A 60,948-nucleotide genomic window follows, 5' to 3' on the forward strand; every position below is an offset into this window, starting at 1 on the left:
AAATGATTATATATAAATAAGCATGGATACAGAGAAATTATTGGAATGTATAGTCTTACCCCTCTTTGGTCACTAGGGGTCTCTATCATTCTATATTATGCATTTACTTTACAATTATAGGGTTCTGTGATCCAGCTCTTTTTTGGGTACTCTGCACCTTGTGACACAATTTGAATCTGGTGAGGGGTACACAGGGCTATGTTTTTATACAGGCACCTAAGGGTCAAGACACACGCTCAGATTCGGGGAGATTAGTCGCCCAGCAACAAATCGCCTCTTCTTCGGGGCAACTAATCTCCCTGAAATGCCTCCCGCCGACTAAAATGTAAATCGCCGGCGGGATGGCAATCAGTGCGCTTCGTTTTCCAAAGTCGCCCAAAGTTGCCTCACAAGGAAATTAGGGTGACTTTGGAAAACGAATCGCTCTGACTGCCATCCAGCCGGCGATTTACATTTTAGTCGGCGGGAGGCAGTTCAGGGAGATTAGTCCAGGGGCGCGCCGCCAATGAGGCGAGCTGAGCCGCTCGCCTCAGGTGGCAGCGCCTGAAAGGATTCCAGGGGCGGCAAAAAGCAGCTCCTGCACCTTTAAGAGGCGAATTTCCGGTTTTTGAATTGCACTCTCCGCAATAGTGTTTCTGCCTCCCCTCCCGACACATAAGTTGGTGAGGGGGGGCGGCATTGCAGGAGCCTTCTGATTGAGAGGTGCTTTCTGATTGGGCACAAAGGGGTTATTAATACAGGAGGCCCATTATCTTTGCCCTAATAGTCTTTATTGTTATTTATTGATTCTGTAGGCATTTCTACATAAATGTAACATGTTTCATAAATGTTACAAATTTGTTGGGCTCATATAGCAGGGGACCTTTTTACCCATAAAGAGAATCACGTACCAGAGGCCTCCCCTTCAGACTAGAGGAAAAGAAGTTTCATTTAAAGGAACAGAGTAGGGGGTTCATCACAGTGAGGACAGTGAGGTTGGGGAATGCACTGCCGGGTGATGATTCAGTTAATGACTATAAGAGGGACTTGGATGATTTCTTGGACAGACATAATACAAAGGCTATTGTGATACTAAACTCTATAGTTAGTATAGTTTAGGCTCCAGTGTAGAGTAGTAAGTAGTAAGGAAAGGGGTCCTATATGCAGCACTGCCAGGCAAACTGCCATTCTGGGAAGTACTAAATGCCAGCGAGCAGCAGCAGCCAGAACTGCAGGGGTGAAGGTGATAAACGAGTCCTTATATTCTAAACACTGACTCTGTTCTGGGGCTTATTTATAGCTGTAAGAGTTGCCCTCAAAAGTTAAAACACTCGCATACATTTCCTTATGTAGATACTCAGGCCCCATTGTAGGGGGTTTCCATGTAACCCCGGTGTTCAGGCTTTTATAGGCAGGGTGAGGGGGCGCTAAACAGAAATAGATCCCCCCTTTGTATAAACATTTGCTGCTCTGTATAAGGGAGGCAGCGCAGATGCACAGCTTTGTATACATGAAATGGGCTGAGAGTATGAAATATTGACAATATAAAGAGCCTCATAATATCAAATATTCAGCTTCCCTATCCCACCCCCAGGCACTTAGCTCCGCTTGGGAAATGTTCCCCGGAAATATATTAATCTTCCCCCGAGTGTGAGAGTGAAATGTTTGTGTGCACTTATACACATACGCCCCGTTCTCTCCTGTGCCGCAAATATTCTGTAGGGTTCATGGGGTTTAGCCAAGACCAATATTAACAATGAAAATGAATGGGTCGATGCAGAGATGGGTAAGGCCGGCAAATGAGGAGCAGGGGAGAGGGCTCACATATTAACACTTGGGCACAATAATGGGCACAAAATGACCTCTGGTATATGCTGCTTTGTACTGGGCTACATAAGGTGCTACTTGCAGTGAATTCTGCCCCAGCTGATGGCTGCTGCCATAGTACTTTTAAACAGCCCTGCAAGGCTCAGTGCCGGTCATAAGACTTTTCTCATCAAGTCAAAGGTGATTTGTGACTCCTGCATCAATAAACCATTCCTCTGCTCAGGGAAAATATTACTGAGCCTCTTATATATTTATTTGTGTGACACATTAAACTCAGGGCGAGGAGGGGGGCGAGCATGGAAAGTTCCTGCAATGCGCTGGCAAGACCCCCATCTTCCACCTTCCATTCCATAAAACTTTATATATTTTATTAGAGTTTGATTTAATGAGGAATTATTGTGTGTTTTACTCCAAGGAGCCCTGTAATGGAACAAACATTAGCCAAAATAGTGAGCAGGAGCCCAGGAGGGACCCCCAGGGATCAAAAAGCCTACGAGTCAATCAGAGCTGTGCAGCAGGTAAGCAGAGACTTGGAGGGTTAAATGAGGGATACAGAGCGGTGTTAGCACACCAGTCTTATATGTATATATTAGGGATTCAGCCAAATTAGGGGTGACAAGGGGAAAACATTTTTTACTTCCTTTTTTTGTGACAAGAAATCACTTGATTTCCCTCCCACTACTAATTTGCATATGCAAATTCGGATTCGGTTCGACTTGGCAGAAGGATTTTGCCGAATCCAAATTCTGCTGAAAAAGGCCGAATCCTCGATTAGGTGCATCCCTAGTATATATAATTACTGTTATTATATTGTATATTTATTGTGGTTTTGTACAACTTGCAGCCATCCAGCAGCTGCTGCTAAACTGCACCTTTCCTCTTTTTCATAGTAAAGATGGGAGACTAGAGTCAATAAAAGCCAATCGATCAGCCCTCACAGCATTCATTGTTAAAGGGGTGGTTCACCTTTGGGGTTAACTTTTAGTATGTTATAGAACGGCTAATTCTAATTCTTCAATTGACCTTCATTTTTTTGGAATTATTTGCCTTTTTCTTCTGACTCTTTCCAGCTTTAAAATTGGGGTCACTGACCCCATCTAAAAACAAATGCTCTGTAAGGCTACAAATGTATTGTTATTGGTACTTTTTTTCCTCATCTTTCTATTCAGGCCTCTCCATCTCTTACTCAGTTTCTTACTCAGTTCAATGCTGGTTTTTATGTTTTATTATTTGTGTTTTTTTAGTTATTTAGCTTTTTATTCAGCAGTTCTCCATTTTGCAGTTTCAGCCATCTGGTTGCTAGGGTCCAAATTACCCTAGCAACTGTGCATAGATGTGAATAAGTCAGTGAGGATTGGGTGAGATATAGTAAGTGGGCCGGCCTCTTTTATACCAAGATCACGGCGTGTCCTTTAGAAATACATTTTATCTACAACATCAAATGGTGGGTTGGGCCTTCCAAATCTGTGGTTCTACTATTTAGCTGCACAAATGTCTCACTTACATGGCTGGTTTGTACCTAACCCAGATGATCCCAATATGTTGTTCCACTCTCTTATATTGGGCTCAATTGAATCCCTAGATCACTGCCCCAAAAGGAAGCTGAGAGACTCTAATGTGATACCACCGGTGTTGAGGGCCCCATATGAGGCATGGCAAACTACTCTTCGTACGAAGAGGCTCCAACCTCCCTTGCTAACGCCCCATACACCTATATGGGGTAACTCCCATTTACCTCATTTCCGACATTTGTTAGACTTCATTTACTGGCCTAAAATGAACATTAAGACCCTGGGTGATCTACTATATCAGGGATCCTTCCCTTCCCTTTTACAATTACAGGAGTCTATTACAACTGGGCGGGTAAATGTCTTCAGGTATATGCAATTACATCATGCCTTTAGGGCTCAATTTGGCTCAGGGCAGATTGACTATCACTGTTTTGAGTTTGAAGGTATACTTCGTGCGGAAGACTCTCGGAAGCTAGTTACTAAACTGTACAAAGCTCTGCAAAACTTGGGAATTTCCCCGTTTGCACTTGCCCGTCGCAAATGGCAGGAACTTCTGCCAGATCTGACAGATGATAGCTGGGAGGAAGCTACAAAGGCTAATTATAGCTTTCTTATATCAACTAGAGATCGGCTTATTAATTTTAAGGTCCTCCATCTCTACTATTATTCACCAGTTAGACTGCACAAAATCTTTCCAGAGAAGTCCTCAGCCTGTCCCAGGTGTCAATATCCAACGGCAGACTTCTTGCATGTTATGTGGTCATGTCCGCATATAGTCAAGTTTTGGCGGAAAATTGTTAAATGTCTCAGTGATACTTTGGAACTGCCACGGGTCCTCTCTCCTGAAGTTTGCCTTTTGGGGGTCATTGATGATCTAGCTCCACGGGCTCATGTTAGAATATTATACCGCACATTATTGTTTTATGCTAAAAAAGCCGTAATTCTTCACTGGCTCCAGACCAAGCCTCCATCATTTATATATTGGTTGAACTTGGTTAATCGTATCCTGCCACTTATAAAACTCACATATGAAGCACGTGGTTCGGTAACTAAATTTGACAAAATTTGGGAGAGGTGGCTTGAGGTATACCCTAATCCTACTGTTCTTTAAGAGTTCGGGTTTGAAGCTGTGCACTCATGTGTAGTGAACCATCGGTGTAATTGAACTGTGCTATCATTATGACCGGATGTTAGTTACTTGCTTACCCATGTACTTTGTAATATGCTGTGTTCTTCGCTTGTCATTTGTTTAATAAAAAATAAACCTTTAAAAAAAAAAGAAATACATTTTATCTAAGTCTTCATTATTATTGCTTTTGGTTTTGTATTGGGTTTGTTGTAATAAATATCGTATGAGTATTGTGTTCTGTTGCAGTTGGTCTTGTCTCGGTGCTGTGCATTATTTACCAGAGGAATGTCCTATTCTTGTCCATGCCCTTGTGGCCCAGTTTCAGTCATGGTCTCTTTCATAATTGGTCTCAAATATATAAAGCTCCTCTCAGTTTCAGCCTCATCTTGAACTTGACCTTCTCCAGCCTTGGCCTTAGCTCAGAATTGAATGTTAGGTCTCACTCCTGACTTAGGCTCATGTGGTCTCGTTCCCAACACTGACCTCATATTTGCTTGGTGTCTGGCCATGAATGTGTCAGTGGAAGGGTAGATCGGAGATGTCCAACCTGCAGTTCTCCATCACGTGCTAAGCTACAACTACTGAGATGTCCAACCTGCAGTTCTCCATCAGTTGCTGAGCTACAACTCCTGAGATGTCCAACATGCAGTTCTCCATCAGGTGCTGAGCTACAACTCCAGAGATATCCATCCTACAGTTCTCCATCAGTTGCTGAGCTACAACTCCTGAGATGTCCCACCTACAGTTCTCCATCAGGTGCGGAGCTACAACTCCTGAGATGTCCCACCTACAGTTCTCCATCAGGTGTGGAGCTACAACTCCTGAGACGTCCAACCTACAGTTCTCCATCAGGTGCCGAGCTACAACTCCTGAGATGTCCACAATTCTCCATCAAGTGCTGAGCTACAACTCCAGATATGTCCAACCTACAGTTTTCCATCAGGTGCTGAGCTACAACTCCTGAGATGTCCAACCTACAGTTCTCCATCAGGCGCTGAGCTACAACTTCTGAGATGTCCAACCTACAGTTTTGCATCAGGTGCTGAGCTACAACTCCTGAGATGTCCAACCTACAGTTCTCCATCAGGCGCTGAGCTACAACTCCTGAGACGTCCAACCTACAATTCTCTATCAGGTGCTGAGCTACAACTCCCAAAACCAACCCTCTCTGGTTCCATTAGCTATGTTGGTGTAGGTATCTAGTTCTGTAGTCAACCATGTTCAGAATTACCCAGCAGATGGGGTACCATACTTCTGACTGAGCCTTATATATGCTTGTCTAGACCAGTGATCCTCACTAGCAGCAGCAGCTCAAGAACCAAATTTGAGGACAACTGTCCCAGGGGGAGGTCAGAGTTTGGAGGACAAACTGGGGGTTGTATAAACAGTGTTACTAACAGAGAAACACCAGCCAGGAGGAATCCTTTATATAGAAAGAGTATGGGCCAAAGGGAAACCCATTCAACTAGAGGCCTAAGGGCGGCCGTAAGCTTAAGTGCCAGGTTTATATAAGAACTTTGCCTTACGGGCAGGGCACTTGTGGGGCTTTAGGTTGAGGAAACCCAGAAGCCATTAACAGAGTGTGTATGTCCCACAGTTATTTGTAGGGCTGAGCAGAAACCACAGCGGCCAAATTATCCTCCTGTTCAGCAGGGCCGACCTCTGGCAGGGGGTGAAGTCAGGCCGTTTAAAGGGGAAATATATTCAGCATCATTCAGAATGACTCAATGAGAACAACTTTGCAACAAGGCAGTGATTTAACCCTTTAAATAGATCACACAATCTATAGGGATGGCTCCAAAGTGTCATAAAAGCGTCACCAAGACTGAAAGGGTTAAATAGCTCTAACAATAAATGTCTAGATTCACAATCAGTATATATTTATCTACAACGGAAATGCCGACCGGAAGCCGTTTAGTTCACTTCAGTCCACACGGGTTGTAAATCAACTTTTTCTGAATGATTCTCCTGCTTTGTAATTCTTCATTTTCCATGAGCAGCGAAGGGTTAACCCCCAACTGATTTTCACTTACCCCTCTCACCTGCTTAACTGCTCCACTAGGTCATTAAGATTTAATGATAAACCTTCATGGAAACAGTTGGGCAACACTAACCTGGCCTGGGGGTCACTGTGATGCCCCCACATAGATTTCATGCAATTATAGAGTCAATGTGGCCATTCAGATAGGAACAGTAACACCAAAAAATAAAGTGATTTAAAGTAATGAAATTATAAACTTGTGTTTCCCTGCACTGGTACAACTGCTGTGTTTGTTCAGAAACTCTACTATAGTTTTTATAAACTAAAGTGACCAGATTTTTTAAAAGAAATCTGGGGACAGGGGAGAATGGAGCGGCAAATTTTTTAGACCTCGCCCACTTTGTAAGACACCCCCCACTAACCACTCCCCATTTTACAAATACACCCTGTGAATATATAATTGAATGTAATGGAAGGCAATTCCATGTACAATACCCCCAGAATTCATAGTAGGACGGCATAAAGGCAATATTGCTAGTTAAAGGTAAGGAGAGGGTTAATGGTGGCACAATGGGAGAAATTAGGTGAAGAAGCTAAAACTTTGTAATGAAAGAGTATTGATAAGGGAACAGTGGGGGGAGTGAAACTCAGTGGACAGAGAAAATAAGTACTACTATAGTTTATATAAACAAGCTGCTGTGTAGCCATGGGGGCAGCCATTCAAGCACAGGATACGCAGTAGATAACAGATAAGTACTACTATAGTTTATATAAACAAGCTGCTGTGTAGCCATGGGGGCAGCCATTCAAGCACAGGATACACAGTAGATAACAGATAAGTACTACTATAGTTTATATAAACAAGCTGCTGTGTAGCCATGGGGGCAGCCATTCAAGCACAGGATACACAGTAGATAACAGATAAGTACTACTATAGTTTATATAAACAAGCTGCTGTGTAGCCCTGGGGGCAGCCATTCAAGCACAGGATACACAGTAGATAACAGATAAGTACTACTATAGTTTATATAAACAAGCTGCTGTGTAGCCATGGGGGCAGTCATTCAAAGCACAGGTTGCATAGCAGATAACAGATGCACTCTGTACGATCCCATTGTATTCTATTACAGAGCTAATCTGCTAAGTATCCTGCGCCTTTTCTTCTTTTTTAGGCTAAATGGCTGCCCCCATGGCAATACAATAGCCTATTTACATTGTAGTTGTCTTTCTAAAGCAAACACATAACTTTTACCAAAGCAAAGCAACTGGTCATTATATTTTAATTATTTTAAAACACTTTTATTATTTGGTGGTACTTTTCCTTTAAGGCTGCCACCTAAGGAGCCTTGTGATTTCGGGACTCTCTCGACTGTCCCGTGCCCATGTCTCTGTCATGTATAATCTACTGCACCAGACACAAAGTCAAACAAAGAAGACCAATGGCAGTTTCATGGCGTCCCCCTACAGAGCCTGACCCCCTTCATCCACGTGACTCCCCACTACAAAGGCAAAGAAAAGAACCCACAGAAATGCTTCACTCTCTGCCCCGAGACCTTTCCAGCAGGCAAAGGATTAAAGGACACACAGTTATTCATTTACTTTTACATATTTTATTTCAATGGATCCCTGTCAGGGTTTTTTTTTCCTCCCAGAATGTATTAAAAAAAAAAAAAGCATCTCAAGAGCCAAAACAAGTAGGTCTCCCCCCGACGCGTCCCAGCCCGGGACCTCATACGGCTGCTTAATGCTACAAACAGAGCATTCAGGGCTGGTGTTTGAATTGCCAGCTCCTTAGTCCCCAGATGCCGGCGCTGGAGCTCGGCCCAGTTTAAACAGCAGTAAAATAAAATGAAACAGAACAGGACGTATCTGCCAGAGAGAGAGAAGCGAGAGCGGAAAATATGACATTTATATATATATATTTATATACAATGTATGTGTGAGTGCAGAACGGCATCACGTGTCTGACCCACTGACATTCACTCCTGCTCATTCTCTTTTAGGGGGATGGAGGAAAAACCAGGTTTACTCAGAAAGGGTCTGTCTGTCTGTCTGTAGCAGTAGAACATGATTTAAATGCAGACTCTGGAGAATGGTGAATGATACACAGAAGGAAAGTGCCTTTAAATCGGTTCTGCTGATCCCCAAGCGCCTAAAGGTGGCCATACTGGGACGACAGATAGTCGGCAGCTTATTGGCCCATGTATGGGGCCCTCCGACAGGCTTCCCTTAATTAATATCTGGCCAAGAGTCGGCCAACTGGTGATCGGGCAGAGGTAACAAACGTTGGATCACAAACTGCATCTGTTCATTGATGAGATCCCATGATCCACCCGTATTACTTTCATTATGATCCGATCGTTGACTCCTATGATCAGATTTGCCCGATATCGCCCGCCATATCGGGGAGAGATCCACTAGTTTGGCGACATTGTGCATGGCCACCTTAACTGGTAGCCCCTAGCCACAGAGATACCCCAGAACCCTTCTTTCTACCCCACAAACCTCAGATGTTCTCTCTTTGCCCCAACCTTCCCAGTTCTACTCAATATTCTTTTCCTGGACACCATGATTTATAATCGATATAATCCCAGCTTCCCCGTATAGGTGAGTACAACCTTCCTCCATGAGTCTGTCGGTGATTGCTTTAGCCCCACAAAAAATGTCAATACCTACGGCATTCGCATAGCTGTACCCACCTGTACCTGCACCCCCAGGGCAGATAAATAGGCCAATGTAATAAAAGCAGGTATAGTTATCTATGGCAACCATTCAGATGTCTACCTGTTCATTGGTTGCTATCGGTTACTAGACAAGTAACAAACCTTTCAAGCATTTCATTTCAAAGACTTATCAAAATACTGGTTAAATGATCTTTCCTTGAAGGTGCTTTCCTACTCATCTTCCATGCTGCCACTCGGTCGCCGGGGTAGTTAATACCTAGCAACCAAGAAGTAAGGCTTTCCTTTCCCTTTAGAGAAGATGTCATATAAGGCGCTCACATGATGTTGCAGTGTGGCAGCTCCATTTGACACGAATAGCACAAGTAAATAGATGCGCAGCGTAAGGCTCCGGGTTGCCACCTTGTCATTTCCAATGAAAGTCAGCGAGTCGGGGGGTTAAATAAACACTAAGGTATTTATTACAAGATGTACTTTTGCTGTTCAGGTTACACATATACAGGTATGTCATTGCAGCTCTATCTCATAATGTGTTTATGGGGAATATATTGTGCGGGAGTCTCAGCCAAACATGCACGTGAGCGAACATTCCATATGCGCCTGACTAGAACAGAAGCCGGAACCATTTGAATCCAAAAGATAAGCAACGAGGCAGCCCCTTCCTATGCCCCAGTCTGCCGAGCGCCCCCTTCTAATCCGTGCTGCTGCCCCCCCATTATAACAGCAGCCAACCAGAGCTCATGTTCCGTTGCCATGTCAATGCTGAAGAATAGTTTGGTCCCTTTTTGTTCCATATTTCTATATATATATATATATATATTTCATGATAAAGAAAATAAACTTTATGTACAAGTGCATAAATATATAAATATTGCTGTCATAGAAAAATAAACTCCTTTAACGTGTTCCCTTAAACACAGGGTGGTCCGGGACCCTAAAACGTGACCGAGTTGCAAGAGGGTAACTGAGCCTTGTCAGCCGTTGTGCACGGGAAGCCGGTGCTGGTGTAAAGTCTTCCACAATCTTCAGCCTGTGTCGTCTGCAGGACTAGATATAGTAGTGTCCAAATAACACAGATACTCAGTGCTGATATCTATTGCAACAAGACCATCCCCAGTACTTTCAGCCAGTCTTTTATTAAGTAGCAGGTCCTTCTGACGGTGTGTGAGAGTGAAAAGTGCTGCTCTCCCAACTGTCCAGATTCCCTTCTACATTACTGCTCCAAACTGCCTTTTGATGAGATTCTGTCAGTGAGCAGACTGGATCCTCCATGCTTTCCTCCAAGGGCAAGGGGCACGTACAACCTGCAACAACAGCATACACATCACAATACAAGCTACTATTTCCTTACCTTGAACCCTTCCTTCTTATATACAGTCAGGATGAATGATCATTAATTATCTCTTAATTTCTTATATGCAAAAGGCGATTTCAGTAGCTCTTGCAGCTGCCTCCTGACATTGAGGCTCCCTTCATCAACCACCTGATTTCTAACAAATCTCTTTTTCCATAGAAGCTTTCTAAAATAAGAGATGTTGAATTGGGGTGAGAAATGTCCCTGTTAGGGAATGGTTACCAAACTGTGCGGCTGGTTCCACTTAGTGGGGGAGGTTGAAGAATTGGCAGTTGGCTCATTCTGAAGACCAGTTATGGTGAGATATTGGGTGAAAAATGATTATTTCTTTTAGATACACCTGAAGCCAAGCTTAAAACCCAGATAGGGTGAGATCTGAAATGACACTACTCCTGCCTCGTGGACAATCTGTAGGGAAATGGCATGAAAATGTCGGGTCAAGATTTGGAGAAGACGACAGTGTGTTGCACAGCTTTAAAGGAGAAGCTAACCTTACTTTCATCTCGATGCAGACAATTTGCAGTAGGTCAGTATGTATTTTTCTGTGGATCTTGATTATGTAAAGTCAAGTTTCTAGATATTCTTGGAGCTATTGCTGAATAATTGATCCACCAATTTTCTCCTAGATCTCTAAGCTATGGTGGGTCTAGGACTTCCAAGGTGTGTCTTGACCTAAAAAAAGTCCAAAAACCACTACTCTAAAGATGACCATACATGAGCTGATTGAAAGACCAAGTCAGCAGCTTATTGGCCTGTGTATAGGGCCATCAGATGGCTATTATCTGGCTGAAAACTGCCCAGACTTATTTGCTTGAGTCAGCTGGGTTCCTCAATATAAAAGAAATATAAGGTGCACATACCATCAGTGGTCCATCCTCCACCATTGTTCCAAAAAATAAGTTTTCGTACAGCACCAATCAATTTAAAATGCCTTTATTGGTACATTTTATGGCAAACAGCCTGGTCTGCGACGTTTCAGGCCTTCAGGCCTTTTATCAAGCTCTATCAAGCTGAAAACTGCCCAGATATCAATCAGACAGGTTTGAAAATCTCATCTGGGCAAGGACCACATCAATTTGTTGATGTGGCCCACTTTCTGACCACCTGTATTGTTGTGATCCGTTGGGCCCTAGAATTGATTGGATTAGCCTAATATCACCCTTCTCAAGGTGGTCATATCAGGAAAAGATCTTCAAGTGTAGCTTAAGGCCTATGTTTAGGGAGATAAGTCTAACTCCAGTAAACAGGCAAGGTATATATGTCAAGTACTGGTAAATTAGTAGCCTTAGATTGCAAGCTCCACTGGGGCAGGAACTGATGTGAATAATGTGTAATCTCTGTTAAGTGCTGTATTGCTAGTATCATTTGGTACCAGAAGGTGCCAGAAGTGAGAACATATTAACCTCATACCTTGGCACACGCCTGGCTCTTTGGGCAGTGAGAGAATGGGGCACTCATTGTTGCTCTTTGGCAGAGAATGCCCAACGAAGGTCTCGTCCTGCGAGTGAAGCCCATCAGGAGGAAGTTTCTTCATTTCATATGTATCATTCTCACAAGGCTGGTACACTGGAGTTCCCTCGCTGGGTGGGTGGCGCGACCTGCAATTGGGAAATATTTTATCAGAAGGGCTGCCAGGTGCCTTTACCTACTATCTAGGAGGGGTTTCATCAATGAACTTCTACCATGTGAAACATTCAGACGGGCTGATATATGTAAGTGGGTAGGGCAAGAAGGCAAAATGAGTGACCTCAAAAGCTCAGTAGGACTTACCCCCCAGGATTTTGACATTCTTGTAGGTCCTTGTGCCCTGGAATCATTTCCTCCAGTAAACTGTTAGCTCCGTCCTGGTTTGGGGCAAAAGAATAATATTTAAGCCAAATTAGAAACAAAGCTTCATGACTTAAATCTCAGAGGACTGGCCTGCCAGCAATGTAAACCAATGGTGGAGAGTGCAGTTAGCATGAGAGCCAATCACATGCTGTTATCAGACTGGAGAACCCATGACTTTCCAGGTTAAATATGTCCCACCCACAGGCAGCAATGTGGCTGCACTTATAAGTAAAATAAACCCACACTTAATGACTCATATCTATTGAAGGGAAGCCATCTTGACTTTGTGGCATCATCTAACTTGTGGGAATTATAGTCTGGCCTCAGTAGCAATGTTTACTTCAACTGTGATAATTGTGTACCTGATGCTCAGTCTCGGAGTCATACTCTCTTGGCTTTGCCCCATTCTTATTGGGGTTTACATTGGGGCAAGTGCCGTTCATGACATCACCATTAGCAGAAGGGAAGTTACTGATGGTGGCGACCCCTTGTAGAGGCACCATGGTGTATTGGCAGGAGGACGTCAGGATACCAGCGCTGGGGAATGCAATGTCTGTTGTTTGTTCTGCAGAGAGAAATTGAGGTTAGGGAGACTGATTGAAACCCCCAAGCTTGCATTACTAGCACCAGTTTAACCTACATTCCATGTTTGGACTCAGACTCAGTTTCCTAGGTTCAACTCCATTCAAAGACCAGAGTGACCATAAAACATAATTACTGAATGTCCTGGAGCAACATAAATGCCACTGCCTGTACATGAATCTTCCATCCAAAGGACTGGTCCAGTAAGACTCTAATCAGCACCACTTTACTCCCCAACTGCTTTTCTTCATTCTGGCCTGAAATGCTGAATTCAACAGAGACTCGGTACTTACTCTGCTTGGACCAGGCTCTCCACAAACAGACAGGGATGAAGGCCACTAGTATGAGAACAATGGAGCCAAGAACCCCGACGATCATGTACGGAACATCACTAGAACGAGCTACTGTAGCCGTTCCCACCGCGCCTTTGCCATTGCCATGAGGAGGTTGGGGTGAAGGCACCATGGGTATCAGTGAGCGGCCAGGCTGAGAAGACTTCCGAGCTGCAAGAGACAAGAACATGTTAAGTTTGTTCCAGTCCGGCCTATATGAATAATGGTTAAACGCTAGTCAGTAGGGACTCCTCTTGTATATTGCGTCCATGCAGAACTGCTCAAAGGATCGGTCCGAGTAAATACAGAACAAAAGCCCAGAAATTGCTGCCTCATGGGACAATCCATAGGAAAAACAGCATGAAAACTTTGGGATCCTGGGAAGTTGACAGTTTGTTGCACATCTTTAAACGAGAAGCTAACCTTGATCTTATCGTGATGCAGACATCTATTTTATTTTCTATCTTTCATTGGATCAAGTTAACCATGAACTCCATCCCCGGGGGGCCTCACCTTTAGTCTCGCAGATCATGACGTTGCTGTATTCGCTCTCTCCTCCCTCGTTAAAACACTGCATTTTAATGTCATAGGAGGATTCGGGCTGCAGGTGGCTGATCGAGTGCCAGTAGCGATCCCCTAGAAGATCGAAAATCCACTTTAGAACTTCATTGAAGGCAGAGATTAGAGTCATTGGATCAGCAGATAGTTCAGCCTATCCTATTGCCTAAGCATTCAATATGGCTCCCCTCAATATGGCAGCTCCTGCCCATATGTATAAATAATAATACAGAGATGGAATGTCCTGGGCACTCAGATATATTTATGTACCATCTTAAGACAGCAAGGGGCTCAGCCCCCACTCACCTTCCACCATGTCCTTCTTGTAGTCACTGTCGTTGTCGCTGTCCGTGGGTCGGTAGTAGATGTAGAATCCATGGATGGGTGTGTTGTTATTGCTGGCTGGAGTGTACTGTAAAGGAAAGAATATGCAGAAGGAAATTTAGTGCCAGGATCAAACACTTACCCCCCCACAATAAATGCCCCCCTATAATGTCCGGCTTGTATTCTCATCCAGTGGACAGACTGCCGGGGCCCAGACAGCAATGCCGTCTTCATTAGCCATGGACCTGTTTGGGGCAGGCAAGGAAATATTTGGGCCCCTGTAGAATTGCTCATGGAGAAGAAGCTGAACATTAATTTATGGGGCCCCAAGATTTTCACATGAACCCCTGTCCCATGACATTCACCCGTCGCTCCTTACCATCCACTTGAGCATAATGGTGGTCTCATTGATCGCTTCCGTAAATGTGATGTAGGGTCCCGCCACAGGGCGCTCGTATACGCGGTTACTGTAGCCGGACACCACGTATGGTTTGGAGGCTCCACTGGGCTGGCTCTCCCCCAGAATGTTGAGGGCCCTCACGCGGAATTTGTAGGAGGTGCCTGTCACAAAAAAATGTAAATGGATTGCAAGAGACGCAAAGTGGTTTCTGACATAAATGGAGGAAGGGAAAATCAATTGGTTTAAGGCAGAAGAAAGGCAGGAGGGTGCCAAAGTATTAAAGGGGTTGTTCACCTTCAATGTACAAATCTTATGAAACCACTAACAATGCTCTCAATGTGTTAGAAAAACCATTTTCCATAACAAAAAGTAAAAATGCCATTTTAAAAGCTAATTTTTATACCTATTAACTCAGCCCTTCTCCTGTCTCTCTGACCAGTTTTCTGAAGTGATGGGAGTGGCCTATTTTGAACCTGACACACCAAGAACTTCCTATATGATGACATCATCATGCCCAGGCTTTGCCCTTACTTGTTTCCTATTGGATGTTGATACTGCCCTCCTCCTAGTAATTTATTGGGTGCTTGTGAACTGTAACCAGTCACATAATTTGAATGGTCATTGGTTGATTACTCAATTGTAATGGCAGAGGTTAACAGACGCAGCATATAAACAAACCTGCCTTGTAACAAACAATCACACAGCCATGCAGACAAATACTGCAGAAAAGGAAGGAGCAACATTGTTCTCCCAATTCTGGGATTCTCCTTCTGCCTAGACTAAAACTGAATGGAGAGCCAAAGGGGTGCAACCTTTTCTGGGAATAAATACTGGCGTTTCTATATTTTTATCTTTTAATACCTTTGGCATTAAGCATAATGTCAGTTATTTACAAAATTGCAACAAAACCAGCAGTGACTTGCTTAGAAACGTATGTAACTTACACATCTAGCAGGGACAGTAGGGCTGCACCTCACCCTTTTAAAACCAAACACATATGAAATCCACAGCCTGCATGGCTAATTATCAACTCATTTAGATGCTGCAGACTGAACTGATTTCTGTGCAGCCATGTATCATGCAGCTAAATGAATTGATAATTAGCCATGCAGGCTGTGGATTTCATATGTGTTTGGTTTTAAAAGGGTGAGGTGGAAACCCTAAGTGATTTTGTGCGCTCACCTGGGGGGGGGGGCGGTAATTTACCTAGGAAAACGATACCTTTTTTAAGTGTTTAAGTGTTCCACTTCTGGAACAAGATTTAGAGCTCTAAATACCAAAAAATTAAAAAGTTATATTTTTCATGATATAGGGATCTATACCAGAAAAATATCTAACTTTATGCACAAAAATTCAACTCATTTGGAAAGCCTCAAGCTCATACAAATAGTCAGCTGCTGAATAATGATTTTTTATGAGGTAAATAAACAAAATAATACATGCCCCCCCCCAAATAATATATTTCTGGAAAGTACAAGTGTCATCTCCCATAGTATCCATTTTAAAAATTTCTTTTTTCCTCTGTAATAATAAAACAGTCGCTTGTACTCGATCCCATCTAAGATATAATTAATCCTTATTGGAAGCAACACCAGCCTATTGGGTTTATTTCATGTTTATATGGTTTTCTAGTAGACTTAAGGTATGAAGATCCAAATTATGGAAAGATCCATTATCCGTAAAACTCCAGGTCCCGAGCACCTCGATCCCCCCATCTGCACAGTTGAAGTCTCTGCAGCACAAGCCCACACTCCCCCTCCCTCTCACAAACTTGTAACAGTTTCTCTTCAGGACCTGAATGCTGCTCAAATTCCCCAGCACAGCCCAGCACAGGAAGCAGTGGCAGATTGACAGCAGACATAGCCAATAGGAGTTAAGTTAGCTGCCAGTACAATGTGTGATGTCATATAAGGAAGAGGAAGTGAACACTGTAGTGTTTTTGGGGGTCAGTGACCCCCTCCCAGCACAGGGTCTGTGTGGAACTGAAGGATTAGTACAGGGACACTTCTGAGGTGAATATCTCTTGAACTGTACTTTTTCTGTTAACTATTTCTATGGAAAAGTTTGTTCTATTCATGTGAACTGTTAGATTTGTCATTTTGTTACAAAGGTGAACAACCCCTTTAAAGGCCCCCATAGTGAGAGTGAGATATAGTTGTCCAATAACTGGCCATACACTACAAGATCCCATCAGCCGTCAGGTGGACATATAGAATGACTAGAATATTCAATACAAGTGTATCGGCAGCTATCATTTATTGGTCTGCTGTTTGAAAGCAAGATGTCTGATTGGTTGCTGCAGGTAACTAGACATAGAGAGGCTAATTCCGTATCTAGTAAATGGGATCATTCCCTCCCAGTGGCAATGAGCTCCACAGATACTGTACCTTTCTCCAATTCCGTTATCTCCACGGATAAGCGGGAGGGTGGGATGTCCCTAGTGGCCAAAATCCAGTCTCCCGGCTGCTTCAGCTTTTTGTACTCCACCCGAAAGGATTGAATGGGGAAGCCGCCGTTGCCTCGCGGGATCCAGGTCACGTACACGGATGTCTCGGAAGCCATTGAGATGGTCGGGCGGTCGGGGGCTTCTGGGGCTGTGGGAGAGATGTATTGGTCAAGCCATGCACTGGTCACCAGTGGGGTGCAATTAAAGAGAAGGGTCTTATTATAGTAAGAAACAGACATTTATATGATAAATAGGATTTAACGGTACAAAAATCTATTTTTCTCTTGCCTAGATTGGAGAACACAGGCACCATGGGGATGTCCCAAAGCTACCCATGAGGGCGAGACTTACCTCATAGGCCTTCAAGATTGCTGACTTAATCCATCTTGGCCATGGTGGCCTTAGATGCCGTAAGGCTTTTCCATCGTCCTTCTGGTAAGACAAAGAGGTTGTCCACCTTCCTTATGCTCTTGGTAGCCCTGGTTTATGTTCTGAGAACAAACCACATCTAGGTTGTGTAACTTCTGTTCCAACTTTGTCTTTGGTTCAGGACAAAATGAAGGAACCACCAGGTCCTGGTTAAGAATTTTAGATTTTAAGAAAAATCAAAAATGGTGGCCGACAGGATAGAGCTGCTAGTTCTGAAACTCGTCTAGCGAAGTGATGGCTAATAGAAAAACTACATTGAGTCAGCAGAGGTAATGGAATTGAATTCAATGGCCCAAACTGTTGCTCCTGCAATATGGAAAATATTGAGATCCCAGGGAGGGATTGGATGACAGTATGGAGGTATCATCCTATCCCTGGAGGAAGGTCTTGATGTTGGGCAGCATTGAAAGCTGCTGAAAAGGGATGGATAAGGCTGATACCTGAACCTTCAGTGAGCTGAGCGCCAGCCCTTTGTCTAAACCCTCCCGAAGGAATAACAATAGGCTACCTTCGTCCCAAGACTGTGGGTCTTTGGCTTTAGATTCACACCAGGATATGAATGTCCTCCGTACCCTGTGGTAGATATGTGCCGAGACGGGCTTTCTGGCCCTTAGTAAGTAAGGTATAGCCTTTTTTTTTTGAACTCCTGATCTGGCTAGGATTAGGGCATTAAATACCATGCCGTTAAAGCCAGCCATGGTGAACTTGGGTGGAGGATCAGTCCCTGAAAAAACAGATCCCTTCTGTCTGGAACGTGGAATGGTGTGTCCACTGATAACTTGTGATCTCTGTGAACCAAGTGTGGAGTGCCCAGTAGGGTGCCACTAGAAGTGTTTCTACCCTTTCTTGTCTTATCTTCTTGATTACCCTTGGCAGAAGTGCCAGCGGTGGGAAGACATATGCTAGGTGAACCTGCCACGGAACCACCAGTGTGTCTACTGCTAGGGCCATCGGGTCATTGCTTCTTGTGATGAACTTTGGAAGCTTGTTGTTGTAGCTGTATGCCATTAAGTCTACTTCCGGAGGGGGGGCGTGGCCAGCAAGCAATGTGAGCGGACGTGTGGTAGCTGAGCTCCGTCTGAAACCCACGCTAATCCGGTAAAAATCCTGACTGAACAGGGGAAAACCCCCCTGCAATAGAGCCTGACACCCACTGACTGTCTGCCGATGGGCAGAAAGAAGCACTACGTGGCAGAGGCTTCTGATATCCGAGCTCACCTGAGAAACGCGGGAAGGCCTGCTAAAATGCCCGACACGCGTAGGCCGGAAGCGCCCAAGGAACAGTGCAGTAGAGCAGTTACGCCACCTGAGCTGCTGCAACCTGCAACTGTGAGTACACCGCCTGCTCCTGCTGTACTCTCCGATCCTGTCCTCTCCCCTTCCCCACCAACTGTAGCCCTCCTCACAGACTCTCCGACTTCCGAACAGGGTGAACCTACCTTAACTGAGGCCGTGGCGGTCCTTCAGAACACCATACAAACATGCCATGCAGCTACCATGGCCAAGGTGGAGGAATTGCGAATAGATTTTGCCATCCTGCGACAGGACCAGCAGAAGCTGCGGGAACGCACGACGGAGGTAGAGCGGAGGGTGGGGGAGTTGGACGATCTTTGCCACCCGATACCGGATCGTTTGGCTCACATTCAACGCCGTCTAGAGAATGCGGAGGCAAAGTCGGATGATCTTGAAAATCGCTTACGTCGCAATAATGTGCGAATAATTGGGTTTCCTGAAAGAGCTGAAGGTGCAGACACCACTAAATTCCTGGAACAATGGCTTACAACCACGTGTGGGGCCCAGACCTTCTCCGCCATGTTTGTCATTGAGCGTGCTCACCGCATCCCAGCTAGGCCTCCGCCGCCTGGAGCGCCCTCTCGACCCATTATTGCCCGTTTTCTCAACTTCAGGGATAGGGATGCAGCTTTGGCGACTGCTCAACGTTTGGGAGAATTGAAATTCGAAAACTCGTCAATTTCGCTCTATCCGGACTTCTCCAATGATCTCAGGAAGCAGAGGCAGCAATTCACCGCTGTTAAGAAGCGTCTTCGCGAAGTTGGATTACAATACTCCATGTTATATCCCGCCAAACTCCGGGTGTCGGCGGATGGAAAGGCGCAATTTTTTACTTCACCCTTGGAGGTATCGCAATGGCTGGACCGCCGACCTGCGTGAATTGTTTCTACGCCTGCTTTGTTCCTGTTTTGTTTACTTGGATGGGCCTTACCTGGCATGGCCTTATGTTCCCGAGTCCTACTGCCCGCCTGCCCGATTGGGCGCTTTATCTAGCGGATACCTCTCCACAATGCATACGCAGAGGGGGCTATACCCTGGCTCAGTTCATTGCCTCTCCTGCTAGTGGGGCCACGGAGTCAGCTAACAAGCTGATTTTAGTAGAACGTTATCTACTCATTATTTCGAGATTTGAGTTATGCAATACGACTTTTATGATATTGTTTTGATGCTTTGTTTCTAAATTGCTATTGGTGCGTCCGCTTGGTTCTGGTACGCTCCCAGCTACTTTTGAATGTTTAGGGACCGACACTTCCTCACTGTTGGGGGAAGTAGGGTGGGATATGGTGGGATTTGCCTCTTTTACTTTTCTTTCCTTCTCCTCTTTCCCCTTCTTCTCCTCTCTTTCTGTCCTTCTTTGCTCTATAGGGAGAGTCAATATATGGATTTAATGTCATCCAATGGCAGCTGAGATAACGGCCATCTCCTGGAATGTGAGGGGCCTTAATGCTCCCCTCAAAAGATCTTTGGTCTTTAATTTCCTGAGGAAATATAACCCTCAAATTGTCTGTCTCCAAGAGACTCATATTTGTAAGTCGACCAACCCTAATCCGATCAAGAAAATATGGATAGCTAAGGCCTTCTGGATTACTCATCCAGCTCTACAAGAAAAAATGAAACGCTCCATCACTGATTTCCTGCAGGTTAATGTTAACACTGCTCCCCTACCTTCAGTATGGGACGCACTAAAAGCATATGTCAGGGGGGAGTACATCTCCGGAATAGCTCATACTAGAAAATTGGCAGCCCATACGATGACTACTGCAGAGGACATGCTCAAGGAGGCGGAGGAGGGGTACATCCGGGATCCTTGTGACTCCACCCAACTTGATTATGTAATTGCACAACGACGATATGCCCAGGCTCAGTGGAAGTGTGCTCATAAAAGTCAGCTGTACCACAAATTTGCACTTTATGAAAAAGGGGACAAGAATGGCAAATTGCTAGCGCTCTTGGCCAGGGATGAATGTAGTCGACCAGCCATTCATGCGATACGTAAAAACGACACAGAACTAGTTACTGATCCAATAGAAATTAACTCCAATCTAGCAGACTATTATCAGTCTTTATACTCATCTAAACTGACGAAAACACCCTCGGACATAGCTAGCTATTTACGTAGCCTAGATCTGCCCACCCTCTCCCTTGAGCATAGATCCCTTCTGGACTCTCCCATCCAAGAACAGGAGACTTTGGATGCTATCGCGTCCCTGCCCCTGGGGAAAACCCCAGGCCCTGATGGTATTCCGAATCAATGGTATCTAACCTATGCAGCCCTCCTAGCCCCACTCCTAACTGATATATTTAATCTGTCGCTCACCTCAAAGGCCCTACCTTCCTCTTTCAGCGAAGCAACTATTATCCTTATACTTAAGCCAGGCAAGGATCCCCACTCCCAATCTTCCTACCGACCCATCTCCTTAATCAACTCTGACTCTAAAGTATTAGCCAAGATCCTAGCCAAACGCTTAAATTGTGTTATAACATCGTTGGTGGCTCCTGACCAAGTGGGCTTCATTCCCCACAAAGCGGCCGAGTTGAATCTCAGACGCCTTTTTACTAATCTCTCTATTCCCCACTCCAACCCGGGTTCCAGAGTCATTGCCTCCTTGGACAATGAGAAGGCATTCGATTCAGTCGAATGGCACTATCTTTGGGAAACTCTAAAAACCATGGGCTTTCGGGAAAATTTCCTACTTTGGATACAAACACTGTATTCTAAACCCACAGCTAGAATTCTCTCTAACCTGGAACTCTCAGCCCCAATTAACCTGTTTAGGGGAACGTGCCAGGGATGCCCCTTGTCACCGGCCCTTTTTGCTCTTGCCATGGAGCCCCTGGCGTGTTTAATTAGAGCAACAAAAGGGATTCGGGGATTCGAAATTGGGAATATTGAGGAAAAAATCTCGCTCTTTGCTGATGACACTTTGCTCTACTTGAATGATCCAGGCCCCTCCCTCCAATTGGCTCTTCGGCTCATTAATACTCACACTACCTTCTCAGGACTTAAGATTAATTGGGCCAAATCTTCACTGCTGTATTTGGACCCTTGCGATACGGACGGCAATGACTCTGAACCCCCGCTGGCCAGAGTGGACACGATTAAATATTTAGGCATCCACATTCACCCGCAAATAAGCAAATTCGTAGAACTGAACCTTGACCCACTAATGTTACAATTACTCAGGTCCATCGATAGATGGCTTAAGCTCCCACTTTCCCTAATTGGCAGGATAAACTTATTCAAAATGAAATTCCTCCCGAAATTTTTATATCTTTTTCGCCAATCCCCCATTTGGATCTCGACTAAATTTTTTAAACTCCTTCAGAGCCACCTCACCCGCCTGTATTGGTCCCCGGGCCCGACAAGGGTTAAGTATAATGTGCTAACTATGCCTACATCTTTAGGGGGCTTGGCTGCTCCGGACATGGGAGCTTATTTTCTTGCATCCCAGTTGACCACTGTACAAAGGTGGCTTGATCCTCTCCCGGAGGACCCTATTACTATACTAGAAGCCCACTTGGCAGGGTCCATGGAAGGCCTGCGGAACTTGATATACAGAAAACCACCTTCCATGACCACTATCACCCCAATGATGGTAAACACACTTAAAGCTTGGAGGATGGGATCCGCACGGTCGGGGAAACTGGGAAAGGTACTGTCACCGCATGTCCCACTCTGGTATAACCCGGACCTGTATAGTTTGACCACGGTGCCGGAACCACAATTGTGGGCCGCTTATAATGTAAAATATCTTGGGGATATTTATCAGAATAATAGTCTGCTCTCTTTCCAGCAAGTTAAGGATAACTTTAATGTACCTAATAAGCTACTTTTCCGTTACCTGCAACTCCGGCATGCCGTTAATCAACAATTCCGCTCTGGCCCTCCTACTGTAGAGGTACCCCCTCTTGAAAAATTGCTTAGGAAAGAAAAACTAGCCAAACCCCTCTCAGCTCTATATCGCCAGGTTGGAACGTGTACTTTGATTCCCAATGGTGACCTTTATAAGAGATGGCTTGCAAATATTCCTGACCTCACGGTCGACCACTGGGAAATTATCCTTGCCGAATCCATTCAACCCCTCATCAGGTCTAGGGATAGACTTATACAATTCAAGTTTCTCCATAGAGCATACTATACGCCCCACATTTTGCATAGAATCAACCCCTCCTTTCCTGATGTGTGTAGCAAGTGTAACGGTGCTCATGCTGACTTCTTCCATTTAGCCTGGAGCTGTCCTGTTATACGAAATTTCTGGACTGATGTAGCTGCGTGCATCTCTCAGCTAATGGCATTGCCGGTAGAACTACACCCCTCAGTCTTATTACTTAACTACCTCGATGACACCGCTACTTCACGAACGGAGAAAACACTGCTCACTTTCCTGCTCTTTTTTGCTAAAAAGGCAATTGCCATGAAATGGAAGGACGCTCTCCCACCCACAACCACCCTCTGGAAAATATTGGTTGAGCAAACTCTACCGACCTTGGAACAAATCTATGCAGCTCGTGGATGTCCCACGAAGTTCTCTAAAATCTGGACTTTCTGGATACTGCAATATGAATCCTATACTAACAGGGCGCAGTCCCCCCCTCAACCTGTTTTGGACTGGCTTAATGACCCGGACTTAACTTAAAGTGGCTTGTGTAGAGCTTCTGCCTTCGCTGACTGGGAGGCCAGTCCCCTCCTTCGAAGCTACTTATGCTCTGAAGTTATATGGTCGATACTGACTTGCTTTTAGTACTTCTGTGTGGGGTAGGACTCATACTTCTTGGGTCGGGGATACCCCTCCCTTCACTCCTTGATCTCCCACTGCCTCACCTTGATCTCTTCCTTCTCTCTCTATCTCTTCTTCTCTTTCTTGTTTCTCCCCTCTCTTGCTTTTTTTTTTTTTTTCCCCGGGGGTTTAAAGTTAAAATGTCCAGCACAGTGTGGCAATGGTTGCCTTGAATGCATGCTACTCTTCTGTACAACTTTGTGCTGGTAATAAATAAACGTTTTAAAAAAAAAAAAAGTCTACTTCCGGAGTGCCCCAGCCTGCCAGAATCAAACCTCTGGGTGTAGGCTCCACTCGCCCTGATCTAAGGTCTCTCGGATAAGAAAATCTGCTACTTCTGGGATATGAACCGCGGAGATAGCTGGTACTGTGTTTTCCGCCCACAGAAGAATTTGCTGTGCCTCTGCGAGGGCCACTTGACTCCTTATGCCTCCTTAGTGGTTGATGTAAGCGACTGCGGTTACATTGTCTGATTGTATTCTTACAGGTAGATCTCGAAGTCTGTCTGACCAGTGGAGCAACGAGAGGTGGATTGCTCTTAATTCTAGGATGTTGATGGGGAGTAGTTGTTTTCTGTGACCAACATCCGTGCACTGTTAGGTCTCCCAATACTCCTCCCCAACCTTGTAGACTGGCATCTGTTGGGATGACTGTCCACTGGTGATTGGGGAAGGTTTTTTCTGAGCCAATGAGTTGGGCCGCCTGTTCGGCCCAAACCTCCATTGCTCTGAATACCCATGCGGTGGGAAAAATAGGTCAGAGAGCTCCGCCTGCTGCTGTGAAATCGCCTTGCAGAAACCCTCAAGGAAGCTGCATCGGCTACTGGAATGGTGGTGGTCTTTGACAGTCTCAAGACCGGTGGGTCCACTGCTGGAGGTGAAGACCAAAGGTCTCTACAGTCCTGAGTAAAAGGATAAGTTTGAGTAAAGCGCTTGGAAAACTGGACTCTATGGTCTGGCATTTTCCATTGTGCTTTAGCGATGTCATCCAGCTGTTCATAGGCTGGAAAGACACAAGAAGACTTCTTTTGCCTCTTGAAAATGTTTCAGGTTGGCTCTGCTGAAGGTGGGGTGTCTACTAGACATAGTGCCTGTAATACTGCCTGAATCAGGCTCTCAACCTCTCTTTGTGATCTAGGGGCATCCTGATCCTGATCAGATTCATCTCCAGATAGGATCTGTCCCTCTTCCCCTGATGCCTCTACCTGTTCATCATGCGATACAGGTGGGGAAAGGGGAGGTCGCCTTACAAAAAAAAAACCCACACCAGGTCCCATAGAGAGTGGGAAGTGTTAATCCTCTAGAGAGAGAGAGAGAGAGAGAGATAAGGGAAGTGTAATTACCTGTTCACCAAGGTAGGAAGGAATGGTGGTGCATTGGCCGGGAAATGAACCCGGGCCTCCCGCGTGCCGTCTACCACTGAACCACCAATGCCGCCTTGTTCTTCCCTGTGAGAGACAGTGAGGCTGGAAACACTCAAAAATGGCCACCAGCGAGGTTTCCCGGGCTTTGGTATAGTACCTTAGTAAGATGGCGCCCATGAAGCGCGTGCGCAGTAACAAGACGCAGTGCCAGATAGTGGCGTGAAAGGTCAATGGGAAATGTCGCTGGGAACATGGGAAGGAAGGTAAAAATGCGGTTACAGGCACAATACTGAAATCTGTACCATTGCTCCCAGCCACGAAGTGTCCGTCCTCCTTCTGAGGAAACTAAAAGAAAACTGGGGATAGAGGAGGTAGGCGGGGATGAAGCCCGGAGGAGGAGGAGCCACCTTTTAGTGTCCTTTCTCCAAGCAACAGGCTCTTCATCCCCATGGTGCCTATGTCCCCCAATGTAGGCAAGAGAAATTTATATAGTCAGTCACTGCACATGCAATTCTCCACCAGCAGAGGGAAGCAAATCCCCAATGCACCAATTGTCCAGGAAGGGCAGAAGGGAAGCTCCTCCCACATAAAAAAGAACCAACAGTCAATCAATAATATAATCCTTAATGTAAAAAATGCCCATTATACATGAAAGTCCCGGTTAGGGGAGTGGTTTAAGTGCTTACGGGAAAGTCGATTGTTGTCTGATTGGTTGCTGCTCTGTGTGCTGGTCCCGGGGTCGTCCTTCTGGATCTGAATCTCTTTGTTGGCGACTATCTCTGGTTTAGGGCGGCGTCCTGCAGAATAAATACACAGAGGGGTTAGCGCCATCATGTTGTCAAGCTCACAGCTACTAACTTGCCCTTTAATAGGTATAATTAGCCCCAATTGTGGGGGGAGTGTATGGGTGCATCAGGCACAGGAGAATATAGGTGCAATTCTATAGGCATTTTGGCTCTTGCCCCAGAGGCAGGGCAAGTGTTGGTCTACAAATGAGAAACGGCACGTACCAGTACGGAAGGTCACCATGGCAGTTTGTCCCTCCCCGGCGCAGTTGTAGGCCGCCATCTCCACCTCATACAGACTCCCAGGGTCCAGTTTGGTCAGGGTCAAGCGTTGCTGTGGCCCCGGAACACGTGATACAGTCCACTCATCTGAGGAATTAACTACCTGCTGAAGAGGGGGGAGAGGGGGCAGTTAGAAGGACTAATGGGGCTGAAATGTTCCTTTTGCACCACAGTGACAATTATTTTATCCCATGAACACTCAGTAATTGGGTTCTGCATGGGCGGGGTCTCTGCGCTGGTTCATTTCTGATGAGAAAATTACATGAGTGGGAGGGACTAGAAGAAGTGGGTGGGATTAGAATACTCTGATGGAAGGTTATGGGGGATGGGGCAGGGAGTCATTTAACAGCGGGCTGTACCTTATACAAACAAACAGAAAATACTAAATTGAAAGATAAGAACCTTGCGGTGTTTGATGATGTAGAACAACATTGGGGCTCCCCCAACATTCCTGGGCCTCCAGACCAACTCATAGAAGTCAGTCTTAGAGGTGCGAGGGGAGCTAAGTATGACGGGAGCATCAGGAGGGACCACAGTTTCCTTGCTGTCGGGGCACTGGGTCGGTAGCAGAGGGGTCGGAGGTCGAGGCTTGTACTGGGCTTTTAGCAGCAGCTGTTGGTCCTCTGTCAGTGGAGAAGATGTTGGGAAATCTCTATTCAGGTTCAGCAAGTTCCCTGTGAGTCACAACAGAACCGAATCAGAACCTGTGCCTTTATATGGTCACAGAACAACCCCTCAGTGACTTCTGATATCCTTATCATTTACAGTAGGGGGTACATTATCCCTTATAATACATGAGTGATACTCAGAGTTCCCTGTATAACTCAGCCTGCAGCCTTGTGCCTTTATATGGTCACAGAACAACCCCTCAGTGACTTCTAATATCCTTATCATTTACAGTAGGGGGTACATTATCCCTTATAATACATGAGTGATACTCAGAGTTCCCTGTCTAACTCAGCCTGCAGCCTTGTGCCTTTATATGGTCACAGAACAACCCCTCAGTGACTTCTAATATCCTTATCATTTACAGTAGGGGGTACATTATCCCTTATAATACATGAGTGATACTCAGAGTTCCCTGTATAACTCAGCCTGCAGCCTTGTGCCTTTATATGGTCACAGAACAACCCCTCAGTGACTTCTAATATCCTTATCATTTACAGTAGGGGGTACATTATCCCTTATAATACATGAGTGATACTCAGAGTTCCCTGTATAACTCAGCCTGCAGCCTTGTGCCTTTATATGGTCACAGAACAACCCCTCAGTGACTTCTGATATCCTTATCATTTACAGTAGGGGGTACATTATCCCTTATAATACATGAGCGATACTCAGAGTTCCCTGTATAACTCAGCCTGCAGCCTTGTGCCTTTATATGGTCACAGAACAACCCCTCAGTGACTTCTAATATCCTTATCATTTACAGTAGGGGGTACATTATCCCTTATAATACATGAGTGATACTCAGAGTTCCCTGTATAACTCAGCCTGCAGCCTTGTGCCTTTATATGGTCACAGAACAACCCTCAGTGACTTCTAATATCCTTATCATTTACAGTAGGGGGTACATTATCCCTTATAATACATGAGTGATACTCAGAGTTCCCTGTATAACTCAGCCTGCAGCCTTGTGCCTTTATATGGTCACAGAACAACCCCTCAGTGACTTCTAATATCCTTATCATTTCCAGTAGGGGGTATGAACATGATGGCATGTAAGGTGGGGGACAGTACATACCTGATCTAGTGGTTATCAGGAGGGCCATGGCCTGTGCACTTCCCACTTCATTTTCCGCCATACATTGGTACACGCCCCCATCATCTGGCCCCACATTAATGACACGCAGAACTTTCCGGGACATTCTGTGTTTGGTGCTGGAAATCAGGGGTGCAGCGTTTCGCAACCATATTACTGAGGGTTGTGGGTTCCCCTTGACCTCACATGTGAACTTTGCACTCTGACCCCAGATCACTAGCTGCTGGGACAACTCCATACTGACCTCTGGTGGCTCTGATGGAAAAGAAAACACTATGTTTAGATTGACAGGCCACTCAACCAATAAAAAGGCAGTGATATTGCGCCAGTATTTAACCAGGGACGTACAAATCTGACCAGGTTGCCGTGGATACAATAATGCCATTTCCACTATACTAACAGTATATCATAGCAATGTGTGGGTCGTCATGGGGGTCATCAAATGGAGGAGGAGTCTGGGGATGCTGGGTGCGGGTTTGGGTGCTGGTCATTACTATGGCAACAAGAAATGCATCTGCTCGCTTGTACTCACCGAACACTTGCACGTTGTAAAATATAAAGGCGGAGTCTCCCTCTCCGATGCCGTTGCTGGCGGTGCAGGCGTAGGTGCCGGAGTCTTCCTCACTGGTGGCGTCAATCAGCAGGTTACTGAGAAGGAAGCGGGTTTTATTGTGCCAAGAAACATCACTTCCGTCCTTGGCCCAGGTAATTCTGGGAGGTGGCATCCCGCTGGCAACGCATTCCAGGATCAGGCTCTGGCCCTTGGTGACGATGATGGTCTGGGCAATAGGGGGGTAGATTATACGTGCCGCCTCCGCAGTGGAGCCTGATGGGAGGAAAAGCAATGGATCACACATGGAGCACCAGGAACTATACCGCCACGTCATGTGACCAACAGCTCACAAACCACACCTTATACCGCCACGTCATGTGACCAACAGCTCACAAACCACACCTTATACCGCCACGTCATGTGACCAACAGCTCACAAACCACACCTTATACCGCCACGTCATGTGACCAACAGCTCAGAAACCACACCTTATATTGCTGGGATTTTTTGAATCCAATCTCCCCTGTACTTTATTATTGGTGTAAGTACTGGAGGGAGACTGGATCCACTTATCCAGAGGGAGGTTCCTGCCTTACCATGGGAAAGAGAACAGCCCAGGAAGCAGGAAGTACAGAGAATAAGAACATTCTAATAAGCACTATATACAGTATATATATATATATATATATATATATGTGTATGTGTGTGTGTGCGTTCATGGAAATAATAATAAATCCCAAGGACTTACGGCGAACGCGGAGTCTGTCACTGGAAACAGATGTTTTTACTTCCTGCGTCACGGGATTATACGCGGCGCATTTATACGTCCCCTCATCCTCTTGGGTGGCGTTCACTATCTGCAGGTTCCCCGAAGGCATGATCAGATAGTTATCTATGGAGATAGAAAGACTGCTTAGCACAGAATGGCACTACCTGGCCTGATGGGGGAATAACTGACAATAGCAACCAGTTACTGACCCTAACAACCAGTTACTGACCCTAACAACCAGTTACTGACCCTAACAACCAGTTACTGACCCTAGCAACAAGGCAGCAAATAGCGTTACTGACCAGCCGGAGGTTTGAATGACAGCCAGGAAGGTGAATAAGAGGAAGAAATATTTAACAATACAGTAACTGTTTTATTCTGCTATAGGCACCAGTAAGATAGTGCCCCCTACAGGCCAAAATGCAAAGCAGTGGATTGGCTGTTTGGCTTCTCAGAGCAATAAGTGTATAATTATTTATTTTTGTATAGTCTATAAGAACAAATCATAATTCTGTCCCATGTCGGCTGTAGCTGAAGGGGTTACACGGGGGAGGGGAATGCTCACTGATTTACACAGATTTGGCCCCAGGGGGTTGCTATGCTCACTCACCCGGGAGACGGCCTGCTCTTCATTCTTCCCTTATTTTGACTTTCCCAGTCAGGGCAGTGTCAGTGGCAGCTCCAGACTTGTCCCGTTGCCGCATGGGATGTGTCTCGGCAACAAGCAGAGAGGAAACGTGAGCCAATGATCAGGCCTCAGTCTGGGTGCCTGGGTGTTAGAGCTCTGGGACAGGTATGGGGCCCAGCAAATAAATGTGTATTTTGATTCTACTGCAGGGACTCAGCACTGGGGGAGGCAGGGCACTTGCTCTCCCCTGCAGGTAACAAATCTCATTGCATGGAAATGTATAGGAAGCGCAGCACATGACACAAGCCTGAGCTTCCCATTGGCTCAGTAGGATCCCAGCTGAGAGTAGACAGGTAAGTCAAGGTGCCACTCACCTCTGGACGTCTCCAGCCACTCCTGCTTGACACTGTAGCGCACCTGAGCCTTGGGGTGACTCTCCGGCAGGTTACAGGCGATCACCGCTGTGTTCCCCTCATCCACCTCAATCACATGCTGAGTGTCAGACTTAAAGTCCTGCAGGTCTATAGGGCGAGACGAGAAGCACTCTAATCACTGGGTTCAACAAGAGTGTGAGTAGCGCTGTAATGAGTGTGAGTGCTGAGTGCACACAATTGGGCACAGGTGAGTGTGAGTAGTGCTATAATGAGTGTGAGTAGTGCTACGAGTGTGTGAATGTGATTAGTGCTATAATGAGTGTTAGTGCTGAGTGCATACAATAGTTAGTAGTGCACAGGTGAGTGTGAGTAGTGCTATAATGAGTGTTAGTGCTGAGTGCATACAATAGTTAGTAGTGCACAGGTGAGTGTGAGTAGTGCTATAATGAGTGTGAGTGCTGAATGCATACAATAGTTAGTAGTGCACAGGTGAGTGTGAGTAGTGCTATAATGAGTGTGAGTGCTGAATGCATACAATAGTTAGTAGTGCACAGGTGAGTGTGCAAGCTTTGCAGGTGTAGATGAGTGTGAGTGCACATGAAGTGAGTGTAGGGTCCAGTGTGAAGCCCAAAGGTGCATTTTGTTCCCAGGGAGGGTTAAATCGATGAATCAGGCGGAACAGACGGGGAGAGTCACTGGGACATTTGAGAAATCCATTTGGTTCTGTTTTTCCATCCATTTCCCTCGGAGCCAATTCCATCAGAGACTTGTGTTCTCCTCCCTCTGGCCCAGACTCCCCCCCCCCCCCACTGTCAGTTCTGGCTCCTCATTCCTGCCCCCCCCCCCCCACTTGGCAGTTGTTTTAGCTGCAGCCTGGAAGGAGCACAGGCAGTTACCCCCGGCCAAAGTCTTCAGTGAGGGACCAATGACTAATCCCTGGGGGGTCAGACTCACTGCCAGACACTGTCCCACAGCACCAGCCCCTCTGCTTCTAATTAAACCCAAAAGAAAAATCTCTTTCTCTGCCCTCACTTCACCCCCCAACACTTCACCTGCAATTCTGCTGCCCCCCCCACCACATCACGTCATCCCCCCATTATTTATGGGACTGGTATCTGCTGCTTCTCTTCCACTCACACTCACACTATACACTCACACACTATACACTCACATACTATACACTCACATACTATACACTCACATACTATACACTCACATACTATACACTCACATACTATACACTCACATACTATACACTCACATACTATACACTCACATACTATACACTCACACTATACACTCACATACTATACACTCACACTATACACTAACATACTATACACTCACATACTATATACTCACATACTATACACTCACACTATACACTCACATACTATACACTCACACTATACACTCACATACTATACACTCACACTATACACTCACATACTATACACTCACACTATACACTCACATACTATACACTCACACTATACACTCACACTCACACTATACACTCACACTATACACTCACACTATACACTCACATACTATACACTCACACTATACACTCACATACTATACACTCACATACTATACACTCACATACTATACACTCACATACTATACACTCACATACTATACACTCACATACTATACACTCACACTATACACTCACATACTATACACTCACATACTATACACTCACATACTATACACTCACACTATACACTCACACTCACACTATACACTCACACTATACACTCACACACCATAAATGGCACTTAGGGGCCCTGAGAAGAAAGAGGTAATATCAAACTGCCCCCCCCCCCCCAATACACAGAGATACATTCAGCTCTACATGAAAGGACCAAACCAGGGCCAATATGTTGTGCAGAAAAAAACGGCTTCTGCACAACAGGAAAGGCTCCCGTTATTAACCCTTGTTTATACTGTACCCACACACTCAGTGCCCTTACTCTTTTACATCATCCTCACTCAGTCTCCCCCAAATTCCTCCTCATTTACTCCTTTCCTTCACTCCTATCTCTCTCACACTCATTAACTCTCACTGTCTCCCCCAAACCCCTCCTCACTCACTCACACTCTCTCCCACAGAGTGCGGTCTTTTCCTTACAGTCTGTCTGTGGGGAGATATCGCCTCTCTAGACTGTCTCGGTCTCCCCTCTCATCCCATTCCCTAATCTCCTGGTGCCCTTTAACCCTTTACCCTTCACCAAAAATATGTATGAGAACAATACATTTGTTAGAAATGGAAAAATGGAGAGAAGGAATATTTAAAAAGACAAAAAATAAAGTCCATCTGCAATTCCTCTGCTCAGTAACCAATTAAATGCCATTTTTGGAGTAAGGTCCCATTACAAGCAGTGTGTGTGTGTGTGTGTGGGGGGGGTGCAGACACTTACGGGGGCTGCACATTCCTGGGGGCCAGATAAGAAGTGAGAGATACAGATGTGCAATAATGAAGTGAATGCTTTGGGTTTGGTGCCAGTTTATATTGGGTGGTGTCCCCGGCAGCTAATCATCCCCCCCCCCCCCAGCGGCTCCAGTAACCTCGGTTATGTCTGCCGCAACATCGTCACATAGAGAGTAAATGAGACAAAACAAACATACTGGGGGGCAATTTACAAACCCCCGGAATTCATTCCTGTCTGTGCATCTGATATTCTCCATGGGAACCAGCAGAGGAATTGGGGGGGCACCAATGAAATGACATTGAGAAGTTGATTTATTTATGAAAAGGCTGAACTTGTGTTGTCAGTTGCTTGTGCAGCACCAACTCTCTGTTGTTATGGTGCCCTCAGGTTTACTTTCTGGCAGTAACATAAAGTGTGTGTTTGGGATCTGGGCCCCCTAAGCTCATGGCAATTGGAGCACTACATTCTCTCCCAGTCTATGGCCAACAAGCACAGCCCCTCCAGTCCAACAACCCCATGGTTGAGCCCCCCCAACCCAATTGTGAGACCCTAAAGCCCAAGAGTGAGCCCCTCCAGCCCAAGCGTGAGCCCCTCCAACCTAAGGAACAGCCCCTCTAACCCAAGGAACAGCCCCTCCAGGCCAACAACTCATGGTTAAGCCCCTCCAACCCAAGGGTGAGACCCTCTAGCCCAAGATTGAGACCCTCCAGTCCAAGCGTGAGCCACTCCAACCAAAGGAACAGCCCCTCCAACCCAAGGAAAAGCCCTTCCAACCCAAGGAACAGCCCCTCCAGCCCAACAACTCATGGTTAAGCACCTCCGACCCAAGAGTGAGCCCCTCCAACCCAAAGAACGGCCCCTCCAGCCCAACAACTCATGGTTAAGCCCCTCCAACCCAAGAGTGAGCCCCTCCAAAACAAGGAACAGCCCCTCCAACCCAAGGAACAGCCCCTCCAGCCCAACAACTCATGGTTAAGCCCCTCCAACAAAAGCGTGAGCCCCTCCAACCCAAGGAACAGCTCCTCCAGCACAACAACCAATGGTTGAGCCCCTCCAATCCAAGGGTGAGACCCACTAGCCCAAAAGTGAGCCCCTGCAAGTGAGCCCCTCCAGCCCAAGTGTGAGCCCTTCCAACCCAAGGAACAGCCCCTCCAACCACAACAAAAACACATGGTTGAGCCTCTCCAAGCCAAGCTTGAGACCCTGTAGCCCAAGAGTGAGCTCCTCCAGCCCAAGAGTGAGCCCCTGCAATGCAAAGGTGAGACCCTCCAACCCAAGAGTGAGCCCCTCCAGTCCCATGAAGAGCCCCCCAGAAAGAGCCCAGCCTACATATTATTAAGGGAAGAAGAAAGGTTTATCTTCCACTTATGTTCCCTTAAGCAGACAGTTTTATTATGGGAGCTGCCATATTGATTTCATCAGAGCAATTACAATAATGTGCCCAAAATATTAATTTATTAAGTTTTGCAGCACTAAAGTTCAATGCAGATGGCTCTAGACATTGCAAACGCTCTTGCCCACGTGAGCATGCACTCTAGGGAGGTGATATTGATCTCCGGCCGAAATCCCACTATAAATATCTTTGAAGTGATCTTTGTGTAAGTCAAGTCATTAAGTGATTCCCTGTAGCCCCAGCGCTGTATTAACTCTCAGGCTATGGGACTTCCTGGAACCCACTGTAATTACTGAAATCCATAATATATTAACACTATGTTGTGTCTACGGGAAACAGCAGTACAGGTATTTGTATCCCAGTAAGGTCAGTGCTACGGGGCAAATACAGATGACTGATGGGGGTACCCCAGATGGGGCTGGTACAGTTGGGGTGCTGCATATGCCCCCATAGAGCAAATACCATTAATAAATGGGATTGTTGGCTGCGACCAATTTAGAGCCCCCTCAGTGGCACTTGCAGGTGTAAATGACCCCTAAAATCTATAAAAGTTTTAAAAAACAAAAATCATGGAAGTGTCCTCCCCCAGCGCTGCCTGGAAATGGGCATTTTGGAATTCCGGCTTCAAACGCTGCGCCAAGGTAACTGCTAAATATTCCTATTTACATTGGCCTCTCCCTTAAGCAAATTCATCTCTGTTAAGGGCCCCGGGGACCGGTTCCTGTTAATCTGATAGGTGCACTTGGAGAAGGGCCCCCCCGCTCGCACAGAAAGGCTCTTTTGTGTTCCCCCCTCTGCTCCGGCCCCAGCCCTGGCAAGTAAAAGCTCACAGCAAAGTCATTAGGGCTCAGAGGTGACCGGCTTTAACCTCTTCACTGCCACCTTCTTCCCAAGCGAGCCGTGCGGGACCTCTCAATTACTGGGGGGGCAGAGAGTGAAGGTGCAGCACAGGGAACAGCTAAGGGGGTCTTTATGGGCCACTGCTTTTCCTTCCACAATGGAGTCTTGTTTCCTTCCTCACACAATTACCCAGGTGCACGTGGGAGGTGGGGGGCCCACAGGCTTCTGCTGTTGTTTTAACCCAAGGTGAGACGGCAAGTTTGGGCACGGAGACCAGCACAACAGATTGGGTCTATATCTATATATATATATATATATATATACTACTATATATATCTACTGTACCTGAGCCCTATATATATATATATATATATATATATATATATATATATATATATATATATATATATATATATATATATATATATATACTGTACCTGAGCCCTATATAGCTATATCTATATACTGTAACTGTGCCCTACATATATATATATACACATACATACATACATATGTACACTGTACTTCAGCTCTCTCTCTCTCTATATTGGTACCTGAGCCCTATATATATATATATATATATATATATATATATATATATATATATATATATATATATATATATATATATATATATATATATATACACACACACACACACAGATTCCTGAGCCCATAACCAGGCACTATAATGTTCCCTGTTCTGGGGGTGCACTAGGCACATGTGACTCACTGTATTAAGGGGGGAGATTGATATTGGGGTTCCCTGGCCCAGCAACTGGAGGGCTCTACACTACTCACAGGATGGGGTTAATTGGGGAGCGACGGGACCCAACACATTTCTGTCGGTAATTTAATCTATAGGAGGTGCCAAGTGCCCACGGCAAGGTGACACCCCCAGTTGGAATGTCTGCCATTATTCTCCTTACTGTTGTGATACAGGAGCAGGGGGCTCAGCCACACTATTATAATGAATATCGACCCTCCTTACCCCCAGCAAACGTTAGTTGTACCCACATGTGGGGGAGGGGGAGCAGAGCGGCTGCAATAACCTTCCTCTCTCTCAGGGGCCCTTGTGTTGCTCAGTAACCAGGGGCCACACTCAGGACAATGTCTCTTTAATGGCCCCCAGCCGGCCTTGATCCTTCAGCAGACGAGGGGTTAAGAGAAATGAAAACCAAACCCCCTGTAATCATATCTCCCCCCCCAGCTCATTTATCAAGTCACAAGCACAACACTGGCCTATTCTCCTCTGGAATGTGTTTTTAGAAACTCAATCTCAGCCTCGTAGCCTGGGCCCATTCCCAAAACTCTCAGCCATTAATGACAGCGGCTCCTTCTACCCCCCCAGCTCACCTGCACAGGATCATTATTGTAACTAAGTGCCGTCTCCCTGCACAACTGCCCCCAGCAAATTGCCAGCATTACCCCCCCCCACCATTAAACCCCAATATTTCTGACATTCCCACACAGAGAAATCCCTAAATCATCAGCAATTCCATCAGATTCAGTAATGGGGTTCATTATAGGGGCGATCATTAGCTGTTCCTTATAGAACCCCCAAAACAGTCAGCAATTCCATTATAAACACTCCCCTAGACTGTCAGTTGGGGGGCGACCGTAACAAAGTGTGACCCCCATATGGCTAAAAGGTGGGCAATGTAGGAACCAGAGAAAAGAATCCAGAAAATACAGGGGTACAAGGGTGACTGACGTGGGGCCACAGTCACATGATCACACTGCTATTGGCTAAGCAGCCCTGATGGAACAGAATTCTGGGGGACACTGAACCCACAGCGGATGCCAAGCAATTAATGGGGGTCCCTATAAAGTGAATAAAGAGGGGTACTTACTGGCGAGGGTAACAATGGCGGGTACACTGGCGACGGCTCCTGTGGGTGACTGACCAATACACTGGTACCGTCCCGCCGTGTCGTTATTAAGGCTGGCGATGACCAACGTGCCTCCGGATACCAGAACCCCAGACAGGTTTAGCTCCGCCCCATTCAGTTGCCAGGAGATGGCGGTACTAGCCGGTTCTACAGCGCAGCTCAGGGTGACGGAGCCTCCATATTTCTGGAAGGTCGAGAGCGGCTGGATCAGGAAGTGGGGGGCTCGAACTGCGGAAAAACACGGGTTATAGAGGCACAATTAGATGGACTGACTCATGTACAACTGTAAGACTCAGGGAGCATGTTCAGTAGGGGCTGCAGGGAGATGGACTGACTCATGTACAACTGTAAGACTCAGGGAGCATGTTCAGTAGGGGCTGCAGGGAGATGGACTGACTCATGTACAACTGTAAGACTCAGGGAGCATGTTCAGTAGGGGCTGCTGGGAGATGGAGCAACTCATGTACAACAGTAAGACTCAGGGAGCATGTTCAGTAGGGGCTGCAGGGTGATGGAGCAACTCATGTACAACTGTAAGACTCAGGGAGCATGCTCAGTAGGGGCTGCAGGGAGATGGAGCAACTCATGTACAACTGTAAGACTCAGGGAGCATGTTCAGTAGGGGCTGCAGGGAGATGGAGCAACTCATGTACAACTGTAAGACTCGGAGCATGTTCAGTAGGGGCTGCAGGGAGATGGAGCAACTCATGTACAACTGTAAGACTCAGGGAGCATGTTCAGTAGGGGCTGCAGGGAGATGGAGCAACTCATGTACAACTGTAAGACTCAGGGAGCATGTTCAGTAGGGGCTGCAGGGAGATGGAGCAACTCATGTACAACTGTAAGACTCAGGGAGCATGTTCAGTAGGGGCTGCAGGGAGATGGAGCAACTCATGTACAACTGTAAGACTCAGGGAGCATGTTCAGTAGGGGCTGCAGGGAGATGGAGCAACTCATGTACAACTGTAAGACTCAGGGAGCATGTTCAGTAGGGGCTGCTGGGAGATGGAGCAACTCATGTACAACTGTAAGACTCAGGGAGCATGTTCAGTAGGGGCTGCTGGGAGATGGAGCAACTCATGTACAACTGTAAGACCCAGGGAGCATGCTCAGTAGGGGCTGCAGGGAAATGGAGCAACTCATGTACAACTGTAAGACTCAGGGAGCATGTTCAGTAGGGGCTGCTGGGAGATGGATCAACTCATGTGCAACTGTAAGACTCAGGGAGCATGTTCAGTAGGGGCTGCAGGGAGATGGAGCAACTCATGTGCAACTGTAAGACTCAGGGAGCATGCTCAGTAGGGGCTGCAGGGAGATGGAGCAACTCATGTGCAACTGTAAGACTCAGGGAGCATGCTCAGTAGGGGCTGCAGGGAGATGGAGCAACTCATGTGCAACTGTAAGACTCAGGGAGCATGTTCAGTAGGGGCTGCTGGGAGATGGAGCAACTCATGTGCAACTGTAAGACTCAGGGAGAATGTTCAGTAGGGGCTGCAGGGAGATGGACTGACTCATGTGCAACTGTACCCGAGAGTCACCAATGAGGACTAAACATGTTGTGAAGGTGAACTGCCCATAAACAGAACAAACAAACCCCCAATCACTGTACAAACGAGGGACCTTCATTAAAACTGTGCCCCTAATGAGAGCAGTGTGGCCCTTCCGACGCTCATCTCTAAAACAATGAAAATGGTTTTATTGGAAATTCTGCCCCGATCGTTATCTCTGGAATTAGCATTTCTTGGAACCAGTGCCCCGCGGCCTTCCAGGGATCTCGCTAAAAACACGTGGTTTTGTTCTATGGATCATCCACCGCCAGACTCAATTTCCTGCCTCTCTAAAGCCACAACATCTTCCACATGTTCTGAGGCCCCGAATTATTAGATAATTGATCCCCTGATCCTTCCTAATGTCTGTTCTACAGTTTGTGACATCATGTCTGTTTCATATCAATGACATCACAACCTGCACTGACACAACTCAGCCTGCAATTATCTGACAAGGGGGGGCCCAAATAAATTCACTGGCTGATATAATTCTGCTGCAGTCAATAGACCAGCAACACCCTGAATTAGATCACTTTACAAGAATGTCAGCTTCTTCCAATCATTAACCAGCCTGACTTCTAATATCCTTATCATTTACAGTAGGGGGTACAGTATCCCTTATAATACATGAGTGATACTCAGAGTTCCCTGTATAACTCAGCCTGCAGCCTTGTGTCTTTATATGGTCACAGAACAACCCCTCAGTGACTTCTAATATCCTTATCATTTACAGTAGGGGGTACATTATCCCTTATAATACATGAGTGATACTCAGAGTTCCCTGTATAACTCAGTCTGCAGCCTTGTGCCTTTATATGGTCACAGAACAACCCCTCAGTGACTTCTAATATCCTTATCATTTACAGTAGGGGGTACATTATCCCTTATAATACATGAGTGATACTCAGAGTTCCCTGTATAACTCAGCCTGTAGCCTTGTGTCTTTATATGGTCACAGAACAACCCCCCAGTGACTTCTAATATCCTTATCATTTACAGTAGGGGGTACATTACCCCTTATAATACATGAGTGATACTCAGAGTTCCCTGTATAACTCAGCCTGCAGCCTTGTGTCTTTATATGGTCACAGAACAACCCCTCCGTGACTTCTAATATCCTTATCATTTACAGTAGGGGGTACATTATCCCTTATAATACATGAGTGATACTCAGAGTTCCCTGTATAACTCAGCCTGCAGCCTTGTGTCTTTATATGGTCACAACCCCTCAGTGACTTCTAATATCCTTATCATTTACAGTAGGGGGTACATTATCCCTTATAATACATGAGTGATACTCAGAGTTCCCTGTATAACTCAGCCTGCAGCCTTGTGCCTTTATATGGTCACAGAACAACCCCTCAGTGACTTCTAATATCCTTATTATTTACAGTAGGGGGTACATTATCCCTTATAATACATGAGTGATACTCAGAGTTCCCTGTATAACTCAGCCTGCAGCCTTGTGCCTTTATATGGTCACAGAACAACCCCTCAGTGACTTCTAATATCCTTATCATTTACAGTAGGGGGTACTTACCAGACTGAGTGAGACAGCAGATGGTGGATAGAAGGCAGCAGCAAACTGTAGCAGCGACAAAGTTGTTACATCTGAGAATCATGGTGTTTCCAGTAGGGAGGTGCGACTTTGTCGGGTCAGAACATCGGCCCCACACAATGAGCAGTCGGGGGTCACATGCAGAGCTGCCGGGGGGGGAATAAAACCAACATTTATTTCAGTGCAAGAAACAAAACGTTTGTGGGGTTAATGTACATTGACAACATTGCAATTGGTCTGTTGAATGTCTAATTCTGCCCCAGTCATTAACTGTTTGATGCAGAGAGTGAAATTCAAAGAGCAACTGCAATTTTTATGTTTTTGGGAAGAAAGAGAGAGAGAAAATGAGAGAGAGAAGAAGAGACAGAGGAAGAGAGAGAGAGAGGGGGATTGAGGGGCTTGTGAATAGAAATGGAGTGGACGGGTGGGACATTCCCCAGAGACCCCCCCATTAGTGCCACTAAATGTCGCCCATTAAACATGTCAGGGACGATACTGATTCAGAATAAAGGTCCCTCTGTCCCCCCTCCATAATAAGAGCCATTTCAGCTGTTTCAGACTCAATAGTGAACCCCCCCCCCAGCAGGTTAAAATAACAGTTTCCTGTGAGTGGGGGTTTAAGTGGCCTCTGACCCAAAGGCCTTTTCTCCTTGAGTCCCCCCTCCCCCCCCAGGACTCCGCCCCCCCTCTATGGATTGAGAGGCAGTAAATCTGGTCCCACAGGGGGGTCATTAGCAGTGAAATTAACAGGCCGGGGATGGGGGAGAAACTGCAGTGAATCCATTTCAGTCTCAGGATTGGGGGGGGGTTGAATTTCAGGGAAATTGTCATCATTTGCCAAGAAAAACAGGAGCCTCTTTAGAAAAACTTCAAAATTCCCACAATATTCTCCAACTTCCAACACTAAAGTGTCACATGAGCAAGTTCTATGGGGGCCACACGGACCCCCCAAACTGCCACATTGCACCTGTTTGTGCTCATCCACCAGTTGCACCCGCGAGATCAGATTGTGAGGAGTCAGAACCAGCAGTGCAGAGAAAATGATCAGCCAGATTCTGCTTCCAATAACCATTACATTAACCAATACCCTGATTCATCCTGTAGAGTTTCTCTTGCCATAAAGTGAGGCAGATCAGATGTACATTTGCCTGACAGGAAGTCCAGTGAGTCACATGAGAAACCAGGAAATACCCCCCAGTGACACAAGTGATATTCAGCGAGGGGCAAATACTAAAATTCACAGCAAAATGGTTGAATAATCTGAAATACATAGAAATGAAGGATTTATAACACAAAACATGGATTCTTATTCTCTTCCATCTGAAGCCAGAGAACACGTCCCTCTCCCAGATCCCTCTCTTCTGCCATAGTTCCCAAACAGACCCCTCTCTCGTTCCCAGTTCCCAACCAGATCCCTCTCTCGTTCCCAGTTCCCAACCAGATCCCTCTCTCGTTCCCAGTTCCCAACCAGATCCCTCTCTCTTTCCCAGATCCCTCTCTCTTTCCCAGTTCCCAACCAGATCCCTCTTTCTTTCCCAGTTCCCAACCAGATCCCGCTCTCTTTCCCAGTTCCCAACCAGATCCCTCTCTTTCCCAGATCCCTCTCTCTTTCCCAGTTCCCAACCAGATCCCTCTCTTTCCCAGTTCCCAACCAGATCCCGCTCTCTTTCCCAGTTCCCAAGCAGATCCCTCTCTCTTTCCCAGATCCCTCTCTCTTTCCCAGTTCCCAACCAGATCCCTCTCTCATTCCCAGATCCCTCTCTCTTTCCCAGTTCCCAATTAGATCCCTCCCTCTTTCCCAGATCCCTCTCTTTCCCAGTTCCAAACCAGATCCCTCTCTCATTCCCAGATCCCTCTCTCTTTCCCAGTTCCCAATTAGATCCCTCCCTCTTTCCCAGATCCCTCTCTTTCCCAGTTCCCAACCAGATCCCTCTCTCTTTCCCAGTTCCCAAGCAGATCCCTCTTTCCCAGATCCCTCTATTCCCCAGTTCCCAACCAGATCCCTCTCTCATTCCCAGATCCCTCTCTCTTTCCCAGTTCCCAATTAGATCCCTCCCTCTTTCCCAGATCCCTCTCTTTCCCAGTTCCAAACCAGATCCCTCTCTCATTCCCAGATCCCTCTCTCTTTCCCAGTTCCCAATTAGATCCCTCCCTCTTTCCCAGATCCCTCTCTTTCCCAGTTCCCAACCAGATCCCTCTCTCTTTCCCAGTTCCCAAGCAGATCCCTCTCTCTTTCCCAGATCCCTCTATTCCCCAGTTCCCAACCAGATCCCTCTCTCGTTCCCATTTCCCAACCAGATCCCTCTCTTTCCCAGTTCCCAACCAGATCCCTCTCTCTCATTCATTCAATGCATCAGAGAGATTCCTCACCCGCAGGGGTTAACCCGGATCAGCTGGGGCTGGAGTGGAGTCTGGAATAAGTGAAGATGCAGAAGAGCCGGCGCGGCCCACACAGGATTCATCAGAACATGTTCCTGCTCCAAAATCAGCACCGGTCCAGTCCCACATTCTCATTTGAACATAGAAATGTTCCAGTAACCTCTGCTGTCTCTCTGTACCGACTGTCTCTGTGCCAATAATGTGCCCAGTCCCAGGCCAACAGCAAGAACTAACCACTAGGGGTCACTGTTCTATGGGGGTTTATTCCTTGTGGGCACCCCCTCTCTCTGCCAACCTTGAGCACTTTACACCCCAACTCTTTCTTCTGCACTTAAGGTTCTCTCTCTGCTCTGTTGACCTTAGATGCTGTGCACTGTGGGTTCTTCCCTCTCACCGGTCTGTTGGGATTAGATGCTCTGCACTGTGGGTTCTCCCCTCTCTCTGCTCTGCTGGCATTAGATATTTTGCACTGCAGGTTCTCCCCTCTCTCTGCTGGCCTTGGGGCTCTGCACTGTGGGTTCTCCCCGCTCTCTGCTCTGCTGCTATTAGATGTTCTGTAAACAAAACACGAGAAATTAAAAGGAAAAGAAGCTCCAGCAGATTCACTGCAAAACATTTATTCCAGGTAGTGGCAAGTGTTGTTTTACAGTGAGTCTCCCGGAGCTTCTTTTCCTTTTAATTTCTCATGTTTTGTTTATTCAACTGACCTGCTGTACAGAGCGACTAGAGTTGGACATACACCTTTCATTTCTTGTACAGACCAACAACTCCAGTTTTTTATTAGATATTCTGCACTGTGGGTTCTCCCCTCTCTGCTCTCCTGGCCTTGGAGCTCTGCACTGTGAGTTCTCCCCTCTGTCTGTTCTACTGGCCCTGGGTACTAGTTGGCATTCCAGCTTCCCCAGCTCTGTTGGCCGAGTCTCTGGTTCTTTTGCTGGCAGTTGTTGGCAGTTGTTGGCAGTTGTTGGCAGTTCTTGGCAGTTCTTGGCAGTCGCAGTCAGACAGAGGAACGTCGCTGCCTGTGGGAGGTCGGAGCCGGCGCTGGAAGTGGAAACTTGGCGTCACAAACCTTCCACTTGAGCAACTTCATATTTTTTATTCTTATTTCATCTTTCTTGATCGGCTCCGAGTCTGGCGTCGCCAGCGGAACGTCGATACAGAAGTGGCTCCACCCACAATCCTCAATATGGAGAGGCCCCAACGCAATAAGAGACCGGCCCCTGGCAAGAAAAGGGTTAATCCCGGCAAGGCGACTCCATGTCCCCCACAACCAACGTCCTGCCCACACAACACAACCAGGGGCCCCATCCTTAAATCTCCATTGAGTCCAGGGTTAGACTGGGCCCCCGAGGGCCCCCCAGAGAAGCCGACGTCCAGGGCCCCCAGTCCAAGTGAAAGACGTCTCTGCAGTTGGTCACATTTAATAACCCATCAGTCGTGTGAAGTTCAGGTCGTTGCCAGAGGAACACAATTCCAGGTTGATGAATGGGGGCCATCGTCCGACCCCCCCCCCCCAAACTTCTCTCAAGTTTTATATCCCCCAGATAGGAACAGGGGTGTGAATCCCCCCCCCTCCTGACTGACGACCTTATTAATTGGCTAAAAGTTGCCCCCACACTCACTGGCACAGACTGGGCACAAACACTAGGGGTGGGGGGGTTCCCTGGTTTAATTGTGGGGTCGGGGGGTGTTTTGTTTTTTTAACATGAGTTCCATCTGGTTTTTTCCCCCTCGGCCCATTCAGGGAGTTTGTGGATATTCATGAGCCCCTCTACCTCAGTTACCCCCCTCTATTTAATGCCCCCCCTCTCTCCATTAGATAAACACAGGGCCCGGGGGGGGGTCGGACTGCCACTCATTTTGGGGCCCACAATGAGGCCTGGGGAGGGGGCACAATAAAGTTCATGTTTTCCATATGGGGGTTGCGTTGCCGGGGGCAACACTAACAGGCAGAACGAGGCTTAATAGAGTCCCCCATTGATTGTGATGCAGCGAGTTGACTATTGCCCCCCCTCCCCGGCTGTTTCTCTTTATACCCCCCCTTTTCATTCAAGTGGGACAAAAGGCCGAGGCTGCGGGTCCCAATCTGGAGAAAACTGGGGCAACTTAGGTGTGAGCAGGGGAGGCGGGGGGGCCCCCGAGGAGGACTGGTGGGCATGGGGGGGGGCAAAGAGAAGATGAAATTTAAAAGAGAAATATAAACTCCCAAGAACGCGCAGGGCAGGGGGGCACTTAGGACACAAACAATTGCCGTGGGGGGGGGATCACGTTATAATGGGGGAAACAAGATGCGGATTCCCAGCCCCCTCCTCCAATTCTCCTACTGACCATTTCCATTGCACCGTAACTCCCAGCAGCCCCCCACCTGGCAAAGCTCAATAGTGACCCCCCCCCATATGTCAGGGGGTATTATTCCTGCCCGTCCTATTCCCATCTGCCCCCCCCTTTTCACTCTCACCCCCAAAAGCCTGTGTCATCCAGACTACAACTCCCAGAATGCACAGCTCAGCAGTCCGACACCATTACACACACTGGCTCCTGTAGCAGAGACTTGTTCCTTTAATTACATTTCTCATTGCCCTTTAGATCATAATGTCGCCCTAATGTGATTGGCCCCGAGCCCCTTCACTACAACTTTATGCACCAAAGCTCAATCTCTGCGTCCAATTATCCCTGCGCCCAATCTCTATACCCAATCTCTCCTCCCAATCATCTCTGCCAAATCTCTGTGCCAAATCTCTCAGCCACTTAAAATGACTGACCCCTATCAAATCCCCCCCCCATGGCCCTAGAGCTCCTGTCTGATCTGTGTTCATGGGAATCTGGGAAAGGGCCCCTGTCATGTTGTACAGCCCCCCATCATCATGCAGAATATTTCCCTTTAAACCGGAGAGATTTCAGGCACTTTAGGTGCAAAAAGACCCCCCATTAACTGGCCGACCTTTCACTCAAGAGTTTTATTGACTCTAAAGAGCAGATCCCTCCAGTCAAACACTGCCTCATTGAGACGGACCTTTTGTTTCAGCTCAATAGAAAACTATTGACCAGCAGGAACGGCCCTCTGCCTTTAGCAACGGCAAATGCTTTAGAAGCACAAGGAGGATTCTCTAGGAGAGATTGAAGTGTCTGCTCAGTTGCCAAATGTCTGATGAACTCCCTTAGCAGAGCAGACAGTAACCCTTCCAACACACAGTAACACACACGTCCATCAAGTTCAACCTTTTAACTTTTTTTAACCTGCCTAACTGTCAGTTGATCCAGAGGAAGGAAAAAAACTCCATCTGAAGATTTTCCCTTTACAGCTTAGTTGCCCTTCTCTGTCCCCTCTCTAATACAATAATGTCCTGTTTGAGTGATGGAGACAAAACTGTAGGGCATATTCTAGATGGGGCCTTACCAGTGCTCTATACAGTGGGACCCCCTCCTCCCGTGACTCTCTGCCCCATTTAATACAAGTCAAGACCTTATTTGCCCTTGATGCTGCTGACTGGCATTACTTGCTACAGACAAGTTTATTATCTACAAGGACTCCAAGCTCCGTCTCCATTATGGATTTGCCTAGTGCAGTCCCATTAAGGGTATAAGTGGATATTGTTACATCCCAGGTGCAGGACTTTACATTTATCAACATTGAATCTCATTTGCCACTTAGCTGCCCAGATTGCCAGTTAGTCAAGATCCTGTTGCAAGTGCCACATCCTGGATGGAATTAATTGGGCTGATAGTTTTGTGTCATCTGCAAACACTGATACATTACTTACAATCCCCTCCCCTAAGTCATTAATGAACAAGTTAAATAAAAGTGGACCCAATACTGAGCCCTGGGGGACCCCACTAAGAACCTTACTCCAAGTAGAGAATGTCCCATTAACAACCACCCTCTGTACCCGATCCTGTAGCCAGTTTCCTATCCATGTGCAAACGACTTCATTAAGCCCAACAGACCTTAGTTTAGAAAGCAGTCGTTTGTGGGGCAAAATATCAAACGCTTTGGCAAAATCCAAATAGATCTACTGCCCCCCCACTATCCAGCATCTTACTTACCTCATCATAAAATGCAATCAAATTAGTCTGACATGACCTATCCTTCATAAAGCCATGCTGATTGCTGCTCATAATGACATTCACTAGGACAACATTTTGAATGTGATCCCTTAACAAGCCTTCAAATAATTTGCCCACCACAGATGTCAGACTTACTGGCCTATAATTGCCAGGCTGAGATCGTAATCCCTTTTTAAATATTGGAATAACATCAGCTTTTCTCCAATCCATAGGCACCATACCAGATGACAGTGAATCTGAGAAAATCAGAAATAAGGGCTGGTCTAAAACTGAACTAAGCTCTCTTAGAACCCGGGGGTGTATGCCATCAGGCCCTGGAGCCTTGTTTACATTAATTTTTATTAAAGCTTTATGAATCATATCCTGAGTCAGCCACTGACTAGATTGAGCTGAACCATTCGTACAGTTATAAAGTGAGCCTGGGAACTCACACTCCTCTATTGTATACACTGAAGAAAAGAACTGATTTAACACATTTGCCTTATCTGTATCTGTTACAACCATACTGGTACCATTATTTAATGGAGCAACACTCTCAACCTGCATCTTTTTACTATTAATAGATTTTAAAAAAACGTTTTGGGGTTAGTCTTAGCCTCCACCGCAATTAACTCTTCGTTTCCTTTCTTTACCTTCCGGATTGCTGATTTACAACATTTATTACAGTGTTTATATTCATTAAATGCAGTTTCTGTCCCTACAGACTTGTAGTTATTAAATGCCTTTCTCTTCTTTCCCATTAACTTCTTTACTTGTGTATTAAGCCACACAGGATGATTCTTAGAGCTTCTACGTTTAGTCCTTAAGGGAATAAATTGAGAACAGTAATGATTTAATATCAGTTTAAAGGACAACCATTTCTGTTCTGTGTTTTTAGCTGAAAACCTAATGCCCCAATCAATACTCTGTAGGGCAGCCCTCAAGGCACTAAAATTAGCTTTTCCAAAATTCATGGTTTTTGTTGCCCCAGTATATTTTGTTTTTTGCACCAGACATTAAATGATATAACATTATGGTCACTATTACCCAGGGGTTCAATGACTTGCACATTTGCTATAAGTTCTGGCTCATTAGAGATCACTAGATCCACAATAGCATTTTTTCTGGTTGGCTCCTCAACAACCTGTGCCATAAAATTGTCATGTAACAGTTTATAAACTTGTTCCCATTAACTGATCTGGCAGTACCGTTGCTCCAGTCAATATCTGGCTAATTAAAATCCCCCATTATCATTACTTTACCCAAACTAGCAGCCTTTTCTATTTGCATCAGGAGCTTATCCTCGTCACTTACATTAGGGGGTCTATAGCGACTCCTACAATTAATTTGCTGGATTCTTTACAATTGGTGAATAACTCCACCCATACGACTTCTGGCCCCTCATTTTCTAACATAACCTCCTCCTTTATATTAGATTTAAATCCTGCCTAACAAAAGACATACCCCTCCTCCTTTTCTATTGCCTCTGTCCCTGGGAAATAAAGTATAGCCACTGATATTTACTGCCCAGTCATGTGACTCATTCAGCCATGTTTCGGCCAATCACATCATATATTCCCTCCCACTCTCCCATTGTACCAGTCAGACTCGTTACATTTGCAAACATCCATTTAATACTTTCCTCTTGTCTCTGTCTCTATATATTGTGAGAGGAATAGACTCTAATGAGGTTAATCAGACCCTTTCTCCTGATAAAACAAGGAATTCTATAGCCAAGTGGAGGGGGTGGAAAACATATTTTGCCGACAGTTTCTATGGCAACCTGCAAGCTTCTCAAAATATTGTTTTGCAGGTCCCTTCCAACCAAAACAGAAAAGAACATAAAAGGAAACTTGGAGAAATGTTCAGAGTTTCAGAAATGTTTGACAAGAAAAATTAAAGGGGAAGTAAAAGCCAAAACACTGTGGGTCTGTCCCTTTCTGTTCTCTGTCCTGGTGGTTGTGACTCCTTACACAATGTAGCAGAAGCAGGTGAAGAACAGTAACCCCGGATGTGCTTGGGGCCTGAATGTCCGGCACTTACATTGGGCAGACAGATTGCACCTTGGGCCGCTGACAGGCAGGGAGCCAAGGATTGGGTGCCACAAACACCCTCCTTTCAGGGTTGTGTCCCCTAAATAAAACCCTTTAATCCCTTGTACAAACAGAGAGGAGAATGAGCTGGAAGTCTGCGCTGCCGTGTAATTATTTAGTGTTACCCTTTACACAAACATTTAGGAAAATGTTACAAAGATGATATCACAATGGAGGCTGTTAATGCAGCAATGTTACCCAGAACCTTTGTTCTTAGGGACAATAAGGGCCAGTGTGAGAGTTGTAGTTGAGCTTGAGGGCCAGTGGTTAACCCCAGAAAGTACCTTTAGGCCCTGAGGCACCGACCAATCAATAAAATCCCAACTCTGGCAAATATCCCCATGTCATATACACAACTGACTATTTAACTGCTGTTTAGTTACTACGGTCTCAATTACCATAGCAACCAGGCATAGACTTGAATGGCAGGAAGGTGAGAGCCAATAGAAAGGGAAGTTATAGGAATAAGGATTATGAGAACAATGTATAATTAACAGATATAGCAGGAGTATAACCCCCCGCATGTTCGGTGGGTGCAGGGAGTTGCAGCACACAGAGGTTACATTTCAGGCTGGAGAAATAAAGAAATAACTCAGAAACCACATTAAAGACGAGTCAGACCCTTGGATTTAGGGCAGTGGGCGATGGGGAGATTTGTTGCCTGTGATTATTTATATGTGATTGTGAGCGACAAATCTCCCGAAAATGCGTCTCCGTTGGAAATAAATAAAATCTTTGGCGGTAAATCCAACGCGTCACTTTGTTCTTCTGGAATCGCCCGAAGTTGCCTGGGGAGCAAACTTTGTGTGACTTTGCAATATATTGTTTTTACCACCAGCGATTTCAGTTATTTCTAATGCAGACGCATTTTCGGTAGATTTGTCGCTCATGAGTAATCGGAGGCAACAAATCTCCCTGTCGGCCATTGCCCTTAAAGTGACAGTGCTTCAATCAGAGATAAATGCTACAGAAGCAGAATTAACCTCCCTGGTGCGTGTAATGTGCCAGTCTCTGCCCCATAAAGAAAATGATAAGAAACAAATCTATTGGGTTCCGACTTGCGCAGCTCCAGTCTCCCTCTGCCCTACTGGAACTTACGTGTAAATGGCATTGATGTTGTCTGTTCGCTGGAGTGTTGAAACAATGTAGCAGAAGTTAGTTCTCTTCCAAGTCTATTAATCAGTTGGCTCCTGCTACATCGTTTCAGGAGTCAGAACCAGCAGTGCAAAGAATACAAACAGCCAGACATATACTGTACCTGTAATGCGCACACCCTCAGCACTAATGTACCCCACAAAAAAAAAGAAGTGTTAGATAATATGCTCTGACACACAGGCTACTAATGGTTCTTTATTTCCCCTTTAATTGCACAAAGACATAAGGTTCATCTTTCTGCCCAACTTCAGCCAATGGGATTGCAGCCAGAGTCTTGTGCCCCTTCCAGGGGTTTTAATTGCACTAAAGTTCTTGCTCACAGCTCCCTGCAGTCAGTAGGAATTTAGGGATATGATTTTAACCCCCACAGCCCAGGCAGCAGGGAAAGGGTTAAGCTCGCTCCTCTTGTGGGAAACTTTCCCTTTAGTGGTTAGTCAGATGCCAGTTGGGGTTTGAGGTTTCAGGTGACCGAGGGAAGTAATGATGCAGGTCTTGTTTCTCTAAGGTTTGTGGCATCTCAGCCCTTAAGGGCAATTAGCCTGGGAAAAACCAGAGCCCTCGGTGCGGCCATTGGGGGGGCAGTGACTCTGAACTCGTTCCTTATCGGGGGCTTTGTCTCAGGTCTGTTAATTATGGGACATGCAATGCATTGTGGGAACTTGGACGAAGCAGCGCCGACTCCTGATAAAATGTTGCAATGGTGTGTGTAGTCGGGTACAGCAGTGCAGGGGAAAACACATAAGGGAAGGTATAAACTGCATTAGAAAGTAACTGCTGATTGGTTGTTAGGGACTTGCCTTTCACTATGGAGGTGGGGGGGAGGGAACGCAGGGTGAATATCTGCCCCCGGGCTAATTACTGAGCTCAAACTCTCCTTTTCATTCGCTGGAGATCCCTGCAGGGGGTGTAGTTCAACTACTACAAAACAAAGGCACCGTAATGCTCCTCCCACACCAAGTAGTAAATATAGTGGCTGGTATGGATTGTAAGCTCTTGGGTATAGCGCTGCACTTCCAGTAATATCCCCAGCAGGACAGACTCCCCCCCAGAGCGGAGGTTACAAACTGCCAAGTCATTTGGCTCCATAAAATCTATAAATGCTCTGAGCCAAATCTCCGGCCCCGGGGCCATTAATCAGCCGTTATCCTCAGATGCCCCCGAACTCATTATGTTACTTCTCCAGCTCACTGCGGGCACAGAACTGGCACCAGCCTCCCCCTCACTTCCCTCCATACACAGTGGCCCCAAGGAGGCTCAAGCGAGGGCCCCAGTCCCTGAACACAAGCAGCGGAATATAGAGAGGAAACCCCCAATGTGCCCCCAGATTCATCCACTGCCTTTATAGGTGCCGCTCAGTAATTACTGGGGTACTGAATTATAACTGTGCCCCCCGAGTTTGTGTTGCTTTCTTCCCTCACTACAAATTCTTACTGATGTAAATTGGCTTCTAATGGGGATATCAGATTGTCAGCTCTGCTGCACAGGGACCATTGCATATTATTCTGCTGCTGGGAAATGGAGCGACTCGTACTAATTGTAACAGTTGCTATGGGACAGACGGTAGTAACGCTCAGTAGGGGCTGCTGGGAAAAGGAGTGATGTAACAATTGTAACAGTCGCTATGGGACAGACGGTAGTAACGCTCAGTAGGGGCTGCTGGGAAAAGGAGTGACGTAACAATTGTAACAGTTGCTATGGGACAGACGGTAGTAACGCTCAGTAGGGGCTGCTGGGAAAAGGAGTGACGTAACAATTGTAACAGTTGCTATGGGACAGATGGTAGTAACGCTCAGTAGGGGCTGCTGGGAAATGGATCTCCTTATTAAAGTGTCTCAGGAAGGTTCTGCTTTCTTCCCACACTACAAATTCCTACTGATGTAAATTGGCTTCTAACGGGGATATCAGATTGTAAGCTCTGCTGCACAGGGACCATTGCATATCATTCTGCTTCTGGGAAATGGAGCGACTCGTACTAATTGAACAGTTGCTATGGGACAGACATTAGTAACGCTCAGTAGGGGCTGCTGGGAAATGGATCTCCTTATTAAAGTGTCTCAGGAAGGTTCTGCTGGGCTGAAACAGTTCAGAGGGGTCGCTGGGATTTTATCTAGTGATGACCATTAGCAGAAGGGCCTTCAATGTGATTCCTTGCAGTGCATGGCTCAGAGAGGATTCTGGGAACTGTAGTTCAGTGACAGTTGGTTGGTGACAGTGGGGTGGTGCTGGTTATGGACTGACCCACTGGGTGTCGGGGGTTGCAGGGAGTAGTTCAGTATTGGGGCCCTACAGACCCGGACCTGAAATCACAGGAGTGGAATTAGAGCTGTATTACAGCCTCAGCTCATTAGTCCCAATATAAATCCCCCCCCCGGGGTCACCCCCATACACCTCGTCCGCTTTGAAGTGCGCCCCTCACACCTCTGACTCCCCAATAAAACAGCCGGAGGGAGGTGTCCCTGACATAAAGCAGATCCCCTGGAAGTGGCAGAGAGAGCGGCGGGCGGCCATGTGCTTTCAATGTGTCATTAACGAGCTCGTTAGTAATTCAGCCAATCTGTACCCCCTCCCTGCCCCTCGTCCCATCACTGAAGCCCCGCGGGATTATGGGAAATCATCAACATAATCACTCATAGTCACCCACTCACTCCCTAACCCGAAACACCCACTCACCCCCTAATCTGAATCACCCACTCACCCCCTAACTTGCACCCTATTCTCACACACACGGGATGTTACACTGTCCCACAGCTCCCCCTAGTTTTCTATAGAAGTTGCTGAAAACCGTAATTATAAATGCAAGAGAATTCACCAATAAGAATTCTACTGATCACAAACTTCATTATAAATGCAAAAGCACTGACCAATGAGAATGCTGATTGCCAGTCCCATGTCAGACATGTTGCTGTTATGTTACATACAGAGATAATGATATTATTTGTTCTTCATTATATGACACTGGAATGAGACATGGGGATAAAGGACAGACTTGTTCACTGAAACTGGGCTTAATCTTTCCAACTCCAGTTGCAGAACAAACAACATGGAGTCAGAGTTACTCACATCAGCTGCGATTCTCATTGGAGGATATTTTTGCATATTAATGTAGTTGCTGGTTGTGGCGATTTGGGGAGAAGTTTTATTGTGCAATATTGCTTTAAGAATACAACCCTGATGTTGCTGGACTACAGCTCCCAGCATGCCTCAGCTTTCATTATCTGTTACATTATTCTGGGATTTCCAGCAGCAGCTGAGTGAAGTTTGGTTCCTTTGCTCGGGGGAGTGTATTTCCTGGTAATTTAGACTGTCAGCTCTACAAGCTCTATATGTATTTATATATTTATATTCCATTTATTACAGTCGGCTCCCCGTCTGTGCTATTAATTTACAGTATAAATATACAGCTCAGCCTATAGATGTATACACAGCGCAGTATCAATTATGGCAACACACACACAAATTCCTTATTACAATTAATACATTCCTGGGCACCAACCAGGGCACAAATCTTCTCCTAAGCACCAATCAGGGCACTAATATTCTTGTTCATTTGTGCCAACATACAGTCCAGTCTATAGATCAGTCCCAACATACAGTCCAGTCTATATATCAGTCCCAACATACAGTCCAGTCTATATATCAGTCCCAACAGAATTCAATCCATATATCAGTCCCAACATACAGTCCAGTCTATATATCAGTCCCAACATACAGTCCAGTCTATAGATCAGTCCCAACATACAGTCCAGTCTATATATCAGTCCCAACATACAGTCCAGTCTATATATCAGTCCCAACAGAATTCAATCCATATATCAGTCCCAACATACAGTCCAGTCTATATATCAGTCCCAACATACAGTCAAGTCTATAGATCAGTCCAAACACAGTTCAATCCATATATCAGTCCCAACCCACAGTCCAGTCTATATATCAGTACCAACATACAGTCCAGTCTATGTCAGTCCCAACAGAATTCTATCCATATATCAGTCCCAACATACAGTCCAGTCTATATATCAGTCCCAACATACAGTCCAGTCTATATAGCAGTCCCAACACAGTTCAATCCATATATCAGTCCCAACCCATAGTCCAGTCTATATATCAGTCCCAACATACAGTCCAGTCTATAGATCAGTCCCACCATACAGTCCAGTCTATAGATCAGTCCCAACATACAGTCCAGTCTATATATCAGTCCCAACATACAGTCCAGTCTATAGATCAGTCCCAACATACAGTCCAGTCTATAGATCAGTCCCAACATACAGTCCAGTCTATAAATCAGTCCCAACATACAGTCCAGTCTATAAATCAGTCCCAACATACAGTCCAGTCTATAGATCAGTCCCAACATACAGTCCAGTCTATAGATCAGTCCCAACATACAGTCCAGTCTATAAATCAGTCCCAACATACAGTCCAGTCTATAGATCAGTCCCAACATACAGTCCAGTCTATAGATCAGTCCCAACATACAGTCCAGTCTATAAATCAGTCCCAACATACAGTCCAGTCTATATATCAGTCCCAACATACAGTCCAGTCTATAAATCAGTCCCAACATACAGTCCAGTCTATATATCAGTCCCAACATACAGTCCAGTCTATAGATCAGTCCCAACAGAATTCAATCAATATATCAGTCCCAACATACAGTACAGCTCAGTCTATATACAGTTGTGCCCATAAGTTTACATCCCCTGGCAGAACGTATGATTTCTTAACCATTTTTAGAGAATATGAATAATAACACAAACACTTTTCTTTCACTCATGGTTATTGGTTGGCTGAAGCCGTTTATTGTCAAACAACTGTGTTTACTCTTTTTAAATCCTAATCACTACACAAACCTCCCAACTGACCCTGATCAGAAGTTTCCACACCCCAGTTCTTAATACCGTGTATTGCCCCCAATAACATCAGTGACAGTTTGAAGTCTTTTTGTGACAGTTGTGGATGAGGCTCTTTATCTTCTCAGACAACTGCCCATTATTCCTGACAAAAAGCCTCCAGTTCCCCTAAATTCTTGGGCTGTTTTGCATGAACTGCACGGGGTTTGAGGTCTCCCAGAGGGGCTCAATGATATTGAGGTCAGGAGACTATGGCCACCCCAGAACCTTCACTTTATTTAGCTGTAGCCAATGGCAGGTTGACTTGGCCTTGTGTTTTGGATCATTGTCATGTTGGAAAGTCCAGGTACGTCCCATGAGCAGCTTCCGGCTGATGAACAAATTTTCCTCCAGTATTTCTTGTATTTCACCTGAACTTATTTGTGGCTTTTTTCTTGCACCCCAAACTATTTTTCTGGCAGTTGTGGCTAAAATTGTAGTTGGTCTCCCTGACTGAGGTTTGGTTTCAACAGAATCTCTAATTTTCCACTTCTTTATTAGAGTTTGATCACTGCTGATTGGCATTCTCAATTCCTTTGATATTTTCTCATTTCCCTTTCCTGTTTTATACAGTTCAACTGCCTTTTCCCGCAGATCCTTTGTCAATTCTTTTGCTTTCCCCGTGAGTTGGAATCCAAGAAACATCGGTGCAGAACTGGATGAAAGATACAAGTGTCTGTCAGGAGCCCAGAAAGTCATTGAGTTTTATACACAGACACTCGTTACAAGGAAACAGATCAGAGGTGAAGATGTTACATTTAATAACCAGTCTAAGGCCTTTGTGTCAAGTTGTGCCCATGTTCTCCACCAAATCACCAGGGTGTGGAAACTTCTGATCAGGGTCAGTTGGGAGGTTTGTGTAGTGATTACGATTTAAAAAGAGTAAACGCAGTTGTTTGACAATAAACGGCTTCAGCCAACCAATAACCATGAGTGAAAGAAAAGTGTTTGTGTTATTATTCATATTCTCTAAAAATGGTTAAGAAATCATAATAAATCAGTCCCAACATACAGTCCGGTCTATAGATCAGTCCCAACATACAGTCCAGTCTATAGATAAGTCCCAACATACAGTCCAGTCTATAGATAAGTCCCAACATACAGTCCAGTCTATAGATACGTCCCAACATACAGTCCAGTCTATATATCAGTCCCAACATACAGTCCGGTTTATAGATCAGTCCCACCATACAGTCCAGTCTATAGATCAGTCCCAACATACAGTCCAGTCTATAGATAAGTCCCAACATACAGTCCAGTCTATAGATCAGTCCCAACATACAGTCGAGTCTATAGATAAGTCCCAACATACAGTCCAGTCTATAGATCAGTCCCAACATACAGTCGAGTCTATAGATAAGTCCCAACATACAGTCCAGTCTATAGATCAGTCCCAACATACAGTCCAGTCTATAGATACGTCCCAACATACAGTCCAGTCTATATATCAGTCCCAACATACAGTCCGGTCTATAGATCAGTCCCACCATACAGTCCAGTCTATAGATCAGTCCCAACATACAGTCCAGTCTATAGATCAGTCCAAACATACAGTCCAGTCTATAGATCAGTCCCAACATACAGTCCAGTCTATAGATCAGTCCCAACATACAGTCCGGTCTATAGATCAGTCCCAACATACAGTCTGGTCTATAGATCAGTCCCAACAGAGTTAAATACATATATAAGTCCCAACATACAGTCCAGTCTATATTTTAGGCCATACAAATCAGCAATGCAGAAGGACAGGTAAAAGCCCCCCCCCCACAATATTTATTAATAATTTCCAACACATAAAGTGGCAGATAATTGTACATTATACACAGTCACATACGCAGCAATTACAGACCCAGACTAATGGAACCAGAACCTTTCCACTGCTCATCTTGTAACATTATATTTCTCTTACACTCCAATAATGTGTATTTCATTAATTTCATACACCCCCCCCCATCCCTACAGCCAATTACCCTGTAAAACTGCCAGTTCCCCATTAGTCTGAGAACATCACATATTTGCACAACATCAATACGTAAGGTTCAACCTGATGAGCCTCTGTCTTTTATCAACCTCACCTACTGTGTTACTGCTGTTATTAATAATAATAATACTACTACTAATAATAATAATAATAATAATAAAGACCAAAAGCAAAGGTTTGTGTGACAGAGATACTCCTGGGCCCCACAATATTGTTATTTTTCACATTTACAGACAATTTCTTTACAAACCCAATAAATAAACCCAAAACAGAAGGAATTCCCAGAATAAATTCAGTTTGTGAAGTTAAATGTCTATTTCTGCCAATATCTCAATCCTGAAGTAACAGCTCTCGGCTTATTCCTGACACTCACTGGGCTAATCCAGAACTGACCCAAACTGGGGTGAGAGTTACTGGGGGTGAGGGGGCCCAGGGGTGAGGGTGTCGGGGGGGCCCAGGAGCAGTAGGAGGGGAGGTGAGAGATTGGGAGACAGAGGGAAGTGACAGTTGGAAGTGACAATGTTTCGGGGAGGGATGAAAGTTGGAATTTTCGGCTGAATTCCCAGGAATGTTGGAGCCCCCGGGAAATGTCAGTCCCAAGAAGCAGAAGGGGGGGGCTGAGCGGGGACTGGGGGGTCGGGGGAGACAAAAAGTGCAAATAAATAACTGGTCTATTAATAAAAGGGAGAAAGTCTCATATCCGGGAGATCCCGGTCCCAGAAGAAAGTCAGAAGAGACCGGAGCAGTCGGACATTGAGGCCTCACAGGGGGGAGACTTACCCGGTTGGAGCGAGGGGTCGGGGGGGTCGGGGGTCCAGTCCAGGACTCAGCAGAGACTTTATTATAATGTGAGGCTTCTGCACAATCTCAAGTGATCAGTTCGGGTCCAGTCGGGAGATTCTGGGCAGGACTTCGTCTCACTCTCAGCTCCCTAAATTCTTCCCTCCCCCTGTGACTGCTGAGTGGGGGGAGGGGAGGGGCGGAGTCTGGAACAAACTTCCCCACGAGCAGTAACTGCCCCTCCGACCCCTCCGGCTCCGACTCACCCGGGAACTGGGGGGAGGGACTTGGGGTTCGGCCGCTGAAGCTTTATGGGGGGGCAGGAGAGGGAAAGGGGGGGTCCTGGCTCCTCATTAAAGAATAGAATTCCCTGTCCCCTCCCCCAAAGTTTTGTGCGGTCGCTGAAAGCCCCTCTCCCTCCCGATTATTTTTATCATTATTATGATTATTATTTTTGTATTATTATGATTATTATTTTATTATTATTTTTGTATTATTATTTTTTTATTATAATAATTTGTTATTATTATTTTATTATTATTATTATTTTATTATTATGATTATTATTATTTTATTATTATTTTATTATTATTATTTTATTTTTATTATTTTATTATTATTATTTTTGTATTATTATTATTTTATTATTATTATTATTATTCCTGCAGCTTCTCTGGGACTTGTTTTACTCTCACACTTATTAGTGACTTGTGTCTCCTGCCAATGACTTATTTATATATTATATATTCTGTATATACTCACACATATATATATATATTAGCAAGTGACAGTTTTTACCTTCTCCTTTACATTTTCTTACGTGGCACCCAAGTCACAGACTCAGTTTATTCAGTGCACCTATGTAATTTATGTAACTATTTATATAATTATTCCACTGCTATTTCTGAGCAGCTATGCAGTTAGTCTTCATACATTTCCTTCCTATTCTGCGATTTTTCATTTTAGCCGGCGCAAGACAGACGTAAGAAATTTGGGGAGATTGGTCGCCGCAAAGACGAGGCGATTAGGCGCCAGGCGACTAGATCTCCCCAAATCGCCCAGTGTGACTTTACCCTTAAATTACTCCTCATCATCTCCTGCCCATAGAAATAAGTGTGTGTCCCATTCACACCCTCCCAGTCATCTCTCCTTTAATTCCTTATCAGTAAATTGCCAATTAGCTGCTCTAATTCCCTGTCTGTCTGTCTGTCTGTCTGTGTAAGGACCTGCAGCAAAGTCTGATGGTGGATAAAGTGGCAATTAGCAAACAGCCCCAGGCAGGGAATTTCTTCTATACAGAATCTACTACCAAGTGTTTTCCTCCTGCTCCTACAGAAACTACAATTCCCAGCATGCACCCAGGGGTATCTGGGAGTATCAGCAGTAGAGAAAAAAAGTAATCATTCCCTATTCTCATCATTTTTCCCAAATGTTGCTCCTTGATATTAAGGGGGGGTTGAACAAGTCAATTATTGTGAAGGGGCTGTACTTGCAGGTGGGACGCAGCATGTTACATTTCACCTGCGTTCGGCGCATACGTGCGTCTGTGTGAGTACAGCCCCCTTCACAATAATTACGTACGTCTAATCTTATGCTCCCCTGCGGCTGAACGGAAGAAATCGTAACGCAGGGAGCGCAGCTAAAAACGCTCGTGTGTCAGAGCCCTTGATGCTAATGTCAGATATAGAATTAAATGTGGCTACAAAAAATTAACCCTCGCAATTACCTTGTGCACCTCCCACTGATTTCAATGAGAACCGTGAGGAAGAGCAGGTGGAAAAGCTTTACCAACCCAAAATGCTCAGGATGAGTTTATAGATGTTCCCCTTAATTCTGCTCATCCATAATAAAGGGGAAATCTTTTTTGTTAGGTGAAGGGGCTTTTTTATTACAATTTATAAATTGAAAATGTGCTGTAGACTAAAAATTGGTTGGTTTATTTTCATGGGTTCTGATGGAAGATTGAAGCCTGTTGTCTTAGGTAGGTTAGCAAGTTTCCCCTTAAGGGCTCTTACTCACGAGCGTTTTTACCTGCGCTCCCCTGCGTTCCGTTTTTCGGCGTTCAGCCGCAGGGGAGCGCAGGAATAGACGCATTTCATTATTTCAATTGGGGCTGTACTCACACAGGCGCATGTAGGCGCCGAACGCAGGAAAAATGCAGCATGTTGCGTCTCAACCTGCGTTCGGCGCCTACATGCGCCTGTGTGAGTACAGCCCCATTTGAAATAATGAAATGCGTCTATTCCTGCGCTCCCCTGCGGCTGAACGCCGAAAAACGGAACACAGGGGAGCGCAGGTAAAAACGCTCGTGAGTAAGAGCCCTTAAACTAAATGTTAGTAGGATGTAGAGAGGGATATTCTGAGACAATTTGCAACTGGTTTTCATTTTTTATTATTTGTGGTTTTTGAGTTATTTCATTTTTTATTCAGCAGCTCTCCAGTTTGTAATTTCAGCCATCTGGTTACTAGGGTCCAAATGACCATAGCAACCATGCACTTATTTGAATAAGAGACTGGATTATGAATAAAAGAGGATCTGAATAAAAATATGAGTAATAAAAAGTGGAAATAATAATACATTTGTAGCCTTACTGAGCATTTGTTTATCAGACAGGTTCAGTGAACCCCATTTGAAAGCTGGAAATAATCTGTTAAAGCTTTTCAAAGTGGCTTGGATGATTTCTTGGATAGACATAATACAAAGGCTATTGTGATACTAAACTCTATAGTTAGTATAGATATGGGGATATATCATTTATGTGACAGTAGGGAGGGCTGTGTGTATGGGGCTGGGTTTTCATTTGTCAGCAGTCATGGACTAGGATTCAAAATAGGCCTAATCACCAGCCCACGAAATAGTCACAGACTATGGCATTTTACATCAGCCCTTCCGGCATTTGCCAGAATCCACAGATTGTAAGTCTGGGTTTGACCTTAAAGGGATACTGTCATGGGGAAAAAAATTTTTTCAAAATGAATCAGTTAATAGTGCTGCTCCAGTAGAATTCTGCACTGAAATCCATTTCTCAAAAGAGCAAACAGATTTTTTTATATTCAATTTTGAAATCTGACATGGGGCTAGACATTTTGTCAATTTCCCAGCTGCCCCTGGTCATGTGACTTGTGCTCTGATAAACTTCAATCACTCTTTACTGCTGTACTGCAAGTTGGAGTGATATCACCCCCCTCCCTTTTCCCCCCCAGAAGCCTAACAACAGAACAATGGGAAGGTAACCAGATAGCAGCTCCCTAACACAAGATAACAGCTGCCTGGTAGATCTAAGAACAACACTCAATAGTAAAATCCAGGTCCCACTGAGACACATTCAGTTACATTGAGAAGGAAAAACAGCAGCCTGCCAGAAAGCAGTTCTCTCCTAAAGTGCAGGCACAAGTCACATGACTGGGGGCAGCTGGGAAATTGACAATATGTCTAGCCCCATGTCAGATTTCAAAATTGAATATAAAAAAATTAGTTTGCTCTTTTGAGAAATGGATTTCAGTGCAGAATTCTGCTGGAGCAGCACTATTAACTGATTCATTTTGAAAAAAACATGTTTTCCCATGACAGTATCCCTTTAAGGTAGTGGATATTGACACTTTCAGTAGGTACTGAAAGGCCCGGATTTGTGGAAAGGCCACCTAGGCCCGGGCCTAGGGTGGCAGGATTTTAGGGGCGCGGCATGCTGCTCAACCACACCCACATTGGTTCAAAAACACTGGGGATGCGCTGGAGATACAATCATTTTTTAAATTTCCCATGCGCCAATCCCCATTGCTCCTGTCCCCCTGGAGGGGAGAGGGGCGACGAACGGAAGTGGGCCTAGGGGCGCCCACTATGTAAATCCGGCCCTGGGTACTGACACATCAGACATTTAGGCAGGGGACTAATAATGTAACATTGCCACAGAAACACAACCTTGGTTTTTTTTCAATATATACATATATATTTTAAACAAACAAACCTTTATACTTTCCCTTGTACAACAAAACCCATTTATTATCT

At 45.6% G+C, this 60,948-nt stretch overlaps 1 protein-coding gene across 4 annotated transcripts; it reads right to left on the reverse strand.

Moving 5' to 3' along the window:
* Positions 1 to 9,546: 9,546 nt before the first annotated feature.
* boc.L (BOC cell adhesion associated, oncogene regulated L homeolog) lies at positions 9,547 to 57,165 on the reverse strand. 4 transcript variants are annotated; one of them, XM_041580963.1, is made up of 19 exons: positions 56,943 to 57,165; positions 39,601 to 39,764; positions 36,475 to 36,741; positions 29,951 to 30,097; positions 28,928 to 29,071; positions 28,159 to 28,452; positions 27,609 to 27,881; positions 26,267 to 26,538; positions 25,808 to 25,967; positions 25,484 to 25,594; positions 16,876 to 17,082; positions 14,468 to 14,649; positions 14,071 to 14,176; positions 13,720 to 13,842; positions 13,168 to 13,377; positions 12,655 to 12,857; positions 12,233 to 12,306; positions 11,873 to 12,060; positions 9,547 to 10,412 (listed from the first exon to the last, which is right to left on the reverse strand). In XM_041580963.1, the coding sequence occupies exons 2-19, from the start codon at positions 39,680 to 39,682 to the stop codon at positions 10,246 to 10,248; spliced, it is 3,210 nt and encodes a 1,069-aa protein (XP_041436897.1). In that variant the 5' UTR covers positions 39,683 to 39,764; positions 56,943 to 57,165; the 3' UTR covers positions 9,547 to 10,245.
* Between the last annotated feature and the right edge of the window lie 3,783 nt (positions 57,166 to 60,948).

The sequence above is a fragment of the Xenopus laevis genome, chromosome 2L (genome assembly GCF_017654675.1).
Source record: "Xenopus laevis strain J_2021 chromosome 2L, Xenopus_laevis_v10.1, whole genome shotgun sequence".
Lineage (NCBI taxonomy): Eukaryota > Metazoa > Chordata > Amphibia > Anura > Pipidae > Xenopus > Xenopus laevis.

Excerpts from the sequence above, each read along its gene's own strand:
- boc.L (XM_041580962.1), bottom strand. The coding sequence starts at position 39,682 with ATGATTCTCAGATGTAACAACTTTGTCGCTGCTACAGTTTGCTGCTGC. Across the intron at positions 28,453-28,927 it reads TGACAGACTCCGCGTTCGCC|GCTCCACTGCGGAGGCGGCA; the intron begins GTAAGTCCTTGG and ends TCCTCCCATCAG. Across the intron at positions 13,843-14,070 it reads CAAGAAGGACATGGTGGAAG|GGGATCGCTACTGGCACTCG; the intron begins GTGAGTGGGGGC and ends TCGATCTTCTAG.